At 52.9% G+C, this 68808-nt stretch overlaps 5 protein-coding genes across 10 annotated transcripts in view; 3 read left to right on the top strand and 2 right to left on the bottom strand.

The window, feature by feature from the left end:
• The window catches only part of GOT2 (glutamic-oxaloacetic transaminase 2), a 12535-nt gene extending 10959 nt beyond the window's left edge, over positions 1 to 1576 (top strand). For both annotated transcript variants that reach the window (XM_080638164.1, XM_080638165.1), the window contains exon 10: positions 1 to 1576. This exon is cut by the window's left edge and continues 192 nt beyond it. The gene's annotated coding sequence lies outside the window, so the exon portion shown is untranslated.
• A 1477-nt stretch (positions 1577 to 3053) lies between these two features.
• SLC38A7 (solute carrier family 38 member 7) lies at positions 3054 to 7497 on the top strand (the record flags this gene model as incomplete). Its single annotated transcript, XM_080638456.1, has 10 exons — positions 3054 to 3320; positions 3517 to 3715; positions 3806 to 3950; positions 4656 to 4754; positions 5834 to 5891; positions 6005 to 6119; positions 6568 to 6715; positions 6800 to 6999; positions 7250 to 7304; positions 7395 to 7497. The coding sequence occupies 10 exons, from the start codon at positions 3054 to 3056 to the stop codon at positions 7495 to 7497; spliced, it is 1389 nt and encodes a 462-aa protein (XP_080494582.1).
• Positions 7498 to 10404: 2907 nt separating this feature from the next.
• On the top strand, positions 10405 to 15380 carry MMP15 (matrix metallopeptidase 15). The gene is made up of 10 exons (XM_080638025.1): positions 10405 to 10734; positions 11754 to 11902; positions 12116 to 12238; positions 12354 to 12661; positions 12873 to 13034; positions 13154 to 13377; positions 13520 to 13658; positions 13896 to 14046; positions 14161 to 14276; positions 14516 to 15380. The coding sequence occupies exons 1-10, from the start codon at positions 10627 to 10629 to the stop codon at positions 14959 to 14961; spliced, it is 1926 nt and encodes a 641-aa protein (XP_080494151.1). The 5' UTR covers positions 10405 to 10626; the 3' UTR covers positions 14962 to 15380.
• Positions 15381 to 22252: 6872 nt separating this feature from the next.
• On the bottom strand, positions 22253 to 26318 carry CFAP20 (cilia and flagella associated protein 20; the record flags this gene model as incomplete). Its single annotated transcript, XM_080636995.1, is given in 9 exon segments — positions 22253 to 22869; positions 23739 to 23849; positions 24968 to 25156; positions 25972 to 26100; positions 26103 to 26144; positions 26147 to 26186; positions 26188 to 26214; positions 26216 to 26289; positions 26295 to 26318. Coding segments are annotated over 9 exon segments (642 nt in total). The 3' UTR covers positions 22253 to 22863.
• Positions 26319 to 27352: 1034 nt separating this feature from the next.
• On the bottom strand, positions 27353 to 64940 carry CSNK2A2 (casein kinase 2 alpha 2). Of its 5 annotated transcripts, none has more exons than XM_080636991.1 (12): positions 64704 to 64940; positions 64366 to 64477; positions 53268 to 53369; positions 52423 to 52473; positions 45591 to 45650; positions 43384 to 43467; positions 42411 to 42521; positions 42104 to 42205; positions 41683 to 41783; positions 40889 to 41037; positions 40608 to 40701; positions 27353 to 27400 (listed from the first exon to the last, which is right to left on the bottom strand). In XM_080636991.1, exons 1-11 carry the CDS (start codon positions 64805 to 64807, stop codon positions 40625 to 40627), a joined length of 1053 nt encoding a protein of 350 aa, XP_080493117.1. In that variant the 5' UTR covers positions 64808 to 64940; the 3' UTR covers positions 27353 to 27400; positions 40608 to 40624. The 5 variants fall into 5 exon arrangements, with proteins under 5 accessions (XP_080493117.1, XP_080493116.1, XP_080493115.1 ...); XM_080636990.1 differs by lacking the exon at positions 27353 to 27400 and adding an exon at positions 39225 to 40113; XM_080636989.1 differs by lacking the exon at positions 27353 to 27400 and having other exon boundaries at positions 39225 to 40701.
• Between the last annotated feature and the right edge of the window lie 3868 nt (positions 64941 to 68808).

The following is a 68808-nucleotide window of genomic DNA, read 5'->3' as shown; positions in this document are numbered from 1 at the left end:
AATACTTCCAAGCACAGCACTCGACGCCGCTGCTGAATGTATCTTGTAGATAAGTTGTTGTAGAAGCCTAGTCAAAACCACCCTGCAGTGTGGAGCAGGGATGTCGTTGCTGGCTCCCACTTGTCACAGCCATTCTCCTCTGCTGTCCATCACCTCCAGCACCCTCACAAGCTGGAGGAAGCTGCAGCTTCACACTGCCATCCTACCAGCAGAGGCACAAGAGGCTCCCTCATGCTCAGTTCTCCAGGAGAAGGCTTTGTGAGGCAGCAGGAAGGGGATATGGGAGGCTGAGTGGAAGGGCTGTTCAGACCCGCTTCTCTGACCTCCTCACAGTCCCTGCTGCCCGCAGGCTTCATGCTCCTTCATCCCCCTTCATCCTCCTCACCCAGGGCTGGGCAGCACCAAAGCTCTGAGGACTGCTCATTATCAAAATCCGCTCAGTCGCTACTTTGCTCTTTCCATCTGGGAATCAGGTGTAACTCACAGGGGTATTGGTGTGTGGGGCAGAGCAGCATCCCTCCTCTAAACCTGCCCAGTTCTGACTTCAGTCATGTACCCTGAGGTGAAACACTTGCTCATCCTCTATTCCCAATAACAACCTTCTCTGAAAGCCACTGTCAGTCTCTGCCTCTCCCATTCCCATCCCAACCCCAGCAGCCCTCCCTGCAGAGCAGAGGCCTTTGGTGGGCCTCATAGCCATGAACCAAGGGGTCCACCTTCATGGTGAGGTGTCCCTCTTCTCTGCTTGGATCGATCAAACTGCTGGTGACACTAAAATGGGAGGGAAAGATCCTGAGTGAGGTCTGAGAGCTGACGACTTGAAAACCATGCTGTCCTAAGCTGAGTGTCCCTCAGGCCTGGTGCCTGGACTCTTTATGATTTTTAATCCAAATAAACTGGTGCATGGCTGTATTGAGCTGGGGACTTCATCCTGTCATCGCACAGTGGGATCCTGTCCCTGCCACACATCAGATGTTCCCTCTCGGTGACATGCCGGTGCAGAGGATCTGGTCTGGCCAATGAAACACTCATCTCCTGAGGATCCCATGCAGAGGGAGCGCAGTTCCCATGCGTGCCCCAAGAGCATGGGGTGAGTGGGCTGTGAGTGCCCAGGGTGGGAATTGGTGTCAGAGCTGAAGTTGAAGTCTACAGGGTTGCATGTAGATGTTGTATGAGTTCCCAGAGGCTTTCAACGCTGCGCTTGGCCATGGAGCACGATGGAGTTTGTCATTCATCCCGAGGTTGAAATATGGGGGGATAAACCCTGAGTCTGTCTTAGATTTCTCCATCAACTGGCACCTTTCCCCTATGCACCAGGTCCTTGTGGCTGCCCCATCCCTGGCAGTGTTCAAGGCCAGGCTGGACAGGGCTTGCAGCAACCTGCCCTAGTGGAAGGTGTCCGTGCCCATGGCAGGGAGTTGGAACTGGGTGAGCTGTAAGGTCCCTTTCAACCGCAAGCATTCCTTAGAATGACAGCATGATTCAGCAGAGCAGTCCTCATTCCTGCCCAGAGCCGCCACGTTCTCCTCACAGCCGAGCCGAGATGAGCCGCTCCCACATCCCGAGGAGGGCCGGAGCCTCCTGTCTCCCTGATCGGTTTGACGACGGTTTAGTCAGCCCCGTGTCCTCTGCTTGCTCCGATTCGTGAAATAAACTGCTTTCCGTGCCGCTGCCGTGGCTGATGCTGATCATGTTGATGTTGTCCCCGGTGCTGCGGCCTCCCTGTGTTGTACCGAACCCTCACTCCTCGCTCATGCCCGGAGCAGCGCTGCTTCCCCCCGGCGTTGCTGCCGCTTTCCGGTGCGGGCGGAGCCGCAACTCCAATCCCCGGCGTGCCGCGGGCGGGGCGGGGTCGGCGCTGCGCCGACGCTGGGCTGGGAGTGGGGTCGAAGCGGAGCGGTCGGTAAGCAGGGCAGGGGTTGGGGGGGGAACCGGAGCGGGGGATGCGGGGAGCACAGCGACCCGCTGCGGCGTTCGCGGGGTGTCCCCCACCGGCGCTGGGACCTGTCACTCCCGGGCGGGGCCGACTGGAAGCTGCGGAGTCACCCTGGGAGCGGCGCCGGCTCTTAGGGTCGGGGTGTATCGGGCTCGTCGCCGACCCACCAGGCGGGGACCCTGCCGCACAAGCCTGCGGGATACACCCCCGCCTCCCCGAAGGCTTTGAAAAGGATTTCCGGCATCAGCATGGTGTTTGAGAAGCCTAGAGGCAAAAGGTGGGCTGGTCTGGAGGGGTCTTTGAAGATGTTGTCTAGAGAAAAAAGGAGATTTCCCTGGGCTGCGTTGATCCGTCCTGCGAGGCTGTGAGGATTGATCTCCTCCAGCTCGGAGGCATTTGGATGGGATCTGGGCTGCCCAACCCCGGAGGGCTGCCGTGCTGGAAACACCAGGTCGTCAGGTCCAAAAGCTCCCAAGACGCCTCATGCTGATGGCAGCATGGGGTGCGCTGAAAGCCGCCAGCCCTTTTCTTGGTGACACGGTGTTTATGCTGCAGGCCTGGTTTGTCCAGTTGAGCTCAACCTTGACCTTTATCCAGGAGCACGTGCACTGCGGCTCTTTCAGAGCTTGCAGGAATTGGGGTTGGAAATGGGGAAGTGAGAGCCGTGACGCTGAGTCTTGTGCCTGCAGGAAGGTGAGTCCTGCTGCAAGGCTGCAGCTCCCAGGCCCCACAGCCACAGCTCAGTCTCCCTGCCATCTGATGGCAGCGATCTCCTCACCCTGCATTCAGGGAATGAGAGGTGAGTTCTGCTGTATCTCTGCTGGTGTGAGGACACCTGTGTGCTGTGACACTGAGCTGAGACCCAGGGAACTCATTTCCACCGTGCACCTGATGCTCAGGTTGTCCCTTGTACTTTAACACTTACCATGTCCTTCTTTGCTTCTAGAAGTAGTGAAGTACGTCACGCAGCTGCTGTACCAGCCTGCCCATTCTCTGCCTTCCCCACCTGATGGAGCCAGCACTGGCACAGGACCCTCCTCAAGGCAGCCATCTGAGTCTGGTGCAGGAGCTCTAGTGGGACGTGGACAGTGGCGTGTGTGCCACCCTGGGAGAGACAATGGCTCAGGGCACTGGGAGCATCAACAGTGACTACAAGGATTGGGAGTGGAGCGCTGATGCTGGGGAACGGGCCAGGCTCCTGCAGAGCCCCAGCGTGGAGACGGTGCCAAAGACTGGAGAGAGCCAAGGGAATGGTCTGGGGGCCACGTCGGCTTTGGGAGCTGTCTTCATTGTGGTCAATGCTGCCCTTGGGGCTGGGCTGCTCAACTTCCCTGCTGCCTTCAGCATGGCTGGTGGTGTGGCAGCAGGCATCGCGCTGCAGATGGTGAGAGGTGGGGAAGGGACAATCCCCTGTCCCACCCTGAGAGGGGGCCTGGGGAAGGGCCTGGCTCCTGGGAAGAAGAGCTGTGGGGTGATGTGCATCAGAGATGCTCAGTGTGTCGGAGGTGGCTGCCTGGCATGGCTTTGGGACCTTGTCACACTGTTCCCTCAGTGTCCCCTCCTTGTCTTCCCCACTACAGTGCATGCTGATCTTCATCACTGGGGGCTTGATCATCCTGGCGTACTGCTCACAGGTCAGCAATGAGCGCACCTACCAGGAAGTGGTGTGGGCTGTCTGTGGGAAGGTGCCTGGCGTGCTGTGTGAGGTCGCCATCGCTGTCTACACCTTTGGCACCTGCATCGCTTTCCTCATCATCATCGGAGACCAGGAGGACAAGAGTAAGTGTGTCCCGTGGGGGAACAAATCCAGCCACTTGCTGTCCCTTCAGCTGGAAGGAGACAACCTGACCGCTCCAGTTGTCCCCACAGTCATTGCTGCTCTGGTGATGGAGCCCGAGGAAGCTGGGAGCAGCTGCTGGTACACAGACCGCAAGTTCACCATCAGCATCACAGCCTTCCTCCTCATTCTGCCGCTCTCCATCCCCAAGGAGATCGGTTTCCAAAAATATGCCAGGTGGGTGGGGAGAGCCCTCTGGGACTGGGGTCAGCCAGCATCCATCTAAGCACCGTCCCAGGGGATGGGGAGTGGAAATGCTGTGGTTCTGGTGCTGTATCTGCCTGCCACAAGCCCCTGAGGAGCTGGACATCTCCTTCACATTCCTGTGCCTCTGTTTCCCAATCTGGGAAGCACAGAAGCTGCTGAGCCCCTGTGTGGCCACACTGTTGTACTCTGGGCATTGTGTCTCTCCCTTCTGCTCGCTGGAGGATGCAGGGAGAGCTGCTTTCAGCTGCGTTGTATCCTTCCTTTGGAGGTGGCTATCCAGCAGAAAGCAGAGCCAGTAAGGGTCCCCAGGATGGGGATCTGCAGGTCAGCCCCACCAAGCATGTCAGTGTAACCTGGCTGCTGGAGCTGGACCAGGACTACCGAGGAGTATCACTTCTTTAACACTCATCTCTTTCTCCTGCCCAGAACCTAGCAAGCCCATCCCCTTGTTGGCAAGTCTTCTGCTCCCAGCCCAGCGGGATTGTATCAGCATCTGCTCTGGGGACAGGGGTGATGTTGTCTGGCATATTCCCCTGGGAAGGGAGAGCAGGGCTGGTGCTGATGGGATGGCTGGGGTGGTGGTGCAGGGAGGAAGGTGAGGCTGGAGATGCTGGGACAAGACTCTCCATGGAGCAGGGAGGGAGCATGCTGACTGCCTCCTGTCCCCTCTCACAGCTCTCTAAGTGTGATTGGCACCTGGTATGTCACGGCAGTCATTATCCTCAAGTACATCTGGCCCGACAAGGAGCTGGTGCCTGTGGAGATCCCCACCAGGTGAGCACAAGAAACACAGTGGTGATGGTGGCCATCACAGCACTGCAGAGCCAGGCAGGGGTGCAGGAGCGAGGGCTGCAGAGGCTGGTGACAAATCCTTCACAAGTCCAATCCCTGCAGCTGGGGACGCTGCACATTGCTGCCAGAATCTCCCAAGTGGCTGCCTCACTGGGTGCTTCAGAGGAGGTGATGGAGGAGGAAGAGTCCTCTTGGAGATCTCCAAAGCTCCATCACAGGTTTTGAGGAGCACGGATTGACTTTTAGCTCTGATACAGCTGGGTCCAGAGTTTTCTGTGCAGTGCTTGTGCCCAGCAACAATGGCTGTGCCTATTTTAGGATGATTTTGTTTATTCCCTTGGCCACCACAGCCCCTGTGGCTTGTCCCCTCCTTCCTGGTGTGGGGACATTTCTGGACCCAGTGCAGGCAGTGGGAATTTTAGGGCAGGCAAAGTTCAGACCAGTTCTTGGCACTGCCCAAATAGTTCCTTATTTATTTACTGATACTTTTATTTTTGTGAGTCCTCAGCTTTCGCTGGTTCTCTCAGTGAAAGGCCCTGGTCTGCAGGGTGTGCCAAGCTCAAGAAAACCTTGCTCTCTGCAAAGGTGCCGTCCTGGCAGTGGGGGACGCAGTAACAAGAGAGGACTGAGCCCATCACTGAGCACCCCCAGTGGAGAAAAGGCTCTGGGGGGATATTGCCACTCTCTACAATTACCTGAGAGGAGGATGGAGCAAGGAGGTGGCTGGTCTCTGCTCCCAGGGAACAAGAGGTAACAGCCTCAAGCTGCACCAGGGGAAATTTACACTGGATATTAGGGACAATTTCTTCCCCAAAGGGTGCTCAGGCATTGGAAGAGGCTGCCCAGGGCACTGGTGGAGTCACCGTCCCTGGAAGTGTTCACACACCGTGTAGATGGGGCCCTCGGTGACATGGTTCAGTGGCGGCCTTGGCAGTGCTGGGAATGGTTGGACTTGATCTTGAAGGTCTTTTCCAATCTGGCTGATTCTGTGATTCTATGATCCTGCCCTGGGGCAAGGCAGGGGGCTCTTGTCTGACTGATGAGTGTTTCTCTCTCACCAGCCCCTCCACTTGGACCGCTGTCTTCAATGCCATGCCCACCATCTGCTTTGGGTTCCAGGTAAGGCCACAAGCCTGGTGCTCCCCTTCCCACCCCGTGGCTGTCTGGGTGGCATGGCACCCCATGACTCCGGCTCAGCCCATGTCCCTGCTCTCTCTCCATGTCCCCGGCAGTGCCACGTGAGCAGCGTGCCCGTCTTTAACAGCATGAAGCAGCCAGAGGTAAAGACCTGGGGGGCCGTGGTGACACTGGCCATGGTGATCGCTCTCTTTGTCTACACAGGCACTGGTAAGTGAGGGAGTGCTCTGAGAGTGTGGCATGATCCTCAGAGGGGCTATGAGCTTCTGGAGGCAGGGAGATTGAGATGAGCTCTTAGGAAGAAGAGCTCTTCTTCCATGTGTGGGTGGCGAGGCGCTGGCACAAGCTCCCAGAGAAGCTGTGGCTGCCCCATCTCTGGCAGTGTTCAAGGCCAGGTTGTATGGGGCTTGGAGCAACCTGGTCTAGTGGAAGGTGTCCCTGCCCACCGCAGGGGTTGGAACTGAATGAGCTTTGAGGTCCCTCCCAATACAAAACATTCTATGATTCTATGACCCTTTGGTCAGCAGAGGGACAAAGCAGAAATGGAGGGGAGTCCACCTACAGTATGCCCTGTTCCAAATTCATCCAAGTCTTGTCCCTCAAACATACACGCAGGAGGCTTGTCCCCGTCCCCTGCTGACTGCTCCCTTCCCATCAGGTGTCTGTGGCTTCCTGACCTTTGGAGCTGGCGTGGAGCAGGATGTCTTGATGTCCTACCCCTCCAACGACATCCCTGTTGCCCTTGCCCGGGCCTTCATCATCCTCTGTGTGCTGACTTCCTATCCCATCCTGCACTTCTGTGGCCGGTGAGTGCTGGGAGAAGGAAAGTGGCTGGTGGAGGCAGGAGGGGCAGCATGGAGAACCCCCCTGCCATGGGTCTGTGCCCACAGGGCTGTCTTGGAGGGTCTCTGGCTCCGCTACACTGGGGTGACAGTGGAGGAGGACGTGGTTCGGGAGCGGAGGAGGCGCCTGCTTCAGACCATCAGCTGGTTCCTCCTGACACTCCTCCTGGCTCTCTTCATCCCTGACATCGGCAAAGTCATCTCTGTCATTGGGGGCTTGGCTGCCTGCTTCATTTTTGTCTTCCCAGGTAGGGCATCTGGGGTGCTATAGGGCCAGCAGAGGTCTCCTGGCCTTGTGTCTTGGGGAGGGAGGGAGCAGGATGGAGACACAGGAACCAGGAGGTCTTTAGAGAAAGACAAAACTGTGGTGTCAGGTCAGTTAGCAGCCCAAATATTTTGCCCAAAGTCTCTGCTCTGTAATGCGCAGTGTGGCTCTCTGGCTTGTAGGGTGTCTGCTCAGTCTTCAGCTGGGTCTGATTTGACTCCCCTGCCTTTCAGGGCTCTGCCTGATTCAAGCCAAGCTCTCTGAGATCCAAGAAACCAGGGCAATCAGGTAAACAAAATGTGCTTCTGCTCTCCCCTATTCCCTCTTGGATATTGGGGTGAAGGTCCCGTGTAAACAAGGCCTGTCCTGTGTCCACAGCTGGTGGGCCCAGGTAAGCTATGGGGTGTTCATGGTCACCCTTGGAGCCTTCATCTTTGGACAGACCACTGCCAAGGCTACCTTCGTGGATCTCACAGCCTGACTCCTCCTCCACGTTCAACCACACTGCTGCTGTTGAGGGGATGCAGATTTCCCCTAGGACCAAAGGGAAATTAGAAGAAAACAGGTTGTCATGTTGAGAATATCCAAGCGGAACGTTGTAATCTGGGGCTTGGCTGACAGAGCCCTGTGGTGGTTTGCATCTCGTCATCTTAACACACCAGGCTGTCAGACTCCTCCTCTCAGGCCTGACTCCCTGGTGAAGCCAGAGCATCAGTACAGGGAAACCTGTAGTCTAGATCAAGCCCTTTCTGCCCCTTCGGGGTAGATATCACTACCTTAGACATCACTAAGGGGTCATGGTTGGGGTTTGCCAAGGCATGCTGCTCTCCTCCGTGTACCCCCATGCTGGTGAGCCTCCTCTCCACAGCTTCAGCTCCTTCTCCCAGCACTGGAGGGAGACTTTGTGTCTTCATAAAAGGAGCTAGTAGCCATGTTTGTCAGACAGGGCACCACTCCCCTAGTCCTCCTGTGTGTCAGTGCTTGGTTTGAAGTCTACTTTCCTGTGGCCCACCTTGCCCGTCTCCTGCCCTTATTCTTACATCTCCCTCCTCCTGGGCTGCACTTTCTGTTACTAAGTGGGATGTTGCCTTCAGCCTGAACCTTTCTTGGAGGATCAGGACAATCCTGGACACACCAGTGCAATGTGCTCCTTGCCAGAGGTTGCTCACTTGCTGGAGAAGGTGCTGGTGCTGTATGGACCTACTAAAGATACTATGCAAGAGCAAAAGCTCTTCACCAGATTTCCAATCCTGTTCTTCCAGGAGGTGTCCAGGGAATGGAACTGGGCCATGTGTAGGTTTTAAGGGATGCTTTGGGGATAAAGCAGTCAGTATTAATCCATTTTATATCATTCCTTTGGTGGTTTACACTCTCTGTGGCTGGTGTTGCTCTGAGCTGTCCCTCTGTTGCCTATGTGGATGATAGTTTCACATCTGCTTTTGCTGAGTTGAGCAGTTCCTCCAGCTGAAGATTCAGCCAGGGGAGTTAAACCTCGACAGCAAACCATTCTTTTTCAGTCTTTAAGTTCCCTTGTTCCTTGCTTGGCTTCTAAAACCCCGGGGGAGGGAGGAATTCATATGTATTTATTGCTGCATCTGTGATGAGGGTCCAGCCCAGCTCAGTGCAAAACCTGGCTTGGCCCCTCCCTGGAGAAAGATGAAGAAAAGCCCCAAGCACAGCATGAATGTTTGAGGGATGCTGTGAAGGCTGCAAGCTTCTTGTCACCCAACACCGCCAAGTCCTTCTCAGGGCTGCTCTCAATCCAGTCTCCCTCAGCCTGTGTTTGTGCTTGGGATTGCTCTGACTCAGTGTACGACTATGCACTTGGCCTTGTTGAACTCCATGAGGTTTGCACTGTCCCACCTCTCCAGCCTGACCAGGTCTCTCTGGATGGCAAAATAAGAGGATGTGCACCCCACCTGCAGACTACTCCTCCTGGTCATGGGGAGCAGAGCCCCACTTCCCATGGAGCCCAGCAGCAGCTGCCAGTGCAGAGGTACCTTTCAGTGCCCATCCTCTATTAAGCTAGAGCGGTGTTTGTTACCCGGTGGGTTCTGTGGCTCTGGCTTTTGGTCCCATGGCTGAAGCAGAGGCAGATACAGAGTCCCACAGCTTTGGTTGTCACCTTGGGAGCCACTGAGCTCCTCAGTCCCCCTGAAGAGTCCAGGTGGCTGAGGGCAGGGGGGTACAGAGGTGCTGTGGCTGTTTCTCTGCCTTACTTTTCCCCTCACTGTTTACAAACAATGGCATTTTAAAATATATTTTATATGTGCAGAAAGCGGAGGGACCTCGACTCAATAAATGTGATGTTGTGGTGCAGCAGGTGGGCATGAGGTGGTTTCTGTGGGGCTGAGGAAGGGAGGAAGAATCTCAGAATCCCAGCCTGGTTTGTGTTTGAAGGGACCTCAAAGCTCACCCAGTTCCAGCCCCCTGCCACAGGCAGGGACACCTTCCTCTAGACCAGGTTGCTCCAAGCCCCGTCCAACCTGGCCTTGAACACTGCCAGGGATGGGGCAGCCACAGCTTCTCTGGGCAATCTCTGCCAGGCCTCAGCAGCCTCACAGGGAAGAACTTCTTCTTAAGATCTCATCTCAGTCTCCCCTCTGTCAGATTAAAGCCATTCCCCCTTGTTCTGTTCTTACAGGCCCTTGTCCAAAGCCCCTCTCCAGGTTTCTTGTAGCCCCTTTAGGCACTGGAGCTGCTCTAAGGTCTCCCCTTAAGGAGCCTTCTCTTCTCCAGGCTGAACCAGCCCAGCTCTCTCAGCCTGTCTCCAGAGCAGAGCTGCTCCAGCCCTCACAGCATCTCCATGGCCTCCTCTGGACTGGCTCCAACAGCTCCACATCCCTCTTGTGTTGTTGCCCCAGAGCTGGACACAGAACTGCAGGGGGGGTCTCCCCAGAGAGGAGCAGAGGGGGAGAATCCCCTCCCTTGACCTCCTGCTCATGTTCTGGGGGTGCAGCCCCGCACACGGGGGGGTTCTGAACCACAGGTTAAAGTTCTGTCGGCTGCTGACTGCGGATCTGCGTGAGAAGGAGCACGGTTACACCTGAGTTCTCTTTTGGGGGAAGGGACAATACCCCAGCGACAGCTTTATCTATCCCCAGGGCGCTCCCAGCAGAAGTGGCGCTGCCACAACCGGTTTCTCCCCAGCTAATGCTCAACCGGGTCCTTTAGCGGGGTGCGGAACGGCAGAGACAAAGTCCAGCAGGGGGCGGACAAGTGCCGGCGCGGCGCGAGATGGAGGCTGGGAACGGGCGGGGGGAGCAGGTGGCGGTGTGCGAGCGCCAAGCCCCGCCCTCGCTGCCTAGGCCACGCCCCTTCATTAGCCTTGCCCCCTCCGCCGAGCGGAACCGGCCCGCGCCCACTGCGCTCTGCAGGGCCGAGTAGCCTAGCCGGGACGACTGCCAATGCACCGTGCGCAGCCTCCCGGCCACGGACTATGAAGGCAGCCTAGCTCCGATACCGCCGCGCTGGGTCCAGCCCGGCCCGGCCTGGCCTGGCCTAGCGCGGCCGTGGGTAGCGTGGTGGTGGTGGAGGCGGTGGCGGTGCTGGTGGCGGCGCTGGTGGCGGCGGCGGTGGTGGTGGGGGTCAGCCTCGAGCCGGCGTCGATATGGCAGGAGGTGGCGGCGCCCCCTGCTGGGCGGGCGGGCGCCCCCCGCCGGTCCTGGTGCTGCTGGTGCTGCTGCTGACGGCGGCGGGAGAGGACATCGATGCGGAGGTGAGAGGGTCGCGAAGGGATCCTATGGGATATCCCATTTCTGCTTGTATCATGCCTGCATCCCTGCCTGCACCTGCGGATGACGGCGCTGCCTGCCCCAGACCGCGCGGACAGACAGCGGTGTCATTTACAGGTGCAGGCAGGGAAGGATGCAAGGAGGTTTGTCCGGGTCACCCCGGAGTTAGCGGGCAGCATCCGACAAGGGAGAGGAAGAGCTTTGTCCCACTGTAGGGGGAAGGGGGTGAAAGGGCCTTTCATAAAAGTGCGCTGCCACCCCGCCTGGAGATGGGGGTAAAATAATTAATGAGTAAAAGATTATAAAGAAAAAAAAACCAGAATTAAAACATTCAAGATTAAAAAGAATAAATCAGGAAACGAGAAATTCAGCAGGATTTAGAAAAAAAAAAAATAAAAATTTTAATATTAAAAAGGGTGAAAAAAGGAAGAAAAAGGAAAAAATAAAATGCAAGAATTAAAAGTGATATTTTAATTAAAAAGAATAAATTTGAAAATGAAAAATAAGGCAGGATTTACAAAAAGTATTTTAAAATAATTAAAAGGGGAAAAAAGGGGAAATTTGGAAAAAAATGGAAAAAAAATAAAGACAACTATTAAAAGCGATGTTTTTAAAACAGACATTAAAGCAGGCAGGATGAGGCAGGGGTTGTGCAGGAAGGAGGAGTCCAAACCGATCTGTCCCACATAATAGAGGGGCATTCTGGGTTGACCTGGGGGTTCTGACTACTGCCAGCTGCCTTCTGCACCCCCCTGAGACTGGAGGATCTCCAGTATGAAGGATCTCCCCCACTATGATATGGAACAGGGTTGGGGCTCTTCCCTGTTTCCCAGCTCCTGCTTGCATGCTCTGGCTTGCCTGTGCTGCCTGCCTGGGTGCAGGCACAGATGTTCCATGATGGGGGGATAGCACTAGGAGGGAATGGGTCAGGTGCTGCCCCACCGGGTTCTGAAGGAGCTGTGTGTCCCCATGTCCCTCCCCTCACGCTCACTCCCCGGCGCAGGCATGGCTACGGCTCTATGGGTACCTGCCACAGCCCAGCCGGCACATGTCCACCATGCGTTCGGCTCAGACCTTCTCTGCGGCCCTCACCGAAATGCAGAAGTTCTACGGCATCACCGTCACCGGTGTCCTGGATGAGGAGACCAAGGCGTGAGTTTCTCCGTGTCCTCCTGCTCTGTCAGCAGGCAGCTCTGCTCTGGGCCCTTTGACTCCTTCCCAGAGCATTGCCTGCCTCTGGAAATGTGGGTGCCGTCTCCTGTGAGAACTGGGACAGTTTTGGGGGCTGCTCCCCTGTAGCCAGGACTCCCCCCTCACCCTCCATGGCCACGGTGGGCTCACCCTGGCTCGATGTCCTCCTGGCAGGTGGATGAAACGTCCTCGCTGCGGGGTCCCGGACCAGTTTGGAGCACAGATGAAGTCCAACATGCGGCGGAAGCGGTACGCGCTGACAGGGCGGCGCTGGAGCCAGAGTCATCTCACCTTCAGGTACCAAGCATCTCCAGGCAGGGCTTCCCGCTCCCCCAACCCATGGAATGCCATGTACCCCCTCCGGGAGTGAGCACTGTCCTGTGCCACCCGACAGTGGGCTCTGTACCCCCAGCATCCAAAACTACACGGAGAAGCTGGGGCAGTACCACTCATACGAGGCCGTTCGCCGAGCATTCCGGGTGTGGGAGCAAGCCACACCGCTGGTTTTCCGGGAGGTGCCCTATGAGGACATCCGGCAGAAGCGGAAGAAGGAGGCTGACATCATGGTGCTCTTCGCCTCCGGGTTCCACGGAGACAGCTCCCCCTTTGATGGCGTCGGGGGGTTTTTGGCTCACGCCTACTTTCCCGGCCCTGGCATGGGGGGGGACACACATTTTGACTTGGATGAGCCCTGGACACTGGAGAACACAGATGTATCTGGTGAGCTGAGGGCCAAGGATGTGGTAGGAGGTGGTATGAGGCAATCGGAGGGGGCTGTTTTAGGGCAGGGGGATGGATGCCCTGATATAGGCAGGAGTGGCAGCAGAACAGCTCCCACCAGAGCACCCTCATTGCAAGGTGCTGGGGCCAAGGACCCACCCCACACCTTGTGTGCTCCAACTCATGTTGCTGATGTTGCCTTTCTTTTTAGGGAACAACCTTTTCTTGGTGGCTGTGCATGAGCTGGGGCACTCACTGGGCTTGGAGCACTCCAGCAACCCTAGCGCAATCATGGCCCCCTTCTACCAGTGGATGGACACAGAGAACTTCCAGCTGCCTGAGGATGACCTCAAGGGCATCCAGCAGCTCTACGGTGAGGAGCTGGGTGGGAGTCGGCTCAGGGGTGGGATGCTGGTCACGTGTATGGAGAAACTGAGGCAGGATGCTGCTGGTCTGCATCACCCCAACCCTTCTTTCACCCATCCCATCCAGGTACCACGGATGGGCACCCTCAGCCCACCAAACCTTTGCCCACCATGACGCCCCGGAGACCTGGCAGGCCAGACCAGAGACCCCCCAGGCAGCCCCCCCCAGGGAAGCCAGACCGACCCCCCAGGCCTGGCAGTCCAGACCGGCCTGATCGGTATGGCCCTGACATCTGCGATGGGAACTTCGACACAGTGGCAGTGCTGCGTGGGGAGATGTTTGTGTTCAAGGTACCTGCCAGGACCCCCTACTGCCCCTCCCCTGGGGATGCTGGGAATCCCTGGGTAGGACAGAGCCCCTGGCAAGATGCCTGGCACTGGGGCTGGGCCCTGTGTCCTCCCCATTCTCTGCCAACACCCTGTTTCCTACCAGGGCCGGTGGTTCTGGAGAGTCCGGCACAACCGGGTGCTGGACAACTACCCCATGCCCATCGGGCACTTCTGGCGGGGCCTTCCTGGGGACATTGATGCTGCCTACGAGAGACATGATGGGAGGTTCGTCTTCTTTAAAGGTGAGCAGGGGAGCGGTGTGGAAAGGCCAATGTGGAGAGGGGGGGACCCCAGTGCTCCCCATCCCCAAGCTGCTGAGAGCTGGTTCTCTTCACCCCATCCTCATCCACATACCCAGCCAGAGCTGCTGCCTGGTCCTAGAGGGTGGCCACAGGCGTCGTATTCCCATGAATATGTCTGTGTGTACCTACAGGGCATTGCTGTCTCACTCCTCCCTTCTCCATCTCCTCCCGATCAAGGTGACCGGTACTGGCTCTTCCGAGAAGCCAACCTGGAGCCTGGGTACCCGCAGCCCTTGGTCACCTACGGACAGGGCATTCCCTATGACAGCATTGACGCAGCAGTGTGGTGGGAACCCACAGGCCACACCTTCTTTTTCAGTGGGGACAGGTCAGTGTTTGTGGGGTCTTCCCTGCTCTGCTGGGTCCAGGCTCCAGCAGGGGTGCTCATGGCAGGTGTTGCAGAGCCCTGTTCTTCTGCACTGCTCACCACCAACCTTCCCAGATACTGGCGCTTTAACGAGGACACCCGCGCCGTGGATCCCGGGTACCCAAAGCCCATCTCTGTCTGGGTGGGCATACCTCCGTCACCCAAGGGCGCCTTCCTCAGCCCAGATGCCTGTAAGTAGAGGGGAAGAGGGGTGGGATGGGACCAGAGGGGATGTGGTCACCCTTTTGGTGGCCTGACCTCGAGAGTTAGAGGCTTGGGAGGGTGCCTGGAAATCAGCCCTGGAAAGAAGCCCTTGCAGAAGGGTTTCACTGGTACCAGAGCAAAACCTGCTGTCTTGGGCATCTGCAGGGGTGAACCTGCCCTGAACCTGCTCGTTTACCCCTCATCTTCATCTTCTTTCCTCTCCTAGCCTCCACCTACTTCTACAGAGGCACAAAGTACTGGAAATTCGATAACGAGCGGCTCAAGACGGAACCGGGTTATCCGAAATCCATCCTTCGGGACTTCATGGGCTGTCACACGGAGCTGGTCCCAGACTCCCAACCCCACTGGCCCGATGGGGACCGGCCTCCCTTCAACCCTGACAGGGACGGGCGGGCCGAAGGCAACGAGGAGGAGGAGGAAGAGGAGGAGGAAGAGAATTATGGTGAGGGTGGCCACCAGCCGGGTAGGGACGTGGATGTGGTGGTGCAGATCGATGAGTACACGCGCACCATGAGTGTGGTCATGGTGCTGGTGCTGCTGGTGCTGCTGCTCTGCATCCTCGGTCTCATCTACATCATCGTCCAGATGCAGAGGAAGGGCACCCCGCGGATGCTCTTGTACTGCAAGCGCTCCCTGCAGGAGTGGGTCTGACTGTGCTCCTCCCCAGACCTCCCCACCACCATGGTGCTAACAATGAACCTGACCTCCCCTCCCCTTGTCCTTCCCCATGGCCTCGGTCCCTCTGCCCCTTTGTTGCTTGATGCTCCTCCAGCCTCACAAAAGGGGATGTGACATGTCCTCCTCCGGGTTGGGAACAGGGGATGGTCGTGGTGCTGGAGGCCATCCACCTGCCTGTGCCCCCGCTCCAGGCTGCACCCCTCAGGTTGCCCCCATCATGCTGTGGCTGTGCCGCATGAGGGGAGCAGGCTGAGGCTGCTCACACGTGCTGCGAGCTGGCAGGTCTCAGCTGCCAGCAGTGCGCTGGCTGGGAAGCACGAGGGGAGGGGGGATGCCGAGCTCGCGGATGTGTTTCTTCTTGAACCATGGGGATACAGGAATGTGCCTAAAGATGTTGTGAGGGGGGGCAAGATGCCACCTTTGCAGCTCCTCTTTCGGCTCAGCTCATCCTGGGCCCTGCCAGGACACAGGGTCCTGTGGGCATGGCCACCTTGTACGTATATTAAATGGGTTGGGTGTGTGGAGAGCCGTGGTGCGTCCTTTCTGGGGGACAAACAGATCTGGGGGCAATGGGGGGCTTGCCTGGGGCCTGGGTGCCATCGGGAGATGTGGGACAAAGGCCAGTGGTGTCCTTGCAGCAGCACCCACTCTGGAGCTACCACTCCTGGGGCAGTTGGTGGAAGCAGCCCCCCCCCAGGAGAGAACAGAGCCGCCTTTCAGCAGCTCCCACGGCAGCGGGAATGTCGCTGGAACACAGCACGCCTTGTTCTCCCCCGGCCCGGTGCCCCAGCCCCAGAGTGGCCATGGCCATTCCCTGCGCAGCGCACAGTGTGCGATCCCTTCTTGGGCAGTTTCACTGGGTGCTTCAGCTCCTGGGCCCTGCAGCTGCAGAGACTGGGAATGAGCAGTGGAGTGAGTGAGAAAGATCAGACCAAGTGGGAGGTGAGGGTAGGGAGTTGGCTTTATCCAGGGAAAAATGTTGCTCAGCTTTAGTAGGGTGGAAGACCAACCTGCAGAGGCCTGTGGTGGTGATGGAGATCTGTTTCTCTCACTCTGCTGGTGCTCAGCAGGGTAGTGAGCCGGGGCTGGGTCTCTGGAGCCATGGGGCAGCTGTGGGGTGGGCAGTTGGTACATGGGTGGTGTGGGTCTGACCCATCCCTGTGGTGACTGACTCTATGGAGGGGGTGTGTCTCCTAATGGGACTGGATTCCAGCCACCGTCCTCTTCCTCAGGCTTCTTCAGCTTTACCCTCAGCAGGATGGAGCCAGCACCCAGGCCTCATCTCACATCCCCATGTGGCTTGGTGCAAGAACCTGACATGCCTTTGCTCAGAGAAGCTGTGGCTGCCCCATCCCTGGCAGTGTTCAAGGCCAGGTTGGATGGGGCTTGGAGCGACCTGGTCTAGTGGAAGGTGTCCCTGCCTGTGGCAGGGGTTGCAACTGGACTAGTTTTAAGGACCCTTCCAACCCAAACCAGGCTGGGATTCTGTGATCTGCTCCCCCCCGGGGCTCTGGCTGCTCCTCTGCCATCCCCGCGCTGCCAGCCCTCATGCGAGACGATTCCCTCCCTTCGAGGGTGAGATGAATCCTTTGTGCCTCTCTCCATCCTTCGCCCTCCATGATCCAGAGCTGCTGGCTCAGTGCCTAACTGAGCTACAGCCACTTCCCATCACTAAATTACCCTTAGCCACTCATCAACCTCTAATTACTTTAAAAGGAAACGCTCAATCCCGCCTCCTGCCTGCCTTTCCCGGAGCTGCTGGCGCTGGGGGCACCCCATGGCCTGGGCCCCACGTCTGCTGCCCTGGCCACCATCCCTTCCCACCCTGAGCAGCAATTCCAGCCACTAGCGGACTCCCTGGGAAAACACACTTGGCTCTGACTTGGCACATCCCTGCAGCCAAGTGAGAGACAAAATCAGGGACAGAAAAACCCTGAAGAATTGTGGGGGAGGTCTCCAGGTCTCCATCTGGATTGTGTTCCATCAGCCTGGCTGTGCTGCTTCACATTCCTTGGCTTTTAACACACTCCAATTAAGTTTTGACCATTCTGCCCCGATACGTGCCATGTGGGTTACCCCCCAATAGCCCTGCCATGGGGCAGGCCCACACCCAGCCTGCCCCAAACCTGTAACAAACCAGCACTGGAAGCAACCAGACAGTATGGACCTGGCCACAAGGTAAAGCCACAGGAAAGCATGGCTGGGATTTGCCGCTCCCAACCCCCTCTTTGGAGCTCAAGTGCATTTCCCACACTAGATGCACTTCCCAAGGCAGATGCATTTCCGGCAACGGCTCTATTTCCCACGGCAGCTGTGTTTTCCCTGCCTCCTGGGGGTTCCAGGGCTCGGCAGGGTGTAGGGCTCACAGAGGAAGCCAGCCCAGGGTGCCCTGGGCCGTGTACAGCATTCCCTTCCCTAGGCAGGGGATGGGAGCAATTCTCCAGGGGGGGAATCGGCAGCGCTGGGAGCAGAGGCCCAGGCTGCTGGGGTTGGGTGAGTGGGGACATCACTTCCCACCCCCCTCCCGCTTTTGCCCGGATGCTGCAGCTGTGCCAGGAGCTTCGGGGCCATCTGGAATCACTCATGGACAGCAGCAAGGGACCCCATGGGAGACAATCCAGCACCGCGACAGCACTGGAGGCTGCCAATCTGCCCACAGCAGGATCACCTCTGACACCCATGGGTGCAGCATCCCAGAGGGCAGGGGTGTACTTGCAGCAAGGCACAGCACTTTTGGTGGCTCAGGGGCATGCAAGTCCCTCTCAGCCTGGCCCTGGCAGCCCCATCAGATCCACCCCCAGCTCCCAGCTTCTCAAAAATAGGCTGCAGAACCCCAACCTGGAAAAGACCCCTGGAAAAGAGCCAGTGGCTTCCAGGCAGAATGAGGCTCCACACACCACTGGAGCGTGGGTGATGGGGTGATCAGGGCTGGTGGGGGCTCTCTCTGCCTGCTTGGTCCCATCACAGGAGAAAATGCACTTCCTCTGCCTCCTCCTCCTCATCCTCTGCAAGCCAGGGCACAATCCCTGTGCGCGTCTGAGGAGAGGACCCGGAAAGCAAGGAGGAAGCCGGGCTCTGCGCAGAGGAAGAACTGGGGCTGGGCTACGCTAAGCAGCGACCGGCAGCCTCAAGGCCGGAGGAAATGCCGCCGGGGATGGAGCAAAGAGCAGTGGGGCCCCGGCAGGGCTCAGGCCTGCTGCCTGCACCAGCTGCAGCACGACCGAGGTGCAGGTACTGCTGGGCAGGAGCCAGTGTCAGCACAGCCCTGCTGCAGGGTAACATGCCTGCCACTAGGCCTGGCACAAGGAGCCTGGCACATGTGTGCTCTGCTCTTGCCAGTGACCTCTCTGTGCATCCTCGGGGCAGCCGCCAGCCTCCTTCTCGTGTCCCACAGGGAGGAAAGTAATTTCTGGGGCCTCAGGGCCAGCACAGGATGTGACAGTGGAACAGATGGTCTGTAGGTCTGCTTCAGTAAAACGCAGCATCCATCATCTTACCTCTAGTGGCCCTGAGTCTTTCCCCATCCCATCCCAGGGCATCCCTCATCACACAACTTCTCCCTCATGCACATAAAACCTGGTCTGAGTGATTCTGTTTTGCAGGCTGTCAGGTGAAGCTTCACCTCTCTCCTGCAGGCACCAGACTGTCCCTCCCTGCATGCAGAAGGGGCCAAAGTCCCCACTATGGTCACTCTTTTCCTAGGCAGTAGTCAATGGCAAAACTCAAACTCAGTATTTTCCCTTGCCTCCAGCAGTGCCTGCACCACGCAGAGGATCAGCATCAACCTGGAGGTGCAATCCCTCAATGGAGATGACCACATCTGGCCCCAGCCATCCATGGAGATGTAGGATGGGAGGCAGAGAGGGCAAGGAGCAGTTGGGCTCAGATTTTTTTGATCCCTGCCTATTACCTCTGTGATCAAAGCTCTGTACTTTGTGTCAGGATCCACTTAGTAGGAAGGAGACAAAGAGAACAGCCACAGGCAGGGACAGGAGCCTGTATCAAGGTCTGACTCTCACCCAGACTGCTCCTGCCCCAGCATGGAGCAAACAGACGGGAAGTCCTCCAGGAAAACCCTGTGTCTGCTCCCTGCCACCTGCACAGCAGAGCCACCAGGGCCGAAGGATGCCCCGGCCTTGGCTCACTCTGCATAGTGCGCATCAACTGCCCTAGCTTGGTTCAAGCCTGTGCCTTGCTCTGAGGTCCTGCAGCAGCCCGGATTTCAAAGGGAAGCTTTGCCTTTGATGTAGAAAGCAGGCTCCCAGCACTTAGGTCCTGATCAAAGCACCTAAGTGAAGGGCCTTGCCCCAGCCAATGGAAGAGGAAGGTGAAGAGCCAGCAAAGGCAAGGAAAATTCATCTTTGGACGGGCCCAGGGTTGAATCCAGTGCTCCCCACAAAGGAAGATTCCTTTCTCTTCCACTAGACATGAGCTGCAATCAGGTCACAGGCAGGAAGGAAAGAGAGGGCCACCCACAGAAAGGTGAACAAATTGATATTTAAGACTTGTTCCCCATAGGCTGCCTGCACCCAACCAGGATTGCCCCTCTGCTCACCCCATACCACACTTGGGCAGCCCCAGAGAACACAGGCAGTAGCCACCGCAGAGCAGCCTCCCATCTCTGCACCCACGTCCTTCCTGCTTCCCCCACTCTTCCCATGGAAGAGGATGTTGTGTCCCAGTCAGGGCAAGAGCCACGACCAAAGCAGCAAGAAGCTGGGTGCTTCATCGCAGGAGTTCTGCTTGTGCTCATTTACTCTGGGAAATGGCTGTGGACAGGATGCCTGTGACTTTGTGGCCTCTCCACCAAGCAGCATCCTTTTCTCCTGCAGGAAGAGCATCCAAACTTCAGTCACCTTCAGCACAATAGTTAAAGTTTTGATGGGAGACAGCAAATAGGACAGGAAGAATTCTTTATGAGCCACCACATAAATCCACCACCATCTGGCCCTGAACGAAAGAGACAGTATGTGACGATGGTCCACTTTGTGCAGCAAGTAAACAGGAAGGTTCAGTATTTTGTTTCCCATTAAAAAATAGACAGAGGGTCCCCATGGATGCAAGAGTTTGTGGATGGGAGTTTACTCCAGTGAATCCACTGGCACAGCTCCTAGAGGCTGGGCAGGAATTGGCAGTAGGGCCCATCTAATCTCTCGATGGAGGCATCCAGCTCAGGGCCCCCGAGAGCACAGCCCCTCTTAACACATTAAGGTCACTCACTCAGAGCAAGGCCAGCTCCTCGGGGACAAGGAGTGACTCCAGCAGACCCCAGTGAGGAAGGGAAAGGCAGCGGCAGCTCCTGGCGAGTGCTTGGCCATCACTGATTGCCAGGAACACCCACTCCTGAGCGAGGGCTTGTGGGAAAGGCTGCTGGGATCTAATGAATTCCCTCAGCTTTGCAAATGTGGCAGGAAAGCCTTGCCACGGGCTTCATTAAGGCCAATCCTTGGCACACAGCACCATGCAATTTCACTCAATCTCAAATCCAGCCAAGCCTTGACAGATGTCAAAGCAAGATGGATGGTGCCTTCCCACGTGGGCTTCCCTGGCTTGGCTCCTTAGAGCTACCATGCTATTCAGCTGCTAGAAAAATTTGAAGCGTCTCCTCCAGAAAGCCTTCTGCAAGTGCAATCCAGCATCACATGGCAGCACATCCAAGTCAAATCCCACTAGCTTTAAAGGTGCCACAGAGATAAAGCAGGGTCCGTGCAGAGGAGCTGCAGATTGTGAGGGTACAGATGTACCAAACCTTTAAGCCAGGTGGAGAGTCAGTGGTCAGGATTAAGCCCAGATCATAGAATCATAGAATAGTTAGGGTTGGAAAGGACCTTAAGATCATCTAGTTCCAACCCCCCTGCCATGGGCAGGGACACCCCACACTAAACCATGGCACCCAAGGCCTCATCCAACCTGGCCTTGAACACACCAGGGATGAAGCATCCACAACCTCCCTGGGCAACCCATTCCAGTGCCTCACCACCCTCTCAGTAAAGAATTTCTTCCTTATATCCAGTCTAAACTTCCCCTGTTTAAGTTTTAACCTGCTACCCCTTGTCCTGTCACTACAGTCTCTAACGAATAGTCCATCCCAGCATCCCTATAAGCCCCCTTCAGATATTGGAAGGCTGCTATGAGGTCTCCACGCAGCCTTCTCTTCCCCAGGATGAACAGACCCAACTTTCTCAGCCTGTCTTCATACGGGAGGTGCTCCAGCCCCTGATCATCCTCGTGGCCCTCCTCTGGACTTGTTCCAACAGTTCCATGTCCTTTTTATGTTGAGGACACCAGAACTGCACACAATACTCCAAGTGAGGTCTCACGAGAGCAGAGTAGAGGGGCAGGATCACCTCCTTCGACCTGCTGGTTGTGCTCCTTTTGATGCAGCCCAGGATACGGTTGGCTTTCTGGGCTGCGAGCACACACTGAAGCTGGCTCATGTTAAATTTCTCACTGACCAACCCCCCTAAGTCCTTCTCTGCAGGGCTGCTCTGAATCTCTCCTTTGCCCAACCTGTAGCTGTGCCTGGGATTGCTTCGACCCAGATGTAGGACCTTGCACTTGTCCCTTGAGAGGTGATGTCCCACAACAGCCTCTCTTCCTCCTGGGAGAGACCAACTTTGTCTTATGGACAATAGTGACAGCGAAGTCTTCCCAAATCACTGCACAGCCCAGCACCAGGGAAGGATCAGGGCCTGCCTTAGGTACCTACCCCCCAGAGTAGCTGTGGGAGCCTGGTCCAGGGAGAAAAGGCACCAGCTGCTCCCAGACTCTCCATTACTGGCGGAGGTCTGCAGCTTCCCCTTTGAAGGCCTTTCCACAACAAAGGCAGATTGGTTTGAGGCAGGGAAGGGCAGCTTCAGCACAGGAAAAGACTTCCGCTCCTGTTACGCTGCTTTGCTAAATCTCCCCTTTGATCCCTGGGGAAAGGACAATTTGGCAGCTGGAAGACTATTGTGTGCCTCTTGCTATAAGTAGCTGCAAAAGGCATGATGAGAGCTGGGCTGAGTTGGTTAACTACACAGCCAGCAGAGCTGTGTTCTAATAGGCAGATTCAGACCAATATGTCACTTCTGCGAAAACAGCTTCAAGAAGGGAGTGAAAAACCCATTTCCATGGATTAGAAGTGAACGGCATGAGTTTTTGTCATAGATAGAGCCCCACAATTTTCAAGACAGATTCTGCCTCCTCTGTGGAAACCTTACTATTTTTCCTCTCTCTAGGTTGCTGCTGTTCATGTCTATGCCATCCCTCGAACAGTGAAGGTGCCAATCAAAGTCACATTCAGAGGCAAATTCTAACATCTGGGTTCCTAAAGAAATTCTTCAGCACTTTCTGAACCACTAATATGTGCAACTTAAAGGATCCATCACAGGAGAAAAAAGCCAGAAGCAGACTTAGAGTCAAATGTTTAATAACTTTCCAAGAGTGAGTATTACAACCATATTGAGAGCACATATAAAACAAGAGACGGAAAACAAGGAAATTAAAAAAAAAAAGTAATACTGGTATCTTCAAGAGTGCACACTTAACCCCATAATTCCTGCTGAATCTCCTCCTTGGAGGCACAGTGGCCACTTGGAGCAACCCCTCTATGCAATACAAGATCAGTAACAGGCCACTTGCAGTCTTGGGGCTCAGCACTTTAGGAACAGCTAAGAAAACTCTGATTCTGTACAATCCACACACCAAAAAGTAGTCCCAGAGTTGTTACATGGTTAACTGTGTGCTGTCCAGAAGAGGGATACCAGCTGAATCAAAGTTACCGTAGTCAAGGTGAGCTGATCTAAAACTTGGTCTCAGTAGGGCCTTCTCTTCCACCTGCTTTTCTTTTGGGACTGACCCCAAACGTTTCTCACATCTCTTCCCAACATGGTGTTATTGCTGGACAGAGCAGGGAGAAGAAAGGAGACACTTAGCAGACTTGGCAACACCAAGACAATGCTACTGGGAGGGCCCCAAGCACTCTCCAAACACTCCTGGGAGGCTGCCACTGCCAAGAGGGCAGTGACAGGTTCCCCAAAGGGGTGACCTACGGCTAACACTCCCTTCTAACCTCCCACTGAGACCAGCACCCAGCATCCTCCCTCAGCTCCTTGAAATTCTGTCCAGAAATCTTCTCTGCTACAAGCAGCATCTGCACTGGGACAAGCTGGTCCTGGCAAAGACGGTGCTTCCTCACAATCCTCGAGAGTGCTGCTGATATGCCAGGGACTCCTCTCCCATCACCAGTAGAGCACAACTTGGCCTCTCCTCCTGCTGGGCAGCCACAACCTTGCCTATTCCCTTCCCTCTTAGTACCACCATCTGCACTCAGCAAGGAAGAGATGAGAGGGAAGTAAATGTGAGACACAAACAGCATCTCTCTTGGAATACAAGTGTGGAGCTGCAGCTAGCTCTGAAGAGCAAAGCTGCTATGCTGAGTCACAGGTGAAAGCTCTGAAGAGATGCTGGGAGGCTGCCACCCTGCCCAGAGCCCTTCAGCATGAACAGGAAGGACGTGGAGAGCAGCTGTACAGCTCACTCTGCTCCTAGATGGGAATGATAACATCTATGCGCTTTGGCAGGAAAGTCACCCAGTGAGGCACCCTGACACACTGCTCACACTGCTAGCAGTGAGGGTGCTCCTGGGCTGATGGCCAAAGCTTTAAGGGTTCAGCTGCTAGAAGGAACTCTGGATTGTGGAGGCAGTGGGAGGAGGAAGAGCTTGGCCCAGCTGCTGCTCCTACCCTGCCTGCACATGGTTAGCTCACCTTGGCCTTGTTCTGGACTGGCAGATACAGCTTGAACTCAGCTGGGAGCTCATCCTCTGAGTAGAGCCGGTCAGAGAAGTACACCCGTCGGATGCGACAGTTGGCATGGATCTGAGAGTCAAAACAGAGTCAGTCCATTTTCCATGTGACATTTCCATATCAAGCTGCACTGTCATGCAGCAGCCTGGGTTCCTTGGTTCAGCAGATAGAGAAAAGACCTCACTGCCTCTCTCTGAATCTGACAGGGCATCAGAGAAGAAACAGTGGCCCGTGCCCCCTACTTTGCGATGGATGCTCTCTCCAGTGATGGAAACTGGCTCAAGAGATTTGGCCAAGCTCTGGCATCTCCGCAAATTGAGATCTGCCTTAGCTGCTTACAGGGTCTTTGCTGTGAACCCACCTCTGCTTCTCCCGTGATAGCAAGATTGGCCGAACACTTTCAGCCTCAGCTTGCTGCATTTTTAACACTCCCTCTTCAGGGCCTCCCTGAGGTCAGGAATGAGACTGACCAGTCTGTACTGCCTCCACGATCAGCTGGCAGCAAAGGAGTCACTCCAGTCCCCCTCATGGCTATGTGAGAGGACAGACATTTCCCAGACTGCCTGTCCATCTCAGAACTGCAGCAGTTCCACCATGCTAAGAACAGACACACTCTGCACATGGGCATTCCTCAAAATGACGCATACCACTGGACACAGGGAACATGAATCCCTAGCATATGGAACTTCATGCCCTCAGCAGGAACAAACATTGTGTCAGCTCTGGTCCATGGGGCTCAGTGAAGGCTCCATACACACTAGGAAACAAACTTGACTACGGATATCTACAGTCTGTGACACTCTGGTTCTGTACCAGCCAGGCTCTCACTTGTCCAGTGGCTGTCTAGATAGTAGGGCAGCACACAGCTAATTCCCAGGAGACCTTTCCCTAGCAGGATGCGCTGTACACTGCTGGGAACTTTAGGTGGACTGCCACTCCTATCCTAACCAACAGCCAGCAAGAGAAACAAGACAGAAATGGGCTTCTTCGTCCCAACCTAGTCCAGTGAAGTGACGCAGCACCAACACCTCTGCTGCCTCAGTCAGGTCTTTGCTTCCTTCCCACACTGCTTTGTAAAGAGTACAACTGGTAAAGGATGAGGTCAGGGATAAGCCCAGATTCCCAACCTGCAGCAAGGCAGGAAGACTACCAACCATGGGTGTATGTGGGCAAGACGTGCCTCTGCTCACCTGAACTCTCAGGGTCTCGATGTAGTTTGTCCCATAGGCCCGGCGTGTGAAGTCTGACAGGTTGAACTGGATTTGGTTCCAGCCATCATCCAGCCGCATGGGCATGGTGCAGATGAAGGGCTTCACCCGGGTTGTGCTCTGGTAGTTACTTGCTCGGAAACGTCGGCGAACGTTCTTATCATCCAGCACCTAGGGCAAGGAAGTGAGGCTGCTGAACCTGGCAGCTGGGCCCCCAGCTCCTCAAGACAACAGTTCTTCCAGACTCAGGCTCTGTCCACCTCAGAGTGGGCTCCCCCCCGGCTCCATGTTCACAGCAGAAGTATTTTCAACTCATAACAGACCCTTTTTCAGTAATAGCAACAGTGTGCTTGAGAGCTGACTGATGTATACATAGCACAAGATCTGACACATCAGAGGAAAGTGGAACTGCTCAACTGAATCCAGAGGAGGCTACAAAGATGCTCCAAGCGCTGGAGCAGCTCTGCTCTGGAGACAGGCTGAGAGAGCTGGGCTTGTTCAGCATGGAGAAGGTTCCGGAAGACCTTAGAGCAGCTTCCAGTGCCTAAAGGTGCTATAAAAAGCCTGGAGAGGGGTTTTGGACAAGGGCCTGTAGGGACAGGACAAGGGGGAATGGCTTTAACCTGAGAGGGAGGAGATTGAGATGAGATCTTAGGCAAAAGTTCTTCCCTGTGAGGGTGGTGAGACCTTGGCACAGGTTGCCCAGAGAAGCTGTGGCTGCCCCATCCCTGGCAGTGTTCAAGGCCAGCTTGGACAGGGCTTGGAGCAACCTGGTCTAGTGGAAGGTGTCCCTGCCCATGGCAGGGGGTTGGGACTGGATCAGATTTAACCCAAATTATTCCATGATACTATGATCACATGGCCAAGGAAGAAAAACTGTTTTGGAGACCACCTGCTGCCTCGATTGAGCTCCAGAGTAAAACTGCAGCCTTCTGGCACCTTCCTCGCCTACCCCTGAAGTGGCCTCCCCACTGTACATTCCTCACCTGCACTTCAAATGTGAAGTACTTTTTCAGGTTCTTGATGATCATCACTAGGAAAGGTAGTTTGATGCCTAGAGTCTTCTTTGGGTCCGCAGGGCATGTGATGTAGGTCGTACTGAGAGGACAGAAAAACACTTTAGGACCTCACACAGCACAAAGCACACAGCAAGAGTCCGAAGTCACTCCCTTGACCCAATGCAATCTTAGAGGGCAGGCAGAAAGAGATAAGATCTCAGCAAGAACCAGCGCTTCCTTTAATGGGAGGCAGAGCTTCAGAGGTAGCTGTGTGGAAAGCAAGATAAAAGGCTCGAAGAATGCATTTCAAATCCCACTTTTCTCACCCAGGGCATGAACCACCTTTCTGGACAGCTTCACCTCCCCAGTTTCATGGTCATGTCAGTGCTCCTTCTTAATGCAACCTTCTCCTCCCCTTGACTGAATAGGTAGAGCCCTCCAGAGCACAGCAGAGGCCTTGTGTGCCCTATGAGGCTGGGAACACAGAGGTGGTGAGCCCTAGCTGCGCACGTCATGCCTGGCAAGTTCTGTATCAACACATCTCGGGAGGAAGGGAGGCACAGGCTCAGCCTGGCTGCAGGAAAGGAGCCTCCACTGCCCTTATAAGGAGCTCCCTGCTCCAATGGCCCCTGGAGAAGTCCTGGAGAGGCAGAGCTGGCGTCACTCTCCCCAGCTGATGGAGACAAGGAGTGAAGCACCACAAGCAACTCCCCTCACACATCTGCCTTTGATCTTCCTGCTGTCACGTGGGGAGAGCAGCAGAGCAGGCCTAAGACAATAAAAGATGTAGCGTGCAGAGTGCTGCTTTCTCAGTAACTGGCAGCACTGACAGGGGACTGGGATTCAAATACAGCCTTTCCCCCCCTGCCAAGTGATGGAAAAATAATGGGATTTTGTTTTTATTATTTTTCCCTTAGCCCCACTGAGAATGACAGAGAGCAATGTCAGGTGTCCTGTCCCCGCTTCCTCCCGGCCCCTCCTCCTCCCTGGCAGAGCATGAGACTCACAAAGTCCTTGGTCAGTCTAAACATCAGTGTTATCAGTTTTTTTTGTTCCCAAGCCAAAAGTCAAAAACACAGCACTGCAACAGCTACTAAGAAGGAAAAAAAACAAACTGACTGCCACTGCTGAACCCAGGACAGCTCTCCAGGGAAAGGCACTGTGGTACAGTGCCACAGAAGGGTAGCAGGCATCTGACCCCAGACCATTACTCTTCAATTTATTGAGAAAGAGACAGAAGTCTGAAGGAGATGTCTGCTGGGCACCACCATCTTTCACTCTCCTACAGGGCCTAGCTCCCAGGGCACATTAGGGCAGAATAAGATGCCTTCTCCTACCTGACATTAGTTCCTTCAATCTCCAGCACCAAGGACTGAATGTCATTGTCGGTGATTCGTTTGATGTGGCCATTGCGCACCTGGAAGAAAGCAGGGCAGACAGCACAGGCTTCCTTTACTTGAGAAGAAAGCAAGAGGCACCCAAAGCTCCACTGAGAGAGGGAAACATCCCAGGAGCACCCATCTATGTTCACTTGGCTCCCATTGTTTTGGCCATCACTGTTTCCAAGGCTTTGCTCACTGCCTCAGAGTGCCAGAACTCCAAGCAAGAGTTTAGGTCCCAGTTTGCTGCATGGACACCAACTGCAAGACTTTGGTCTATCCAGACACGCTACAGCGAACATCACTGACTCCAGCCTCATGTTAGAGGCCCAAATAAACAAATGTTAAAGTGTCAGAGGAAGATCAAACTAGAGTGGGATAAGGGGTAAAAGTAAGTAAAAGCAATACAGAAGCAAAAGAAGCCACCAGAAGCCATGGGTTACCAAGGGGGTCTTGGTCCGTACTGCTGGCATGGCTGGCTGCCTCTGTGGAAGAGCAGGACCAGATGAAAGCCTGGCTGGAATACTTCATAGTTCTAGCACACACAAGTGCAGAAGCACCATCTGCTCTGCTGAGGGGCACAGGCATTTGGCTACTTGGATGCAGCCAGCTGCCTGCAAAGCTCAGGGAGGCCAGGGCCAACACAAATTCATTTTTCTCTACAAGCAATGTGGCTGAATCCCAGGGGCTGAGGATTTATTGTTTTAATGAAGCAGCTCACTTCCCCTCAAATTTATCTCCATCTAAAAGCACTTTTGCTAATTAAGCCCTCTGCTCTTCCTCAGTGCTAGATCAGCAAATGGCAATGCTCCTTTCGGCTCCATGAATTAATTTCTGCAGTACCTATCACCACTGCTAATCCATAGGATGCATTAAACTTCTAATGGGATGGTTCGAGTGATAAGCTACAAAATCATTTAAAGGTTTAGCAATTCATCTTCACATTTCAGTTCTTCAGAGGGATGTAGGTGGGTGACACTGCATACATCTGCTGGAAGAAAGAGATAAGCCTTGTGAGCGGCCCACCCCCTAGCCTGTCTCTACATGTGCTGTTGCTAAGGATGAGAGTCAGCTCAGCATGCCAGGCTGCTCTTAATGCTGCCTCAAGCCCAACAGATACTTCCAGAAAACATTAAGCTGAGAGGGAGGATCCTTACAGGATAACCAGATCCCTCCTTTGTAACAAAAGCAACTCCCAGGGATTTATAGGTCTGTTGAGGGGAACACCTCCACACACACACCCCCACCCCCCCATGCTGCATTCTGAGTGTGAGCAGCAGTCGAGAGTGGGGATTCTGCCCCTCTGCTCCTCTCTAGGGAGATCCCCCCTCCCCCCCTGCAGCCCTGCATCCAGCTCTGGGGCAACAACACAAGAGGGATGTGGAGCTCTTGGAGTGAGTCCAGAGAAGGCCACAGAGATGCTGCGAGGGCTGGAGCAGCTCTGCTCTGGAGACAGGCTGAGAGAGCTGGGCTGGTTCAGCCTGGAGAACAGAAGGCTCCTTAAGGGAAGACCTTAGAGCAGCTCCGGTGCCTAAAGGGGCTACAAGAAACCTGGTGAGGGGCTTTGGACAAGGGTCTGTAGGGACGGAACAAGGGGGAATGGTTTTAACCTGACAGAGAGGAGACTGAGATGAGATCTTAAGAAGAAATTCTTCCCTGTGAGGCTGCTGAGGCCTGGCAGAGATTGCCCAGAGAAGCTGTGGCTGCCCCATCCCTGGCAGCGTTCAAGGCCAGATTGGACAGGGGTTGGATCAACCTGGTATAGTGGAAGGTGTCCCTGCCCATGGCAGGGGGTTGGAACTGGGTGAGCTTTGAGGTCCCTTCCAACCCAAACCAGGCTGGGATTCTGTGATCCTGTGAAACGCCCCAGCTCAGCCCCTTGGCTCGCTCTGGAGCCCAGGTCTGTGACACAACGCTGAGCTAACCTCTTGCCTGCTACATAAACCACCTCCCTGACAGAGGACACATTTGATCACAGCCAGAGGAGCACTCATCTTCCTCCTCTAGCTCTGGCATTCCTTCTCAGTGAGCTCTCACAGCAAAAGGTGATCTCTAGCTCCATCAGGCAGAGCTGCCAGCTCTGTGCAGTACAGGGCATGAGGGACAGTCATGATGTGCTCAGTGTCTACTCAGCAAGAGCTCCTGGTCTTCAGGGGCTTCCTCCTACCTCATGGAAACTCAGAAAGAAAAGACTGCAGAAAAATTTAGAAGTCTAAATGAAACATTCCACATTTCTACTTGGCCAATGTTCTCTAGCCATCCCAGGCCTAAGAAGCTGGATTTCTGAAGCTGGAAAAAAGGGTAACAGCCTTCACAGAAAAAAAAAATGGCTTCAAATGCCTAATAGCCTCTGAATCAGGATAACTGGGAAGTTACCCACTGTCTAAAGACAAACTGAACAAGCATTTTTTGCAGACACAAAGCTCAAATCTTGCAGAGTCTGGAGAGAGCAGCAGCTTCAGACATTTGTGTCTGAACACATACATTTCTTGTCGCTGCTGTTGCTGCTAGCAACACGTGTCACATATAACGAAGGCCAGAGAAATAGCAGCAAGGAGCAATCCTCCCCAGGCCCAGCCACCCACCCCCGTGGACTGGACACCACAGTCCAAGGCCGACCTCTGGAGGCTCACTCCTGCATTGTTGCCAGCAACCCCCGTTAAGGGACTGCAGAATCCCAGCCTGGTTTGGGTTGGAAGGGACCTTAAAGCTCACCCAGTTCCAACCCCCTGTCACAGGCAGGGACACCTTCCACTAGACCAGGTTGATCCAAGCCCCATCCAGCCTGGCTCTGAACACTGCCAGGGATGGGGCAGCCACAGCTTCTCTGTGCCAGCGCCTCAGCACCCTCACAGGGAAAGTTCTTCCTAAGATCTCATCTCAGTCTCCCCTCTGTCAGGTTAAAGCCATTCACCCTTGTCCTGTCCCTACCGGCCTTTATCAAAACGCCTCCCTCCAGGTTTCTTGTAGCCCCTTTAGGCACTGGAGCTGCTCTAAGGTCTCCCCTTAAGGAGCCTTCTGTTCTCCAGGCTGAACCAGCCCAGCTCTCTCAGCCTGGCTCCAGCACAGAACGCTCCAGCCCCTGCAGCATCTCCATGGCCTCCTCTGGACTCACTCCAACAGCTCCACATCCTTCTTGTGTTGTTGCTCCAGAGCTGGACACAGGACTGCAGGAGGGGTCTCCCCAGAGCACAGTAGAGGGGTAGAATCCCCTCCCTAACCTGCTGCTCATGCTCTGGGGATGCAGCACAGCACATGGGGGCAGTTCTGGGCTCAAGCACACACTGAAGCTGGGTCACGGGGAGCTTCTTATCTTCCAACACCCCAAGTCCTGCTCTTCAGGGCTGCTCCACCCAGTGTATACCCAGCCTGTGTTTGTGTCAGCAACCGCAAGCTGAATCAGGGCCAGTGCCATCACCTGGACTACTATAGGCATGGGTACAGCCTTTCCCTCAGCACAGGCCAGCACTTTCTCAAAGCCACTGTTGCATCCAGAATAGGCACAAGGCTCTTTGTGCCAACCTTTGTCCCCCAGGAAGGGAAAGGGGGCATAACAAGAAGCAAAAGCAGGAGCTATTTGGATCTGCTGTAGCACTTGATGCACACAGGTTTGGGAAGGAGCCAGCAGCATGGGTTGATGTTTTCATGATGCAGAGATCTGGGGCAGCCCAGACAAGTATGCTGTGTGAAAGAACTACAGAGTCAGAGGAAAGCTGCAAGAGAGAGCCTGCCACAGTGTTTCAGGGACTTGATCCTGGCCATGCTCAACAGGGAAATTGCTATCTGCATCCTGGTGATGTTTGACATTCAGGCAGATATTGAATGCTAGCTGACCCTGAATTTTCCCCACAGCATTTGAAATTGCTCATGATACCACACATTGACACGCCAGCAGAAGGAACACGGAGAAATCACCAAGAGGATCAATGGGATTGACAAGTTCCACCCAAATGTTCCCATACGCTCTGCAGAAAAGAGTCTGCAAGTCCCCTGGAGACTGGCCAGGGTGTTTCCAAGCACTGTGGAGGAGACCATGGTGACACGATGCGGAAGGAATTAACAGAGGACTCAGAACAACACAGTGCTGGAAGGCAAACAGCAATCACCTTGCACAGGTCTCTGTAACAGACACTGAAGGCAGGACAAGAGAGCACAGCCCAGCAGCTACTGGTTCTCTGTAGATAGGGCTGGAGGAGGAACCTCTGCCTGCAGAGAGTGGGACAGTCACAACACTCTTCCCAAGGCCTGGACACTTCAGTCCTGCCAGAGTCCCCTGGGACAGCATCCCTCCTGCTGCTGCAAACCCACCAAGGGTGTCAGAACAGGAATGCCCAAGCTATTACAAACCCACCATCCCAACTCCTTTAAATGGAAAAGTGAGGTAAAAGAGCAAGCCATGCTGATATCCACAGGCAAAGCCATCAAAAAGCCCTCTCTGGTTTCACACCACACCTTTGTGAGCACGGCAGTCCTCACAACAAGTTTGCTTAAGCTGGCTGTGCTTCATCAGGCTGTGAGTGAGGAAGATCACCCGCACACTGCCCTGCTGCTCACCACACACAGGGCTGCTACCACCAGGCAATGCGAGGGGAGTCCAACCACATGAAAGCCCTACAGCAGGCAATGGAAACAGCATGCACATCCAGCTGCTGCTCTTGAGGACCCTTCTGACTGTCTTTTTGACCAACCCAGCAACTACTGCACCAGAGCACACTGCTGCTCATGTCCACCCTGCAAGCAGAGCTCCTCCTGGCAACCCCACCGGCTGCACATTGCAGCCACGTCACCCTGCACAGCACAATTCATTTTGGTATGTACCTCAGGAAGTCACCCAGATTGCTCATGGCTTAATCCAGTCTGGAGGCACACTACATCCCTTTTGTCTAAGAGTCTTTAATGCATCCCATCCTCACACCACCCAAATAGGCTGCTGGCACTCTTTTAAAGTCACCAATATTAGTGCAAAAGCCCTACTGCATGCACATGCACTCATCCAGACTATGACAGGCAGCCCAGATCTTTACACAGCTGCATGGGTAACCCACTGATGAGAAATGGGGTGGGTTTGCACTGCCTGTCCTCCATTCCATGACTTGTAAATGATCCCATGAGCCCACCGAGGTCAAACAACACAGCTGCCTGCTGAACTGCCTCAAAAGCCTTCACTCCTGCTGAAATCACAAGAAATTCAGGTTAGGTTAAAGCACAGGTAACTGAACACAGCTCATAACCTCAAAGAGGAAAGCCTCCTCTCAGAGGGTGCAAGAAGCACTTTGCAGAATCCCTTTTAGGCAGCAACACAGCCATGGTGGTTTGTGAACGGGAGGAAGCAACAGGTCTCAACACCTCCAAACTTCCTGATCAGGGCTCCCCAGTGTGAGATACCCCGGGGAACGCAGGGGACCCTCAACAGAACCCCTTCAGAACCAGACTGAGAAAAAACAAATAGCTGAAACACTCATGACTTCTCATACACCCTTAAAAGCCACCACACAACCTACCTCTGAATGCCTTTAGCAAGCCTGTTTAAAGTGTGTCAAGCAGGAGAGCAGAGCCCCATGGCAGTTACATTTAGCTTCCTGGGGAAGCTGCTGCATAGAATCATAGAACAGTTTGGGTTGGAAAATGGTGAGGGTTTAGGGTTAGGGTTTAGGGGTCAGGGGTATGGGCCAGGGGTCAATCCATCATCTATTCCAACCCCCTGCAACATGCAAGTTCATCTTCACCTAAATCAGGCTGATGAGAACAACATCCAGCCTGGTCCTGAATGTCTCCAGCGGTGGTGCATCCACCACCTCTCTGGGCAACCTGGGCCAAGGCCTCACCACTCTCAATGTAAAGAATCTCTTCCTCACATCCAGCCTGAATTCTCTCTTTCAGTTTAAAACCATCACCCCTCATCCTGTCACAACAGGCCCTGCTAAAAAGTCTCTCCCCATCTTTCCTATAGGCCTTTTTAAGAACTGAAAGGCTGCAATAAGGTCTTCCCAAAGCCTTCTCCAGGCTGAACAAGCCCAACTCTCTCAGCCTGTTTCCAGAGCAGAACTGCTCCAGCCCTCTCCGGTTGGTTTGCTGCTGCTGCTTATTCCCAGCACTGTATGCCACTGTTTTAGCCTCTGGCAGTGCTGCAGCTCCTGACCCCGGCCTGGCTGCTGCCCTGGCAGCGCTCTGCTCAACAACGGCAGAACAGAAGACGTCATGATGCGGACACATTCTCCTCCACAACGAACAGCCCGGAGGGGTCCCGGTCACCTCGCACTGGCGGCTCGGGCAGCGGCGGCCACCAGAGCGCGGCCCCACCGGCAACAGCGCCAGGCCCGCTCCGGGAGGCTGCTCCCGCGGCCCCGTCTCACCTTCTTGTCCCAGATCTGGAGCGGCTTGCTGCCGATGCTGTACAGCACCGAGAGGAACCCGCTCTGGAACGTGTTCTTGAACATGGCAGGGCCGTGCCAGCCGCCTCTCCAGCCGGCGGACCTTCACACCCAGCGCCGTTACCGCAGATCCCGCTGCACCGTGGAGCCCCACTTCCCGCTCCCAGCACCACCGTCACCACGGAACTACTTATCGTGCCATACTGCTGCCGCCAGGTCTACTTCCGCTGAGGGACAGGGGTGGATGGGAGCGCGGTACCATGGCAACGGCGGCAGGTGGGGTCCGGAAGCGGCAGTCAGCCGCGCGGGGAGGCCGCGGGTTGGGCCCGAGCGGTACCGGCTGATCGGTAGCGGCTCGCTGGGCCCAGCGCCTGGCCCCGACTTTGAACAGAGGCGGGCACGGCCCTGCCAAAGGCTGGGTAGCCACGCGGGCGGGACCATGCAGGCACCTCTGCGACCCTCCCCCTCAAGCGCTCGACAAAGGGCAGCCCCCTTGGAGGCCACACAGCCGTAGCTGTGGGAACGGCTGGTGCTGCATCCACTGAGCACTTGGGACATGGGTGCGTTTTGTCCCTGCCCGTGGAAGCAGTTGGAACTGGATGAGTTTTAAAGTTTCTCCCAACCCAAACCAGTCCGGGATTCTGTGGCTTTTAAAACATCCCAGTTCTCAAGCTCCAGTTCACAACTATCAGACAGAAGGTGATGCTCTGGTTTTCTGTTCCCAACACTACACTTGCTCCTGGAGTGTTTCTCAGTTCCAGATCTCCTGGTTTCTCCTAGGAGTTTCTGTTTTTCTCCATGCTGGTTTTACAGGACTGGAACATCCAGACTGTGTTTGCTTCACTTTGCTTCTTCCTTTATCTCCAGCCTTGCTCCCAAGTTTCACTTGCCCAATGAGTGCCATCCGTCCATCCATCCATCCGTCATCCATCCATCCATCCATCCATCCATCATCCATCCATCCATCCATCCGTCATCCATCCACCATCCATCCATCTGTCCATCCCTCCATCCATCCATCATCCATCCATCCATCCATCATCCATCCATCCATCCATCCGTCATCCATCCATCCATCCACCCATCCATCCATCCCTCTGTCCATCCATCCATCCGTCATCCATCCATCCATCCATCCATCCATCCATCCATCCATCCATCCATCCATCCATCTATCCATCTATCCATCCAATCCATCCATCCACCCATCCATCCATTCTTGGAGCAGCAAATGCACATCAGCAGGTACACATGCCCGTTGGAAGTCCTGTGTGACCATTACTGCCAGCAGCTGCATGTCACATGCATGTCACATGAGTGACACATGCTCATAGCTTAGCCCCGTGCCTGTGAATCTGCAGTTTCAGGTAGCAGTACCACAGTGCAAGTAGCAGAAAGTAGCTCCTGGCACTCCCAAGCTGTTTCCTTTCCTGGGTCTTCCACACCATGGCCAGGCCCTTTCATGTAGTTCTATGGCCAAGAGAACACAAACACCCTTGGTGGGAGTAGGAGGGAAGGATGTTTCAGTCACACACCAGGAGTGGCATGTCCCACTCTTTGCCGAGCAATTTCCCACCCCTCTGGTGCCATGTGGCTGGAGCTGGCTTGCAGCCGTGTGCTCTGAGCGGCACTAGCGGGTGCACCAGTGCTGAAGGCTGCCACCTTGTTAAGTCAGAAACCTCTGGGATGTCTGGGAATCTGCCTTTCCAGAGGAGCCTCCTGCGCATTGGCTGGCACATTCCTCATGCTTACTGGCACGGTGGCATTTCCTAAGAGAGCATTTCAGAACTGGGCTGCACCTCCAGAGTGTGAGCAGGAGGTCAAGGGAGGGGATTCTCCCCCTCTGCTCCTCTCTGGGGAGACCCCCCCTGCAGCCCTGCATCCAGCTCTGGGGCAACAGCACAAGAGGGACGTGGAGCTGTTGGAGCGAGTCCAGAGAAAGCCACGGAGATGCTGCGAGGGCTGGAGCAGCTCTGCTCTGGAGACAGGCTGAGAGAGCTAGGCTGGTTCAGCCTGGAGAACAGAAGGCTCCTTAAGGGAAGACCTTAGAGCAGCTCCAGTGCCTAAAGGGGCTACAAGAAACCTGGTGAGGGGCTTTGGACAAGGGTTTGTAGGGACAGGACAAGGGGAATGGCTTTAACCTGACAGAGGGGACACTGAGATGAGATCTTAGGAGGAAGTTCTTCCCTGTGAGGGTGCTGAGGCCCTGGCACAAGTTGCCCAGAGAAGCTGTGGCTGCCCCATCCCTGGCAGTGTTCAAGGCCAGCTTGGATGGGGCTTGGAGCAACCTGGTCTAGTGGAAGGTGTCCCTGCCCATGGCAGGGGGTAGGAACTGGATAAGCTTTAAGGTCCCTTCCAGCTCAAACCAGGCTGGGATACTGTGGTTCTATCTCTGGATGTAATGCACGAGGACGGTGTTGGCAGATGCCCACCTGCACCACTCACAGGCTTTTTGGAAGGACTCACACTGCCAGGGCTGGGTGTGACCAGTACTGAGTGATTCTGTACCAGCAGGTGCACATGGCTTTTTTCACCCAAGCTCCCTTCCCTGGGACCAGCAGCAGGGATCTCTGCCAGGCTTGCCCCAGAAGTACCTCTAGCCTGGGCAGCTTCAGTATAAGGGAAAACTGTAGGGGAAAGCACACAGGCAGTGAAGGAATTGGACAGTGGAAATGACCACAGTAGTCATACAGAGTCCAGCTGGAGGTTTTTAGATCAGAGTTTGAAGTGTCCTATTAACATCTAAGAGCAAAGCACAGCTCGAACAACCACCAGGATCGCAGTCAGGCTCTCCTGGAGCTGCCGGTGAAGCACCATGTCTGTGGGGGAGCTCCTGCGATGCAGAGGCCCACAGGCAGGAGCTCCAGGCCCAGTGCTTTGCAGTGATGGTGTTTCGAAGGAGAAGGAGAGTCTCAGCCCAAGAAAGAGGAAGAGATGGAAGCTACTGCAGTGCAAACACGACCATGCCCAAGCTCCATGGGCTGAGTAAAGCAGGCACCAGCATTAGCACTTGGGCACCTCCAGAAGAGCGTGGGGGCCCTATGAGTGACATTCAAAAGGTGGCAAGAGGCTCCTTTGCCCATGGTGATCTTGTGTACAACTAGTTTCTCCTGCTCTCCTCAGCCAACCTGTCCTAGCAGGTCCCAGCATTCCCCAGTGTGGCTGGTCCTGCCCCACAACTCTCTCCCCACTGAATACCACTCCTCATGCTTCTTTTAAAACTTTTATTCCACAATATAGAATTCTTTTAATTATAATCTGGGGCCATGTCCATCGTGACAGTATAGCCCCAGCCCCCTGTGCCCTGGTGTGAGCTGGCTGACCATGGTCTACCAGAGGTTTAGGAGAACAGCCAGAATGGATGAAGAAACAATAAACCAACAACTGCTTTGCACACCCTTCATCCACATATCCACGTTTTCTGGGTCAGAAAAGCTCAAAAAGGAACCAGAAGCAGAAGAACCACTCACACTGCAAGAAAGGACTGTGGTCAGAGGTGGGTGGCAGCTCTCAGCCCTGCCCACACCACACAGTGGGCCTGCCATCATCACTCTACACACACTGACAGGACCTTTGGTTTGGTTCTCATTCTGCTACGGAAAATTGGGAGCAACAGCAGTGGACCTGAGGAGAGGTTGGAGGAGAGAAGTGTGAGCATCTGGAACACTACCACTTGACATAGCTCCTCCGGCACCAGAGGACAAGGAGATGGCTGGGCAAGGTACCACACGTCCTGCTACCCGGCCACCCTTTGCATGGCCCTCATGGGATCCTCAGCTGCTGTGTAACGGATGGGAGGGGAGAGCGGAAGGCAGGGCCCAACAAGGCAAGGGGAGACATGGCCCAGCAAAGTGGCACTTTCACAGGCAGCCAGTCACCTTTTTCCTCTCCAACGTCCTAAGTTGTCTCTGTCCACTGCCACGACCATCTCCTCTAGTCCCACTAAAAGCTCCCATCGTGCCATAGCACAGTGCAACAGGCACAGACAAGCTGGGGAAGTTGCATCCTGCATCCCTCTCCAACCACTTCTCTCAGTGCCTGCTGTGGGTCTGGTTTTGAGCCTTTCCTTCTACCAGGCATTTAGCCAAACCTGTGCTCTACCAGTTGAAAAGCCAGGCCAGGACTCTCCCAACTTTCTCCAGGAGAAAGTGTATAAAGACACATGTTCCCCAGTCTCCTGAGGACATGACATGATCTGCTCCAGTTCCTGGCTGTACTACAGGCAGGATGACACTCTGCTGAGGTCCAGAGGAGAACAGTTCCCTGCCCCAAGTGCTGGGTGTGGAAAGGAACTGGTCTGAGCTCCAGGCATGTCCACACTGCCCTTGGGGTCAGCAGACCCCACAACCCTCCTCAGCCCCAGGCTATGCCTGCTCAGCTTCTGTGTCTCCCTCCAGGATTAATCTGTTGCGGCTCCTCCTACTCTAGAGCTGAAGTAGGATGTGAGGAGATAAGGGACAGGTTGATCCAGTCTTTCTTGTTACTGCAACCAGGGAAAGCCATTTACCCATTCCACTGCCTGGGAAGAGCACCACTCTTCCTCTGCTTGAGGGCACCAGGGAACATTTGCTGAGTTGGGTTTGCAGAACTGAGACTTCCTGAAGCACCACCGTGAAATTCCACCATCAGGTTTGTCACTGTCAAGCACTTGCACACAATAATGATCTCGTGTGTTGGCCCTCTCTGGAAGCTGGGAATGCCAACACAAAAGAGCTGGAAAACAAGCAGGCTCCTCCCACAACCACCTGGGCAGGAGATGAGAAACACCCAATCCTGCCTCTCCTCAATGGAGCAATTCAATACATATTTTAAATCAGTTCAGAAAGTGATGTTAAAACCCCAAACCAACCCCACTGGCATTAGCACAGCTTAAGGGCACCCCTTCGCCCCCAGGCCAGGCAGCCTGTAAGGGGGGCAGATGGAAGGACAGGGCTGAACACACCAAAGCCTTCAGCAGCATCTGCAGAATTCACATCAGTGAGGGCCCCGTGGGGTGGCAGCACCAGAGCTGCTCCTCAGCTCAGATGCTGACAGCTGACTAAGCTCCTGCACTTGCCACGGCCTGGATGGAAGGAAAGAAGAGCTCCTTCTGGCTCAGCACATCCTCAGGAAAAGCCATCCACCCAGACTGAGAGAAGACAAGCGTGAGGGTCCGCACATGGAGAAACCCCAGCTTCTAGCCAGGTGTCAGTTACTGACCAGCCATGAACAGAGAGAGAGACCAGTACCTGTGGCACCAGCTGCTTGAACCCCATGTACCAAAAGGCCGACTCCAAACTCTTGCACCTCCTCTGCATCACCGCTCAAAGAGAGACAACCTGACAGCACAAAGAACTGCAACCAAAGACTAACTGACCCCAAAATACTCAGACAAGAGGGGCTGGAAGAGCCAACCAGGCCTCCTCAAGCAGTCCATGCCTTCAGCTCTCACTCCTTCTGGCTATCCCATAGACTGGAGACTGCAGACCTTCAGATGTGTAGATATTTATTGGTTTCAGTGAATTATACAAATGGATTGACCTGCTATTGATGCCAATAGAACTTTATTGGAATATGGAATGTAAACAGATGTTTCAAATAGAAACATTGCAACCTTATAAAAAAATCAACTCTTTCAACAATGCCGCAGAAGGAAATTCTGTGTTTAGGTGCTGGTGGGAAAACACTATCTTCAGCTTCTAGGTTTGAGTGTCACCAGAACCACTTGATGAAGTCACACACAGAACAAGTAGAGGAGGCAACTGTGAACTGTGGGGCTATAAAGCCATCGAGGGATCTGATGAAAGAACCCACAAGATGAACCCCCCACCCCCCGCACAGGATTGGCACCCCAGAATTCAACAAATGGCTGGCTTGGTTAAAACAGGAGGTGGGATCCCAAGTCCTCGATCAGTAGCTGCACAAGCCCCTCCCTAACAGACCACACTGCGCTTGCTGATCCTTCCCTCTCCCTGCGCTCCTCCTGTCCTCCTCATCCTGCAGTGCTGGACTGAACTGTTCCAGAGCTGTGCTCTGGCATAAGTCTGCGTCTGCCACAAATTCTCATGGGAGCCACGTCATGAGGTACGTGGTTGCACACCTAGCACAGAGAAATCTTACAACACTGACTTTCCTGAGCTTGGTGGGAAAGTATGGACAGTCCCTCCCCTCTCCTGCCTCAAGAGCAGCCCTCACATTCACAAGTTTCCAAAGCAGGTCTATTGCGTTTCTTCTCAGAGAGCCTTTGTCAAACATACCTGAAGGGGGGATCTCACCTCTCCCCAGCAACTTGGATCAGTGCCTTCATTTTAATGCTCCAAACCAATCCTGAGATGCTGCTGGGTTTGTGGGGCTGGTTTTGTTGAAGCTCCCCCCAGCTGCCCCAGTATTCACAAGCGAAACTGGAATTCAAGGACCAAATTCAAGCCCAGAGTGAGCAGTAGGACTTGGACGTTCAAACAAGAGTTGCACCTGCTGACCCCAAGCCTGAATTTGGTTCATCCAGTCTACAACTCAGAAAGGCATGTTGAGAAAGAGGCATGCTAAGGGCTGATGGTGGAACAACCAATTTGTCCACACCAGCGCGGTGGTGAAGGCTGGACTGAGAAGGAGGAGAAGGATCCATAGAGATGTAACTCACAATCAGTTGTGTTGAGCCCTGGGGATACTACCACATGTTTAGATCTTGCAAGACCATCTGCCCAGGGCTTTGGTACCACAAGGTTAGAGTTACATTAGCCACAACCACCAGAGAGGAACTGAGGTTTATGCCCCCCCCCCAAGGTTAGATTTCTGCCAAGTATAAAGGAGAGGGGAAGGAGGGAGGGTCCTTGGTTCTTTTCCCTTCACCGTGTGACCAAAAGTTTTGCTTTTATTTGTAAACATCTTGAATTACCCGTCATTTTCCAGACTTCATCGTGCAGTTGTCAGGCCACTGGAGAGCACAGCGTTTTCTGAGCTGGGCTGGGACTGCTCCTTCACCACTGGATCTGCAGATCAGGACCAGGCAGGAAGGGGAAACAGCATTTAATAAAGCGGAAGCTCCACCCTGGCAAACCCTTCCAGAGAAACTGCCCTCAAAACCCACAGAGCTGCCAAGGCTTTCACAGAGCGGGGAGCTGGAATTTGCCCCACAGACATAGAGACCCCTCTCCATCCCAGCTTCCCCACACTCACAGAAATAGGGGTGCTCCATTGCCTCCTTGGCAGTCAGCCTCTGTTGATGGTCGTATCTCAGGAGCTTGTCCAGGAGGTCTAGAACTTCAGGACTGACCAGGTGTCTGTTCTCGCTGTGGATGAAGTTCTCCCAGCGCTTCCGGGAATGCCTGCAAAGGGACCAGCAGTCACTGCCCAGCTCCCAGTAGCACAGCACCGCCACCACTATCCACCTCTGAGAAGACTCTGCTACAGCTCTTCCCTGCACAAGCAAGCATGTGCCAAAGGGGGAGAATTCTCTGCTTTAGGTACACCATCGTGTGGATGTCCTACATCTGGGGAAGGCCCAATATTGCACGTTCTGTTCTGTCTACAGGGCCTAAACAACAGCATGCAGGAGGCAGGGTGACACCACTGGGACCAGAAGTGCTCTGCTTGCCAATCAGCTGGTTGGGAGCTGTCCTTTCGATGCTATACCCACCTCTTGTCCTCTTCAGAAACCTCAGCTGGGAGATGTTTAGCTCCTCAGCTTGCACTCAATCCCAGCATCTACATCTCCACTTCTAGGATGTCAATGAGCAGGAGAAGGGAGTAACAGAGAATGGCTTGTGGATCATGGGAGAGGCAAAAGCAAAAAATCTGCATTTCAGTGACCTTCTAAGATGACATAAGCAGCTAGACAGAGGCCTGCAGCCAGCACTGTGATCCTGAAGATCAAAACAGGCCTTTGCTGAGAGTCCTTCAAGGGGATGGACATCAGTTTATTTCTGTCTGTGTTATAAAGGAAAAAAGCAGCATTTCACTTCTCCACTTACTGGCCCAGGATATCATTGAAGTGTGGATCCAGTTCTATGTGGTACTTCTTGAGATACCCATACAGCTCATCTGTGCCCAGGACCTTTGCAATGCGAACCAGCTGGAACAAAAGATATGGTGAAAGGGAGCAACACAGGCCACCACTCTTTTGCAGAGGCAGAGCCACCCAATCTAAGGAGCTCTCCCTCTGGAAACATCCCAGATGGAAGGAATATCTCCCTTGAATCCTGTTTTTGCAACATGTGCAGAAAACAAGTCTCCTACAGAAGCCAGTGAACCACAATCCCACATGGCTTAACTAAGCACGTAGCAACATCCTCCCAGCCTGGTGGTCTGATTCCCAGAACCTCCAAGCTGTACACACAGAAATGAGGTGCTGACAAACATCTCATGGAATAAGCCTGGTAGCAAAGTCCTTACTTGGTCATAATTGTCCTGGCCATGGAAGAAAGGCTCCTTTCGGAAGATCATGCTTGCCAGCATACAACCTAAACTCCACATGTCTAAGCTGTAGTCATACATCTGAGGGGAAAAAAGAAGCTGTGAGAAGACGCATGCTCACAACCCAGTTCTTCAGCTCCACAGGCAACCTCAGCCTTTTCATTTCACAGCCAGCCTCTTTCCCACCCAGGCAATGCCCTGGCAGGCACAACCAGACACCCCAAAGGTGGTCAAAGCGCAGCCACAAGTGGTATCACTGGCTAGAAAGGAGGAGGCAGATTCTTACTTGGTAGTCCACAAGCAGCTCTGGTCCTTTGAAGTACCTAGAGGCCACGCGGACATTGTATTCCTGAGCTGGGTGGTAGAATTCAGCCAAACCCCAGTCTATGAGCCGCAGCTGAACATGCAATAAAGAGACACAGAGTCAGGAGTTCCAGGACAAGCCATTTAAGTGAAGCCGCACTGGCCAACCCTCTCAATGCTGTGATGCTCGCGTGGAGCCCCGGATGCAGGCAGGTACTCTGAAGACAGGAAATCTCTCAGCAGAGCTCTGATCAGGCTCTTCCCCCTCTCACCAGCTGCTGGAGCAAAGCAAAGGTTTGAGAGCTCCTCTGCCAGAGTCCAAGCACACTGGTACTGCTGGGCATCTGGGTCCTCAACAGCACCACCAGCCACAGCGGAAAGGGAACAGGCAAAAGCCAGATGTGTTATTCTGCTGTTTAGAGGGGCTGGCCCAAAGGCAGTGTTGATCCTAACGAGGGGCTGAAAGCAAGAAACAAGGTAGGAGGGGGGCCCACCAAGCCAGACCATATCCTTCAAATTACTGAAGGACAGGTCTAGTAAAAGATGCACCCCTCATAAACCTCAACTTGCTTGTACAGCCACCACTGTACTACAAGAGGAGCTTATGTCCCCTAGGGAAAAACATTCACTCTGATTTCAGACAAGGCCACCCTCCTTCGGCCCAGGGTCTCTGCAGCCTTCCCAGGTGGAGACTGATGGCCTAGACCTGCTCCTCTCAGCAGAGAGGAGCTTGTGTGTGTGTGCTTGGCTGGGGTGACGAACAACCTCCAAGCCATGGACTCCCACTGTGGTGCTCCCTGTGGGACTCTGGCGATCTCCTTCTACAAACAGTGGAGGGGAGGCGGTAAAGAAATGTTACAGGGGTAAGTCCAGCTGCTCAGGCTACGGGTACAGAGGTGGCAGAGTTTCCAGTTTCCCTGGAAACCCCCTGCTTGTGAGCCCTGGTGCCACAGTACCTTTTTCTGTTGGTGGTCTATCATGACGTTGTGGGGTTTGACGTCCCTGTGCATGATCCCCATGCTGTGACAGTAATCCAGGGCCTGGCAGACACAAGCACATACACCAGACAAGTCTGTAACTATGGGCACAGCAGTAGAACAGTCAGTTCTCAGCCAGGAGCACAACTGCCCCATGCACAGCAAGCGCTGCAACCCTAGCACAAGAAACTGGCATCTTCACCTCTTATGCTGTACATGAGTAATAGACAAGGTGGCAACAAGACTATTGATTTTGTGTCCTACTGCAGTCCCAGCTCCTGGAACTGTGTTCCTTGCACAGTCCTTGAACACGATGCAGAGAGGCATCCCAGTGCTTCAGCCTGGGAACCCTGTGCTTCCTAGGTCCTGCTCTATTCCCCAGAAAGAGATCATTCTTACATTCATAGGCTTTTATGGCCTTCAAGTGGTGCTTTCCACCTGTCCCACAAAACACACTTAAGCTATAAAGTCAGCTCTGCCCTGCTCCTTTAAGCCAGACTTGCGCTTAAAAAAGGCAAGCAATAGCACATGAGGACAAACAAAGCTGCCCAAAGCTTGAAGGCAGGAGCACACATGAGCTCTCCAGCTCCATGACCTTGCACCATTCACCTCCCTGCAGCTGTTACATTGAGCAAAGGGGCGAGAATGTTGTTTCCCCATCTCAAAGGGGGAGGGACACCCATCCATCAACATCTACCAGATGCTCTGAGATCTCAGCAGCACGGAACAAGGGTACAGCTTGCCGTCATTCAATATCCAAGTCATCAGTGCCAGGGATGTAACACTGTCCTTGGCCCCAGCTGGAGCGGGAAGAAGAGGAGGCAGCAGCTTCCATCACAACAAGGCCCCAAGGATATCCCTGCACTGACAGCTGGCCTCACAGCCAAAAGGAATCACAGCAAATGGCTATCCTGGGATCTCCAATACAGAAAATCTGTAACAGGTTGGACAAACTGCTTCTGGACAAGCTGTTCTAATGTCTTGCTTGTCTCAGAACTGGATCATCTAAGCCTCATGACCCTTCCCACTCTAATCAGGGGGGGTAAGAGTGGGACTTCAATGGGAAGGTCTTTCCCTTGCAGACAGGTGCAGCAAGCTTAGGTGTGCAGAGAAGAAAGCCTTCCTCAAGGCCACTTGGTCTACTGCAGGAAATCTCCTGCAGCCACCAAGCCCTGAAGCACAAAAGGCTTTTTCCTTAGCCTGTCCTACATATTTCCAGAGGCAGGGGGCCTGCAAAGTGCCAGCCCAAAGTTCCAAGACCCTGATGGGACTTGACACAGCCCAGCTGCTGCTCCATCAGGTCAGCACAGAACAGCCCTGGGATCAGCTGAAAACTGTAAGCTCTCCCTATGTCCTGCTGCCTCCCATGGCCTGTGGCTGAAGACCCCAGAGGGGCACTTCAGCAGATCTCTGATCTGCCATGTGGCTCTGTGAGCATTTCCATGGGGAGGTGCAAACCAGGCTAGTCAAGAGGAAGTATTTAGGGCAGTCTGTGCCCTTTGTCAGGGGGACAGGGAAAACTTTGGATGGGAGGTCTCAAAGGAAAATACCAGTGTTATATCAACACATAACAGCCAGCATAACCAGAAGCTTCGTGCCCCAAAACCGCATTCATGGGGTTCTGTGACCACAACACAGAAGTGTCTTGAAGTGCCTTAGATCCCCCACACAGAGACACAGGGGTCTAAAGACCAAGTGGACAGAAGTCACTTTCTATTTGAATACTGCAGCAGAAGCAAGCCTGGAGCTGGCAATCCCTTCCTTCTGCTCTCCCCAGCACGCTCAGGAGTCCTCAGTTCTCCAGCCCTGCAAACACCTCCCAGCGGTTGCACTGGGTCTGGCTGGAAGTGAGTTGATTTTCTTCACAGCAGCCCAGCAGTACTAGAGACACAGGGTCCAAGCACAACCCTAGCTGGTATCTAATAATCACAAATGGTTCACAGAAGAAGAGACCCCAGAGAATTGGACATTTTTGGAAGTGGCCAAAGGTTCCCAGTTTGGCTGTAATACCTCACAGCAACAAGCCACAAAACCATATCTTTTCCCAAACCTTCCCAGGTTATGAGACATGGATTCTGCATTGAACATGAAAGGTAAATGCTTAGTAGCAGTGTCCCATGAGCCCTGCTACTGCTTCTCTCATTCCTGGTGCCCCTATCCAGATTGCCACATACAATGCTACTCACCTTCAGCAGCTCATACATATAAAACCGAATATCATAGTCTGTCAGGATCTGGTACAGTTGCTGAAACAGATGTGGGGAGGGAGGAAGAAAAAAAAAAAAAAAAGAAAAGAAACAAAAGTGAATACTTGAGATTAATAAAAAAAAGAGGTTTGGGTTAGTTTTATGTCCTGCACTCCACCTGCCTCCAATCACTGACCCCATTCCAGATCCCTCGTGAGGGCTGCAGCTCCCAAGGGCCTGTCCTCATCTCATACCTGCCAGGACTACACACTAAGGAATCCAAACAGGATGTGAGAGCTCCCATGAAATACTACTAGGATCATTCAGCCCTGCCATGACTTCTTTCCAGCAGGAGACAGGCAGGCTGCCTGTTCAGGGAGGAAAGAGCAAGCCCTTCAGAGCATGCTGGGTTGGCACAGATGATCTCAACTCTCAGTTCACATGCAAAGTTACCACGATGACTTGACAACATCAGTAATTCCATTCAAAGGAGGCAGGCTGGGAACACACGGGCAACATTTCCAAGTGCTGAAGGTGGGGCAGGGAGATGAAAACAATAACCTAAAGGGGCATGTGGTGGTGAAGCACAAAGGGTAGAGGCAGCCTCAGGGGCACCCCTCTATCAAAGGATAAAAGCTAATGCAACTCAACAGCACAGAAACGCTTGTGGGGCCAAGAAGAGCTCAGCTTGGGGTCTCAAGGAAGTGCTTGCTGGCAGCACATTTGCCATCCTCCTCTGCTCTGTGTACTTCTGCAGCTACTCCTGCACTTTAACCTGCATCATGTCACCAGTACTGTCACTGGAGACTCCATCACCCTGATGCTCCCATGCCAAGTCATAAGTGGCTCCAGGTTTGCCATCCGCTCTGTCACTGGCAGCAGTGCCAGCCTGACCCCTGGACTGTACTCTCACTCAGGTAGGGCAAGGTGAGACACCAGCACAGGACAAGGAAGGACAGTCACAGGGCCGCAGCAGGACCAGACCTCTTTGCCCTTCTTAACAGACAGGGATCATCCCACAGCTCAGTCAAATCATTGACTGCATGGGAGCCAGCTGCCATCATGGCACCATTTGGCAGCTTCAGGTAAAATCCCAGAGGAAGTGATTGAAATTTACATTCCAAGAAAGCAGCTCTGGCCCTGGATCCCCTCCAGGTCCATGCTGAGATCCTCAGGATCCTGCCTAACTGTCGTGGGTTCAGCAGTAGCAGTCATTTTTCTCCTTTTTAGTAGCTGGTGCAGCGCTGTGGTTTTGACTTTCAGCCTGGGAACAGTGCTGATAACACTGATGTTTTTAATTGCTGCTCAGTAGTGTTTACTCTGACGAAGGACTTTCTGAGTCTCCTGCTCTGCCAGGGAGGAGGGGAAGCCGGGAGGAAGCAGAGACAGGATACCTGACCCAAACTAGCCGAAGAGGTATTGCATACCACAGCACATCATGCCCACTATATAAACTGGGGGCAGTTACCCAGAAGGGCTAGATCACTGCTCAGGTTGGGCTGAGTATCGGTCGGCGGGTGATGAGCGGTTGTATTCTCTTCCCTTGTTATTCCCCTTATCATTATTATTATTGGTGGTAGCAGTAGTGGGTTTGTGTTATACCTTACTTACTGGACTGTTCTTATCTTAACCCGTGGGAGTTGCATTCTTTCGATTCTCCTTCCCATCCCTCTGGGAGTGGGGGGAGGAAGAAGAGTGGGGAGCGAGCGAGTAGCTGTGTGTTTCTGGGTTATCGAGTGGGCTTAAACCATGACATTAACTTAGGGCCAGCTCCAAACAGCCCCACCACTCCCAGTGTTGCTCTGGGAAATCATCTGACAATATAAAAATGTTACTTACACCCATAGAGCTTTACCAGCCTCCAGGCCATGAGATGCACTGTGAGCTGGGATGATCCTAATGCTTCCGAGCAACCCACTGAAGCAAGGGAGCAGGGAACAAAAAAAGATACAGCTACAAGCTATAGCAGAGATAGATTTCCTGACCTGGTTGTGCATGGCTGTGATGCATGACCCAGGGCCAGCAGAGGACAACCGAGCCCTTCCAGGACTTTGTTTAAATGGCTTGCTCAGGTAACAAACACTACGGGGGGACAGATGTTTAAAACATGTTCAACTTCACTTGGCAACACCAATGCACCTGAGGAAGGAGTAAGGCTGAAGAGGCAGTGGCAGAGCCAGGCCAGATGCCATTTTCCCCATTCCCTGGCTCCTCTGCCTCTTGCTGCCTGTAAACAGGGAGGGATGGAAGGGAGCTCACCGATGCCTTTCTTCCCAGGCCCATGATGCTGTCACTTCTCCAACTCACAGCCTTCAGCATGGGCAGCTGATGGACAACCAACTCTAAACAGGCCTCCCTGGAAGAGCTGCCTGTGAAACTCAGCACCTCTGATTTGTGCACTGTGCAGGCAGTGTGATTAGCAGCAGCCAGGCTCCACGTGCTGCGAGGAACAGCCCTGAATGCACAAGGCTCTGAAGGACAGAGCCAAGGTTTCCGCTGCAAGCAGGTCCCACACGGCAGCTGCCCCAAGGCTTTGACAGTGGGCTCCAAATCCCCTTTGCCAAGCCTAGCAGGACAGAGCAGATGCCTTCTTTACAGACACGTCCCATTCTCTGCTCTTACAGCTGGCTCTTCAGAGCAAAATTATCAGAAACATCACTATGGTCATCACTCAAACATCTGGCCAAGTAACTGCCAGCACAGGATTACACAAGGTATCGGGAGGTGTGGGCTGGTCTCCTTTCTCCATACAGAGCAGGAGATAAGGCTAAACTCATCCACAGGCAGACTCTACTCTCCAGCTTTCAGTGATATTTCGGCACATATCACATAACTAATTGCAGACTGATGCCATCAGTGCCTGAGGAGGCAGAGACATGCTTCTCTGTGGGGCTTACAGAAGTTAAACCTTTATCCTCTGTGAGTGAGCAAATAGCTGGCTATGTGCAGTGAGCAGCATCTGCAAAGCAACAGGGTGGCTGCAAGGAGCTGTCAAAGAGAGATGCTGCTTTGAGGTAAAGCATCCCAGAATCCCAAAGCATTCCAGGCACAGCAGGTACCCAAGGGAGGAGAAACTTTCATACTTCTGCATCAACTCTTTTTGGACTAACCTTGGATGTACAAGGATAAAGCACACACTTCTCCCACAGGAATTTGGCCTGATAATTTCCAGAGTTGCAGGGAATGTGGAAGATTTGACTCAAAACCCCACTGTCCTCACAACTCCAACAGGCTGAACATCCTGAAACGGCCTTTAATCGCTCACCTTTTTTGCCCATCTCCTTCAGCTGCAAACCTGCTAGCACGTTTTAAGACCAAAACAGCAAACCCAGTCCAAAACTGCTCCTGAAGACCTGGTTCTGATCCCTTCTTTCCCAAGGGAATTGCCTCTTTGGGTCAATGGAAGGTGCAGTACCAGGTATGCTCACAGACTACACATAACGTGAGAGTTGCTGGTGGTTGAAGAACAGACATCTCATTGGTAGTTTGAAACCAACTAGCAAAAGACATTTAATTTCACTGATGGTTAATCAATTGACTGCACGGTTCTGCAGTGCAGCTCTCATTTAAAGCAGATGACTGTGGGATAGCTTGAGTGCTACCAGATGACAAGTAATAGAGCAGGTCTAAAGAGAAGCACTAGCCCTGCACACAAGCTGCCATCCTCATGCAGCAGCATACACATTTAGTGTAGCTCCAACTCTTATCCGCTGCAAGTACAGAGCTATCACTTTCAGACAGGACCCAGCCAGGCAACTTAAGAAAATGTAATCAGCTCCGAGAAGGTATCTCGTAAGTCTGCTGTTTATACTGCCATTTAAAAATAGCCAAACCATGTGTAATACAAGCTGGTGTTTCTGATCCAGAATCATCCACAGCCATGGCTCAGGGTCCACAGAACTGCAGCGTCTGCCCATGCACAGAGAGCTGAGGAAACCCAGCAGTCGTTTTCCTGAGTGCCCAGACACGAACAATGTCCTGCCATCTGAATGGGCAAAGGCGTGAAGTATTACCATAGAATCATAGAATGGTTTGAGCTGGAAGGGACCTTAAGATCATGCAGTTTCAACCCCACTGCCATGGGCAGGGATGCCCCATGGGTGACCATGTCACCCAAGGCTCTGTCCAACCTGGCCTTGAACATTGCCAGGGATTGGGCATTTACCAGTAAGCAAAAAATAGTAACATTGAAGGAAAGAAACTGCTAGACAGGAGACAGCTGAGGAGACATGCAAGCTTATGAGCAACTACTGGCAACAGGACAGAGAAACCCACAATCCCGTACAGCAGTCAGCAACCTGCTGCACACAAGCTGCCCTGCAAACCCCATCATGCACCCTGAAGGGGATCTGCCAGTTAGATGCAGGGTACTCGTCAGTACTGCTGAATCCAGAAGTCAATGCAGAGATGGGCAGATTAGCAGCAGCCACCTCAGAACAAAGAAGAGAGGTCTCTGTTGCCAGGATTAGCGCTGTGGCATTTAACTCGAGCAGAATTTGGCTGCTCAGGGAGATCAAGATTGTGGAGCAGAAGGGACAATGACTGGAGCTGCGTGCTTTTCAGATGCTTCATATATAGAAGTAGAGTGTAAGCCAAGAACTTCAACACAAGGCCTCTCATCTACTCTACGTGCTTTCTGCTTGGCAAAGGAACTTTAGAGCACGAGAAGAGACAGCTTGGGAGTCTCTATGGAAGATGTCCACAGGTACCCATAAGCAGCAGCCACTCTGTAATCTGCCAGTTAGCTGTAGCCCCAAGAACCTACACCAAAGAGGCAGCAGAGCCCATGGGAGTGTAGCTTCAATAACCCACACATCCCATATACAGCTAGTGAAGTTGAGGATACAAATAAGCTCTGAGCATGAGCAGCCATAATGTCTGCCCTGGGGGACATGCCTGCATTCCCAAAACAAGTTATTCCTGCTTTGTACCAATCAGCATCAAAAGCATCAGTACTGTCTTAGACTTGCACAACTGTGAATCTGGACTTCCTTGAGGAGCCAGGCTCTCTCCTAGAAGCACAGAAATGATCTGCTGCAAACTCATAGAGCTGTTTCTAACACAACAGCCAGAGCAGAGCACTGTTACTTCTGCTGAGGCAACGCCAGTGGGGCCTTACTGACTGCAACAGCGCCTATGACAGCTCTCAGCATGGCTGCAACAGCTGAACTACATGGACAGCCAGTCCTGCATTTTGCAGTTCAGAGTCCCTGCTGGTCATCAGACTCAAGTTACTACTTAGCACTCCAATTTGTGAACGTATTTCAGTTACTGGGTGATATCTTTGATGATAATTTCTTTCTCTAAGGACATGACAGAGTGATGTAATCACATTTTGACTAGCAGACATGCAAAGCACTCCTCAGCAAGGTGTGCTGCTGCCCTAGCAACCTGTTTATCTAAAGCCATGTATTCAAAATAAAAACACATACATTTTTAAATAGGAAGTTAAATTATGAACGGTCACTAAGTTGTCAGAAGCACAGGGATATGTTCCTAACATAAATGCTGAACTGGAACAGCCCAGCTGATGTCAGTGAAGACCACGCAAATCAAACCTGCTTTAATTAGCCCTGGAAATCACCACGGAGCACTCTCCTTATGGCTATTTATTTGACAGAGGCAACATTCATCTTCGTGCCTAAAGCTGTCACGGCAAATGCTTCTGCAGTAAGTCTCTACATGAGATTAAGCAGCACTAAGACTATCACAGTCAGCACGGCTGCAGCTCTGGCTATGTTCAGGGTCCCACCCAGCAGGATCAGCTTACTAGCCCAGCCCCAGAGGGACAGCATCGACATGTGCTGCATTACAGCATGCAGGGCTGCAGGTGAGATGGTCCACAGGCCAGCTACGAGCTGCCTTATTTCCACCAACACCAACCCAGGCTCCTTCCCTGAGTGTTTCGTCTATCTGCTAAAGCTGCATCCTACAAGGCATGTACCTACTGAATGCTTTGGCACAGGCAGGAAGCAAAAAGCACTGTCCCACAACATGTGATGAGAGAGATCTCTGAACAGTGGGTGGAACAGAAAGGGAAGACTGCTGCCTTTCTAATCGCAACTGGTCATTTAGTTCTCCCACTACTGACATAGTGACTTAAAGATTAATATGGCGGAAGCAAAGATACCATTAAAATAGGTGTAGCCGATAATTAGATATTCCTTTTGTGGTTCAGCTCACTGCTGCCAGCCAGAAGCATTTCAGTCACATAGGCAGTGGTAGCTGCACTCAGAGAGAAGGACTCCATTTTGGGAAGGAGTAATACCCCTTGGTATTTTATTATTTTAAATATAAATAATTTTAAATATATTTCCCAAGAAATCAGAAGAGCCATGGAATATGCTGCAGGCTCAGGCAAGCAGAAAAGCTCTTAAGATGTATTCAAGACAGCTCAGTCCGCTGCTACCAGACCCACAGGCACTGGGAGTTGTTCTCTCCAGCCTCTGCACCTACAGTCCCCAGGTCTGAAGGATTCCAGCACAAACTGGTATCACCTGCTGCATCAACTCCACTGCTGTAAATAGAGCAGCACAGGGATTAACTTGAGCTGAATATATAGCACAGCAGTAATTACTAAATTGAGAGGGGAGTATCTAACCTGTTGAACTTATTGCTCCAAGCTGAGAGGAGATTCAGCACAAGCTTTTTATTCCTTCTCATCTACAGCCTGTTTACAGGTTTCTGATTTACAGGGAGAAAGGAAGGTAAAGCTGACATAGGTGAAAACTCCAAACTCCCCCCACAGCTTCCAAGGAGTAACCAGCAGCCCAAGATCACAGCACTCAAGAGAAATGGGAAGCCTCCCCTTTCCACATGCAGGCAGACTCACCTTGAAATCTGTGTTATTGATGTACTCAAACACCAGAGCAGGGGTTTTTGACTGCAAGAGAGAGAGAGTCATGGTTTAAACACCCTATTAACCTTCCTTTGCTCCAAGAGACCCAAGGAAACTTTTGTTTCCTGCCCAACCCTTACAGCAGAGAGTAGGATGGAAGCAGGACAGTGAGAAAAACACAGCCCTGCTCCCGCAGCAGGCAGAAATCCACTGAGACCCCTCACAGCAACCACAAACATGGCCAGTGCTGTTCTTTCTCCTGCCCCAGAGCAGAGACAGCACAAGGCAAGGCAAAGTGGGTTGCAGGCCACCACAAAAGGTTGGTCAGCCAGGACAGCCAACAAATACAGCAGCATCATTTCCTCTCCATGGCTGCCAGCAGGCTGGTGTCACAGACCTCAGCCAGCTGCCACTCAGATAAACTTCCCAGGAATAGCATAACTGTGGCAATGCAGACAAAGGATATGACTCTATTCACTGGGCAGCACAGCAATCAGAAGGATGAAAAGTGCTTAATATCCAATAGCTTGAGGATGCTCTTATGTTCCAGATGCCAGAGAGAAGCTGGAAGGCCACAGGCTCTGCTTTCTTACAGAACATTTGTAGGGCTACAAAACTTCTCCCCTCACAGAAAACTCACAGAAGGGGTTTAAAAGAGTCTGGGGACATGGAAAGGAATATGAACCCATCCAAACCAGCCCACTTCAGGAGATCCTGATGAGCTGGTCACCACTCATCCCTGGCTGCACAAAGGCACAGGCAGCACCTAACCTTAGCAGGAGCTAAGAGGCAGCTCCTCATGCCTGCAGCTGATGGGAAGGCAACACACGGGCACCTACCACTGGATCCTTGACAGTGTCAACCAGATTAATGATGTTGGTGCCACCACGTAGATTCTCCAGAATCTTAACCTCACGTTTTATCTTCTTTTTCTTCACTGGCTTAAATAGACAAAAGAAATTCGAAGTGAGAGTTCTTTCAGAAATGAACACAGATTTCTGCCACTGTTTTTGACTGGATCTTATCACCTCCCCTCCTCTCACTGCTCCCACCCTCATCTTTAGCATGAATTGGACCTACATCATCAATGAAAGCTTTCCACTCATAAGGGGAAAATCAAACCACTACAGACAAATGTACCTGTGACTCCAGTAACTGTGGTTAAAAGCATCCTAGACTCCTCTGTGGAAATCACAGCACACTCGTTCTGTGTAATTCATCTAGAACCGCAGGATAAGCACAGTGGACCTTGTATCTCATCTTTTGTTTACCAGCACAAATCAGTTTTTCACTCTTTAATCGCAAACCATTTTCCAACAATTTCTTTAATCCCATGGAACAACAACCTGAGAGTCTCCAACACCAAGACCTCTAGTAAGTTCAGACACTGCTATACCTAACTATGTGCAACCACTCCAAGAGCATACACTCAACTGCTTAGCATGCCATAGCATCCATACACCAGGATTTGTTTTAAAACCTACAGACATTTGAAACAGTTTTGACTCCTCAAATCTGCACAGACCCAGGAACTTCCTTCACAAAGTTAACTTTTTTCTGATCATCACCCTGCACAGAGTGACAAAGACCAGCTGCTCCCAAGGCAGGGCATCCACTCCCAGTACAGCTCTAGCCCTGTGCCTGCTTGGAAGGAAAGGCAGCTTAGAGCAGCTAATATGTGAGTCTTAGTTACCGAGTGGCGTGGCCATCACTGGTTGCAAGTCACTGGGCTTAGAAGCCCTTCACTGCAGAGCTGAAACACCCGCTCCTGCACAGCCACTACCACTGCAGATCCATCCTGCAGGGACTGGTAAAGCCACTGCTCTATCTCTGAGGTTTGCTGATGAAAACCTTCCTCTCCAGACATTTTGGTTTCCAAAATATTCACCATCCAGCATGGAGTCTGCTGTGTGAGGAGGGGAGTAACAGGGAAAAGCAAAGAGGTATGAGGCACCTTACTGAAGTGATATACATTATCAGATGTGTCTACACAAAGGACAAGGAACCACAAGAGCAAAACAGCTTGTGCTCACCACCTCACCTCTGCAGCAGCCTCCCACTTCAATAAGGGTGGCAGAGTGCCAATGGGGCAACTCACAGTCCCACCACAGGCAAACCCAAGGCAAGTCTTGGTGTCAGACCCTTCACAGGAATGTACAAGCAGATGGGAGAAGGAACAGAAACTTTTTATATAGTGGGAAATATGGTGTTTATCTAAGTGATAAAACATGCTGCCTTTCTAGGCTCTTTCAGGTGGCTGAAACCTTGAGATTTGAATCCTGTCCTTCTCTTCCAAGTTAAAAGGCATGAGCTAGACTTTCAAGCCAAAAGATGAGAATCTCAGCCTGAAGCGAAGTGCCAAAAATAACACCAATGCCAGCACAGGGAGCGTCAGCAGCTCATAAAGCCACTGTGGAAAACAGCAGCAAGGCCACCAGCTGTCAGCCAGAGATGGGGTGACACAGGGCAGGATGTGCTGGGGAGGGGGTAACCAAGAGCCCAGGGCAGGACCCAGGCATGGCTGGAGTCAGTGGAAGACGAGCAGACAGGGAGAAGCAGCCAGAACAGGGGAAGAGAAACCAGAAGTGAGAGGAGGAGAAGGGGGAATGGCTTTAACCTGACAGAGGAGAGACTGAGATGAGATATCAGAAAGAAGTTCTTCCCTGTGAGGGTGCTGAGGCCCTGGCACAGGTTGCTCAGAGAAGCTGTGGCTGCCCCATCCCTGGCAGTGTTCAAGGCCAGCTTGGACAGGACTTGGAGCAACCTGGTCTAGTGGAAGGTGTCCCTGCTTGTGGCAGGGGGTTGGAACTGGATGAGCTTTAAGTCCCATTACAACCCAAACCATTTTTTGATTCTATGATTTCTGAACCAAGAGGAAGATGCTTCATTAGGGACTAATTTATGTCAGCACAGGGACAGACACCACCCTTGCATCGCCCACATGCACTGATCTTACCAGAAGGCCAAGATGAAATTAGAGGATGTAATTCAGTTACTCTGCTCACCCAGCAAGGCAGATACACACACAAGCTGTTTTCCAAGGAATTTCAAAGAGGGAAGTAGAGTCACTGTTGTCCTGAAGGTGCTCACTGAATGGCCTGGCTATCAACAGACATGCCTCACAGCCTCTCTGCTGTGACACCTGCACCGGATCAGGAGCTGGCACTGCTAGAACAGCCGGGAAGACCCAAAGCCATTTGCCTTTGTGCTTCAGTTATTTCAAGAGCCTTCTGCATCAGCTGGTAGGGGAGGATATCCCTCTGAGAGTTCCCTTTCTCCTTCCATAGCAATCACCACTCCCACTGGGCAGAAGATGCTTGTCTTCCAGTCACTTCCCCATGTTTCCACCTTTTTCAGGACAGCAAAACAATGCCCTATGAGATCTCCTACCAGAAACCTACCCCTACCCACAATACACTTATTAAAAGACTCAAGCAGACAGAATCATCACCTTTAGGAAAAAAGGGGGGAAAAAGTTGGTCTTTTTTCCGATGAAATGCCTGCAGATCATCCCCAACATCACTGAGGGAAAACACTCCAGCAAATTCTGTCTCAGCAAGAGGGCGAGTTCAAAGCTGCTCGCTGTTTGCATGTTCTCCTTCTTAGCTGCAGGAGCACAGAGCTCAGGCTCAGCTGTCTGTACAAAGGTACAGTGCCTCCACGGTGGTGTGAGCCCCCCGCAAGGAGGGAGCACGGGAAGCCCTGCTCATGGCAGAGGGAAGCAGTGCGTCCTGACGGAGCTCTCCCCGTCTGCAGCCAGTGCTCAGGATGAGGTTCTGCCACTTAGCAAATAGGGATGAGGTGAGGACAGATAAATGTCATGGGCTGAAGCAAAGTCAGCTGACAGGAAAAGCTATTGCCTGGGAATTTCCTCAGGGAGCAATGAAGGGGAATGGAGGATTTCCCCAATTTAGATCTGCAGGAGAAAACAGTGGTTACTGCTGGCCTTCCCCTGCCCCAGCTTTCACCCACCAGTCTACCCAGCCACAGGCCACCTCCTACCCAAGTACCTCCTACCCACCACTGCTTCAGCCATGACTGCAGACACTGTCTACTACCCAAACCCCAAAAACTGGGGCTCAGTTTTTGTCTGGCAACTGATTCCAACGCCAAGCTCTTCCATCTGGCAAGTCAAACACGATGCCAGCACACGGTCAGTACTGCACTGGAGCTGTTTACAATCAGAGAAACTCTGGTAACTTCCCTCCGGTCCCCAGACCCCAGCACTGCTGAAGCCACAGGCAATCAGCAGCATATCCTCCAAGTGCCAGGATTAAGCCTGTGTTGCTACAACTGTCTCCCAGGCACCTGATCTGTCTCTCCAAGGATGTTGACTCCAAACACACATGGATTAAATGTGAACTGAAGCTATAATGGCCTCCAACCATCTGCCTCTCCCAGCAGGGATAACTTCCAGAACATCAGCCCTTGCAGCTAGAGTATTTTTAACAGTACTCATTTAAGGCTATTTTATTAAAACAGGCTATGAACAGCAGCATTTCAGGTTGTGTTTCATACACAGTTCAGTCCCCCTGTCCCGGGAGGAGGATTTCCAGCACAGAAATGGGGAAGGCACATAGACAAAATACATTGCACCTGAGTTTGATCTGTCTGTTTGCAAAGCAACATTTTATACCAGTGCAGACTCCAACTCCATCTGTTCCCATGGCAGAGGTATTTCAAAGCTTTGGTCCATGCTGGGATTCTCTAGTGACCAGTATGAGTCAATCCCTCACTGCAGCCCTTCCTTCCGAGACAGGCTCCAGCAGTGTTCCTCTGCTCCATGCAAACACCTATTTCCATGGAATGTGTAAAAACTTGACAGCCTGGAGACTTCTGTTGCATTTGGTTGAAATTGGCCAACCAGTGCAAAAACTACTGGGGGGGGAGCATGGGGAGAAAAGCTGACAGACAGCAGGATTGCCTAAGGCTTGTTTCCATAGCAAACCAGGCTAAAAGACATGTCTCAGTTTAACCGTGTCTACACTGGGAGGGGTTTAATTACTTCAACTGCAGCAGTACCCTTAGAAGCACATCACTGTCTAGCACAAGCCAGTTTCCCAGGAAATTGCTTCCTTCCTTGGGCAAACTGGAAGTGAGGTGGCTGTGAATAGTGAAGACAAACATACAGCTCATGGCTTTCCACTGTGCAGAGGGACAAGGGACCTCCAGCCACAGGAGAATGGTCTCTGCTGGACACAGCAGCTCTCACTCAGCTCTCCCCTGCCAGCTACCCTTTGCTACAGGTTTCCTGCTGTACCAGTCCAAAGAATCCCATGAGGGGGCCTCAACCCACTAGAAAGTCAGGCAGATCACGCAGTGACAGTGGCCAGTGCTATCCCAGCTACCTTTGACCAAAGCTTGAGAGGCACCATGTGATGCCATCCCTTTGCAGAAAATGAGGAATGGAGTAAGTCGTTGCTTTGCAGTCAGGTAGATGCAAAAGAAAACACCTCTCTCTGACTCAGAGATCAGATCCCAGGTCATTTTCCATGAGATCATGTAAACTTGTAAGCAGGGAAGGAGTTCAGCTGCAGCAAACACCAGCTGGGAGAATTAACATTGTTTGCTAAAATAAACCTTTAAATACAAGGCTACAACCATCACTTCCTGTCTCCAAGTAATAAACAGCTGCCCAGTTAATAGTATTTTTTTACTTGGTTTCTAAAGCAAAGGGAGTACACTCTTCTGTCAAATGCTTCAGTTCCAGCCTTCCCCAGTGTTTCCAAACTTAGAGAGAAAAGTAGTGACCAGGAAGACCTGTGAAATACGAGTAAAATCCAAAGCATAAAAATCATTTTACATTACCCAAAGGCACAGCTGAGGAGCACACTGTTCTGAAGGAGTCACCAAAGGCACTGGGTTCTGCCCAGCAGGTGCTCTGAAAAAGAACTGGGGTTCGCACAGCAGGGAAGAAGGTTTAGCAGCCTAAAGATACAAATCCACCACAAACTAAAGTCATTTATTCCACCACCCCATAAAGAAAAAGATCTATTTGCTCATCAAACCTGAATAGCCCAGAAACACCACAGTGCTTTCAGTGAATGAGCAGGGAAATCTCAACACACAATGTTCAGGAACAGCAAAAGGCTGGAGCAGCATCCTTATGATAGCATTTAAACACTTAAAAGCTGGCACTAGAAGCTCATTTGTCTCTAGCAAGTATTATCGAAAGGATCACAATAATCAGCCTATAAAGCCTGATGCCAATTGCTCAGTAGGAAAATTGGCTTCAGAGCAGCAGTGCTTCTTTTGCCAACCATCATCTGGGAAACCAAATAATTGTAGTCAAAAGAGCTACAAAACAAAGAGTCTACTTGTGTTAATACTCTGTCAGTTGTTTGCATCTTACAGCTTCCATTATGGGAACTCAAACTTGCCTGAGCTGCTCTTGAATTTTAGAAAAGAGGAGGAGGGTGAAACCTACCCTAAAATTACTTTTTTATCAGTGCTTTTGATTTTTATTTAAATTTGGTAAACTACACCAGCACGTGTTTTGAGGGCAGCATCATTCCTTCCCTCAAAATGCTTTCCCTCTCTACATAGCACATCCCAAACCAGCCCTCTGGGGCTTCAGGGCTGCCCACATTGCATCAAGACTTCCACAGTCAGCTAAAAGGGTGCACAGGACCAAGCCCAAATTCCCACCATCACTGTTACAAGGGATGAGAATCATTCATGCAGGTTCTGCCCCAGGCCACTTTGAACAGCCACAGTGCTGTAACTCGCCCTCCTCTTTGCTGGAGCTGCAGCTTTGCAGTTCACCAGTCTCTTGGTGGTAGAACACCACCGTGACAGTTACCAGCTGCATCCCCAGGCCTCTGCAAGACACTCGGTATCATCTCAGTTGGTCTCAGCTCCAAACAAGGCTGGACTCCAGTAACCAACTGTGCAAAGCCCAGTGTGGGCAACTGGTGTTTAAAATTGAAGAGCTGTCTACCACGCTCTCTTGCAAAAGGGCTCATTTCAAGACTGCCAGAGGAGGAAGTGAGCCAGAGAGCGCGGATTCAGTGCATGCAAATGCAGGAGGAGGAAGAGACACATAGCTAGAGCAGGAGCAGGCATCACACGGCTTTGACAGAAGGAAGGTCACCGATGAAGTCAAAGCTCCAGCCTGAGGGACCAACACCATCCAGTCCTATTCCCTCTGCAATCCCTTCCGCACACCAGCACAGGAGTCATTTCAACCCCCATCTAGAACATGCTGATGTATGTGGGCTCTAAAGCTTTTACAGACAGAATATAATTTACCAGAGCCACAGGGCTACTTCACCCAAACGGTATTCTACATACTAGAACAACAATTTGTGTTCAGCACTGGAAGGATCCTGCAGCAGTGCCTGGTATGAGCAGCTCTGGAGGGTTCACAGAGCCCAGAAGTGGGGAACAGGGGAAAACCAAAGCCAAACAAACCAGAATGCATTTGTGAAACCACGTACATGGTTGAAAGTTCCAGCTCATGGACTCAGCACAGAGGGACAAAAGCCACCCGAGGAGAAAGAGGCTATTTCATAATTCTGCAGAACCTCCATTTCACTGATCTCTCTCCTTGTAACTGCATTCTTGCCCTAAGCTCTGCATGGGTGTTGTGCCTATGCAGACAGTAACCATACAAGTAGGCAAAACAGTCTGTACGTGATGGGTTTAATGCTTTGACACACGTGTGTAGCAGGAAAGCAGGCGGACTACTGCACAGAGCTGACAATATGGATGCTATCATCTCCGCCTTGAGTGGATACTCAGATGCCACAATCAGAGAATTGTTTAAGTTGGAAAACACCTTTAAGATCATCAAGTCCAACCATTAACGCAGCACTACCAAGGCCACCATTAATCCATGTCCTTAAATGGGACTTCTACATGTCTTTCTAAAGATAGTGGTATTTGGTACAAGAAGGATACTGAGGTACAGCTGAAACTCACCAACAGCCACAGCTGTAGGTAACTTTAACAGCAGTGTTCTCACCACAGAGAATCACCCATACAAGTTGCAAGCAGTGTAGAAAGCTTTGGCCTTTAGAGTGGCAACTTGGAGCACTGATCACATCCCCCAAGAAGCCAGTTACTCCAGAATAGAGGATTCACCTCTAAGGCACACGAGAAGGTACTTCGGAGCTGCATTAGCAGAAAAGCAAAATGAGAAGTTCATCAAAGAGAAAACTCAAAGGTTGCAGACTGACCTCAGCAGTCCGCCAAAACTCCAAATCTATGTGATTGGACATGAATGAGCAGAGCTGTGCTTTAGATACTTGCTAAAGCACTGAACCAGCTTTAGCAAGGGGTTGGATTAGATGATCTTCAGAGGTCACTTCTAACCACAACCATTCTGTGACTGGTTATAGACGATACATGGCTCACTGGAAACAAAGATGACTTGAATCTCCTTCATATATGCTGAGGAACATCAGACCTCATCCTGGGAGTCAAACCTTAGCATCAAATTTAAGCTAGACAAAAAAGCACATACAGGACATGTTCACACACTCCTTCTTCCTGGCTGACCTGCACCTAAGCATGCAGGACACATGCTCACAGCTGAACCCAGGCCAGCCAGATCAAAAAGCCCACAAGCGCCTCCTACACCGGTTAGGGACTGGGGGAGCACCACTGCAGGCTAATACTGCCTATGAGGGGTAGGAAGGTCTGTACAATGCAGATTTCTCCACTACTTTCCAAGATAACTTCAGCCCCACAACTTTTTTGGCTGAATCTTTGCTCCCCAAAGAGGTTGCAAAGGTGTGGAGCTGCTCTCTGCCTCACTTCTCAAGACCAAAGCTTTTTGGAGGACACTTGGCAGTGGGTCTGTGTGGTAAACCAGGGCTTCTGCCTTGCTGCTTTGCACTCGCTGTCCTACACAGTATATCCTGATGGGCTGCTGCAGTGGGGTGAGAAACAACCTGCATGCTTGGTTTGCCTTCTTCTAAAAGGACTGCAGAATTTTCCTGGGAAAAAAGTGACATCAGAAGCATCATATAGGCAAAGAAAGGCACTTGGCCCATGAAGTGGTAATTTTAGTGTCATCTACATAATCTTCACTCTGCTCCTTTGCTGACACGTTTATAACCACAACTAGCTGCATGACCACATCCTATTTTCCTGCAGAATTAGGCCTGGTCCTGCACTTGGGGCAGCAGAACTCAAAGGCAATGTGGGGTACTGGCCAGGAAAATGGGCAAGCCTAAAAGGCCTGAGGCACTGTACTATCAATCAGAGCCATTAGCTCACTGTCCTTGTCCAATGCTAAAGTCTTCACAGGGCTCTTAAACAAACAAGGTAAGTGGCTGGCAGAAGAGGAAGAGTTATCTCCTTCATGCAGCATTAGACTAGGACATATGCTGTAGTCTCAGCTTTGCTGATGCTAAGGGACTTGCCCAAGGTCACACAGGAAATCTCTGTGGCTCAGTTCTGCATCAGAGAAAGATGATAAAATTTCCTGACCTCTCTGGAGGATGGTACAAGATGTTCAGGTAGCACAAGAAGGGGGGAAAAGCAGGGGAAGTACTTGTTACAGGCTAACTTGAGCTTGGCAATGATAAGAAGCTTCAAAGAGCAAGGCTGGCAAGAGACATCAGTCACCTCCCATGAGGCACAGACATTAAAACAGTGACTCTTGCTAAAAATCACTCAACATAAATTGTTCTCTCAAAAAAAATTAAAGAGAAAGGAGCAACTGAAGTAGACAGTCGCATCCATCACCCAGAAACAGTCTTCCCCTTTGTTCCTGCTCTGGAGCCACACAAAACCCCAAAGACTTTTGGTTGCATTTCCCACCTCAGAGGATCCAGCCTGAATTAGGAAGAAGAGAGACCCAGCCTCTTTGCTAAGGCTCCACTGCAGATATATGCAATTACATTCACAATTACGTTTGAGTCTAGCTGCAGAAAACCAGAGGTGCTTTCCACAGATCAGAGCAATGTTATTGCTGCACTTCACAGGCTTTCTGAAACTCACTTTTGACTGACCCACTTTCCACTGAGAAGGAAGTTCATCCGATTTATCTGGACTTTCTGCTTTTCCTTGCTCACTCTCAGGAATGCTGTCTGCATGTTAATGCAAGTGAGGGGAGCCAGGGGAACTGTTGGCAACACCATCCACTTCAGATCTGGGACAATACACTCCCCTGCTTGGAGGGTATTAAGACAACACATTCAGGCCCCAAGGAGAAGGAGCACGCAGCCACCCTCAGATGACTCTCGCCAGCTTACTCCCAATCCAACACTGAAGAACTCCCTAGACATGACAGAGTTTGCCTGCTGCAGGGAGAGAAGCACTGCTTCAGGGGAGGCTCTTTAGGCTGGAAAGAAGCAGGGAGGAGATTCCTGACAACTTTACCCTCAGTCTCTTCCCAGCCTTGTGATGCCCTTCTACATGGGACAAGACCTAGAATCTCAACAAACCACAGCAATCCTGAAGAGACCACCAGGGCCTTCAGAGCAGCATGCAGAAGAGCAGTTTCCTCAGCCTAGCCACAAGCCATCTTGCCATAAAACCCAGCTCTGCACTACCTTTGACTACTCTCTCATAGAAGAAACTCCCACCTGCCCCTACTTTAAACAAAGAAACTAACCTTCAAACCACATAAAGCATCCGAAGGAGGGAAAGGCCCCAACAGCATGCCGGAGGAACCCAGCTTAGCGGGGAGATGCAAGCCACACTACTCTGCCCTGACGTCAGGCTCAGCCACAGGGGCTCTTCCAAAAAGTTCACCTGGGCATCACCTTGACCACAGCCAAATCAGGAGTGTGTGCACCTCCTCCCAGAGGCAGGCAGGAAGTCACACCTTAGCTAGGAGTGGTGGCAGCACAGACCGTGACAAGGTTTCTGGGAAGCCAAGGAAGATCCCAAGGAAGAACGCACTGTGAGCAATTGGGGTATCAGCAGAGACAGCCAGCCACACTATGTGGTGGATCTAGCAAGTGCCTTAGGGCTACAGACCTGCAGAGTTGTGTGTCCCAGGCAGCTGCAAAGGCAGGTTAAGTTCAGCACCTCCTGCACACTGTGGATCAACATGTGCCCAAATTCTTAGTACACCCATGGTCAGGCACCAGCTCCCACGTTCTCTTGAGGAACAAGTGACAAGTGCTGCTAGTCCAACAAGTGACAGCCACAAGTGTTAGCCAAGCCAAAACCAAAGCAACTCCACTCTAACCTTTTATTTCTTTGTCTTTTTTAACACCCTTGTTCATCCCCAGATCACCAACACAGACTGCTGCTAGTACAGTTACCACAGCTCACTGTGAGCCTGCTGCTTCAACTAAGGCATGCCTTGCACTGGCTGAGCCATGCATTCAGCCAATGCAAACTACAACTTGTTACTGCTGCATGAAGGTCGTCACAGACCGATAAACCAGAACACAGGTCACTGACGCTGCCAAACTTCACATGGCCTCTTTCAGTCTCCTCAAGCATCCATGGCGGGTTTTGACCTGTCTGGTGAAGTTCTTTTCAACATCAGATCCTCCAAAGAACTCTACATTGTCTGCTTTTTTGGCTGCTGAGCATCCCACACACTGGCTCTGAGAAGGCCCCATGCCAGCTGTCTAGAGGTTAACAGAAGGAATCCCCACTCCACGTTTTGCATTCCTGTTGACACGACAGTCCCTGGGCTGTCTTAAACCAGCATTGCCAGACATAGTTTACCAAACACAGGCAGCACTTGCAATGCTGTTCAAATGTCAGGACTCACAGCTCTCCTCCTCCAGAGGAGCTCTCAGCCCAGAGCTACGCTGGACAGGAGGGGTGAACACACCTAAACGTCACTACAGCATGTAGAACGCCAAATCCACTTCCAAACCCACCATCTCAACGTCCTTAACGTGAAAACAAGAGTTTTGTGTGAAGGAAGAAACCCAGCAGTCCTGTGGCCCTGCCAATCCTGCTCCTCTTCCCCTCGCTTCCAGCCACCTTTAGCCCCTACACCACCAACGGCACACTCACCTTGAGGATCTTCACGACGACCCTCTCGTTGTTGGTAATGTTAATGGCCTCAAACACTTCACTGTACTTGCCTCGCCCGAGCTTGCGAACCAGCTGGTAGTCGTCCTGATTGCTGCGGGCACCAAGAGGAGAGATGGAGGGGACTGATAACTGACGGGACAGCAGGCCGGGGCGGGGGGGTCTCTCCCGGCTAGCCCTCAGCCACCCGCAGCCCCCTGGGGACACCACAAAACGGGGGGAAGGGGATCAGCCACGGAACCCTCTTGGTGGGCCCGCAGGAGGGTGCGGAGCCGCCGGGGAAAGTGATGGGAGAAAAGGATCCCCGCAGGGCGCTTTACCCCCAGCTCGGGACGTGCGCCTCGTAGTCCCAGTACTCGCGGCTCCTCAGGCTGTTCACCTCGGCGTACACCCGCGCCCGGCTGCCAGCGGCCGGGCCGGGCATGGCGGCGCCGGGCGGCGGTCGCAGGAGGAGGAGGAGGGCGGCGCGGGGCCGGCGCGGTAGGCCGGCGAGGCGGAGCGCGGCTTGCAGGAAGGCGGCGGCGGGAGGCAGCAGGGCCAGACCGGAGCAGGGCAGCACGGCGCGGCGCGGCGCGGCGCGGCTCGGGGTGGGGTGGGGTGGGGTGGGGCGGGGCCGGCCCGGGGGCGGTGGGCGCGGGGCCCGCACGGAGCGTGCCGAGGCCCGGGCCCGGTGCCGGCGGCTGTAGCCTGGGCCGGCCCCGTGCGCCGCGCGGACAACCCGGAAAACGCGCCTTCGAGAGAGGTCTGCACCAGCGGCCGCAGCGCCCCCCGGCGGCGCGGAGGTCCAGCCCGCCCAACTGCCCACCGTCACACCTGTCGGGCCATTGTAGCCGTCGCTCACCCGTCAGGACCCTGTCACATCTCCTGTCACCCCCGCTCATCCCCTATCAGACTCCTCCGGTCCCCACCACGGCTCCGTCACTCCTGCCCCGGGCAGACCACCTCAGCTCCCCCCTCCCCCGCTCAGTCGCTCGTCGCCTCCTGTCAACCCCAAGGTAGGCACGGGAAGGGAGGTGCTGCACAGAGCCACAGGATGAGTTGAGGCTGCTCCAACCCCTGCCCCTGCAGGGCCACCCAGAGCAGGCACCCTGCACCGTGTCATGGTATCACAGAACCCCAAGCTGGTTTGGGTTGGAAGGGACCTTAAAGCTCACCCAGTTCCAACCACCTGCCATGGGCAGGGACACCTTCCACTAGAGCAGGTTGCTCCAAGTCCTGTCCAAGCTGGCCTTGAACACTGCCAGGGATGGGGCAGCCACAGCTTCTCTGGGCAACCTGTGCCAGGGCCTCAGCACCCTCACAGGGAAGAACTTCTCCCTAAGAGCTCATCTCAGTCTCCCCTCTGTCAGGTTAAAGCCATTCCCCCTTGTCCTGTCCCTACAGGCCCTTGTCCAAAGCCCCTCTCCAGCTGTTTTTGTCTGTACAGAAAGATCCAGCTGTTGGTCAGTCTGATTCCTGGGCAAAGTGAAGGAAAATATGGTTTTGGCCATTAAAACCACCTGGAGCAGCTGGACAGAGCTATAAACTTCTTAAAACCTGCACCCCACTTCCTGCAGCTGGAAAACCTCTGGCACAACATTGCGGGACCCTCCAGTTATGCCACCCCTGCCCAGCATCCCACTGTGGGTCACTCAGGTGCCTCTCCTCGTCCCACCAAATGGTGAAATATCGGCTGTTTCAGGTTGGAGCATTATAGACTCTGGACCCATGCAGAGACCTGAGTTTATAATCTCTGAGGTCTTACTCAGCCACCTCACACTAGCAACTGCTTTTAACACAGCTTTTTATTCATGACCCCATGTCATGAATTAAACCCCATGTTAAGCCCCATGAAACCCCATGTTAAGCTTTTTCATGGGATCCCTGTCCTACCCTGCATACAAAGAGGACCTCCAGGCTGTGTCACATATGTGCTATCCTCTTCCTTCTCATCTGAAAATGCTTGATTTCTGGCATGGAGTGGTGTATGTGGTGAAGATCCTTCAATGAGGGGTATTCATCCTTGCACAAAACAAGGCTGGGAAGCATCCCATGGTTCCTCCCATGGACTGGATGTGTTTATGACTCAAAATGTGTTTTGCAATCGACTTTTGACATCTTCTGGCCAGGAACAGGACCATCATTGCTAGAACATTGATTTTTCTCCTGTATATAGAATTATGTTGACTTGCATCCCTCACCCCAGAAAAGCTGTGGAGATGCATGATGGGCCACATCATCAGCTTGCGGGGGAAGAGGTGCACATCTAAAAAGGCCTGCCACCCACCACTGTTGGTCCTGAGCATGCAGCACAGGGATGTCCGAGATGCATTACTGGGCCATGGCCTGGATCCAGCAACAGGGACACTTAGAAATGATGCTCCACACCCTCCCTAGGCTCCTAAAATTAGACATACAGTGGGGGCAGCGCCTGTCAGGACTGGTGCTACTGTTCCCCCTGGTTTTACAGCCAGATCATGATAAAGCAGAGTCTGTAAGAATGCTGCAGCATCCACGGCAGAAAACTCCCCACCAAGGTGCAGATGCACCCCGAATGTGAGCTGGAGGCTCTCAGTGGCCTGTGCCTTCCCAGAGCAGGGCTGCTTTGCTGGAGGTTTGGTGGTTGGAAAGGGAAGCTGGTGCGTGTGGGAACCAGCGGTGAGATGCGGGGTCAGCAGTACTCTGGAGATCCCAGCCCCAGGAGCGGGTGACAGTTCCATGGACCTGAATGTCAGCAGGATGCTTATACACAGAGCTCAGATGGTGCCTCTGCACTTCCCTCAGTTGGAATAGCCATGCAGTTTTCTGCCTCCTGTTTGGTGATTACAGCCTGACCTTCAGGTTGGGGATCATCACCTGGCCCATGCGCACAGCTATGGGTTTAGGATTTTGTTTGGTTTGATTTTTTTTCTGGCTGCAGAGGACCTGATCTGTCTGGAAAAATAAGGCAATTTTTCATTATTTCATTATTTACTTCGAGTGCAGTGAGGCGCTGGCACAGGTTGCCCAGAGAAGCTGTGGCTGCCCCATCCCTGGCAGTGCTCAAGGATGGGGCCTGGAGCAACCTGGTCTGGTGGAAGGTGTCCCTGCCCATGGCAGGGGGTTGGAACTGGATGAGCTTTGAGGTCCCTTCTAACCCAAACCAGTCTGTGATTCCACGATTCTATGTTGCTGCCTTCTGCAGGGGATGAGTGATGCTGCAGAGCTCCCTTGGGAGCTGACCTCCTCCACTACCAGCTGAGAGCAAGCTGGAGGAGCAGAGGGATGGCTTTGGAAGTGGCTGGGAGCTGCTGCTCCGCCTGCTGATGCTGTTCTCATGTTCCAGATGAACCTGCAGGATGTAATGGAAACATACATGTCTCTGATGAAAGACATCTCTCAAAGGAAGGAGCTGCTGAACAAAATTGAGAGACACTGCTCTCATGGAGGAGGTGAGACACCAATGTGGGAGGCCCTGAGGCTTCACCTGGAAGGAGTCTTCTGAGATATTTTGTGTGATATGGTGGATGCTGATGCCCATTTGATGCCCAGCAATGAGCTGTGTGCCTTTCTGGTTCTGAGCAAGTCCCAGGGCTCCTGCTGTGCTTGTGAGTATGGGCAGGTTTTCAGAACAGGCCATGTTGTGGATTTTGGTCCTGGCTCCACAGGGACTGCCACTGGCTTCTTCAGATTCTGTTTCCTTGAACTTTTCATCATCAGTGTTGTTCCCAGGGAGCAGTGGCACTGCTGTCACACCAGCTTGAGGACACATTGCCTGGCAGAGATGTGGCAGGTACAACCGTCCTAATGGAGTCCTGACAAAGCCCTGACAAATGAGAAAGTTGGGTCCTGAGCCCACTGGGGTTATGTGACTATTTCTGACCACAGATTGGACTAGGGTATAAATGGAGCTCCACCAGAGAGCTGTTTGGAGTTGTTTCTCATCAAAGCAGCAGGTCCGCAGTCAGGGATGCTGTCCAAGGGAACTCCTTGAGGTTGAGAGCCATCGCTTTTTAGGTGAGGGATTGCACATTTTGGATCATTGGCCATAAAGTTTAAGAATCAGCAATGCAGAGACAAATCCATGTGACTTCCCGAAGCTGCAGTTGATGTTGGTGGAGCTTTAATTGAGTTTGAGCAGTAAATGTCATTTAGCCTCCATTTATTGCTTGCATGACAGGGGGAACCACAGCTTTGGGCAGCAGGTTCAAGGGGCTCCCTAACAGTTCTGCCTGGCAGGGATGAAGGCACTGGAGATGCATTCCACTGCTCCCCTGCAGAGCCAGGAGGTTAATTTATCCTGCCTTCGAGCCTGCTTCCTGGAGGGCTGGCCACCAGCTGGCAGAGGGACTATTCCCTAGGATCTCCTTGCCCTCTGTCCCTACTCCTCCAGCAGCAACGAGCCAAAGCTGAGAGTGTGGCAACTGTGGAAGCAGCTCTCAGACTAAAGCATCACCCCCTGTGCTG

This window comes from Psittacula echo (genome assembly GCF_963264785.1).
Source record: "Psittacula echo genome assembly, chromosome: Z".
In the NCBI taxonomy this organism is placed as follows: domain Eukaryota; kingdom Metazoa; phylum Chordata; class Aves; order Psittaciformes; family Psittacidae; genus Psittacula; species Psittacula echo.
This window is presented reverse-complemented; position numbering and strand designations above follow the sequence as displayed.

What these genes read in the sequence shown, in the direction of transcription:
- CSNK2A2 (XM_080636991.1), bottom strand. Translation starts at nt 64,807, where the DNA reads ATGCCCGGCCCGGCCGCTGGCAGCCGGGCGCGGGTGTACGCCGAGGTG. An exon ending in TAGACCACCAACAGAAAAAG is followed by an intron (nt 42,522 to 43,383) that starts GTACTGTGGCAC and finishes TTGCATGTTCAG; the next exon opens with CTGCGGCTCATAGACTGGGG. An exon ending in AATGGAGCACCCCTATTTCT is followed by an intron (nt 40,702 to 40,888) that starts GTGAGTGTGGGG and finishes CCTGATCTGCAG; the next exon opens with ATCCAGTGGTGAAGGAGCAG.
- MMP15 (XM_080638025.1), top strand. Translation starts at nt 10,627, where the DNA reads ATGGCAGGAGGTGGCGGCGCCCCCTGCTGGGCGGGCGGGCGCCCCCCG. An exon ending in GGGAGATGTTTGTGTTCAAG is followed by an intron (nt 13,378 to 13,519) that starts GTACCTGCCAGG and finishes GTTTCCTACCAG; the next exon opens with GGCCGGTGGTTCTGGAGAGT. An exon ending in GAGGTTCGTCTTCTTTAAAG is followed by an intron (nt 13,659 to 13,895) that starts GTGAGCAGGGGA and finishes CTCCCGATCAAG; the next exon opens with GTGACCGGTACTGGCTCTTC.